Source organism: Brachyhypopomus gauderio, chromosome 3 (genome assembly GCF_052324685.1).
Source record: "Brachyhypopomus gauderio isolate BG-103 chromosome 3, BGAUD_0.2, whole genome shotgun sequence".
NCBI classification, from domain to species: Eukaryota; Metazoa; Chordata; class Actinopteri; order Gymnotiformes; family Hypopomidae; genus Brachyhypopomus; species Brachyhypopomus gauderio.
In genome coordinates, this window is record NC_135213.1 from 9,512,546 (window position 1) to 9,584,634 (window position 72,089).

The 72,089-nt window shown below is 45.3% G+C and overlaps 2 protein-coding genes across 2 annotated transcripts in view; both read right to left on the reverse strand.

Moving 5' to 3' along the window:
• The window catches only part of hs3st3b1b (heparan sulfate (glucosamine) 3-O-sulfotransferase 3B1b), an 18,957-nt gene extending 18,346 nt beyond the window's left edge, over window positions 1-611 (reverse strand). Inside the window, exon 1 of the mRNA XM_076999359.1 lies at window positions 1-611. This exon is cut by the window's left edge and continues 291 nt beyond it. Coding sequence (XP_076855474.1) covers window positions 1-317 — 317 coding nt within the window. The 5' untranslated portion in view covers window positions 318-611.
• A 3,281-nt stretch (window positions 612-3,892) lies between these two features.
• Window positions 3,893-42,499, reverse strand: cox10 (cytochrome c oxidase assembly factor heme A:farnesyltransferase COX10). The gene is made up of 7 exons (XM_076999360.1): window positions 42,350-42,499; window positions 41,443-41,585; window positions 39,975-40,266; window positions 35,453-35,577; window positions 11,093-11,163; window positions 6,400-6,632; window positions 3,893-4,955 (listed from the first exon to the last, which is right to left on the reverse strand). Exons 1-7 carry the CDS (start codon window positions 42,378-42,380, stop codon window positions 4,525-4,527), a joined length of 1,326 nt encoding a protein of 441 aa, XP_076855475.1. The 5' UTR covers window positions 42,381-42,499; the 3' UTR covers window positions 3,893-4,524.
• Window positions 42,500-72,089: the final 29,590 nt, after the last annotated feature.

The following is a 72,089-nucleotide window of genomic DNA, read 5'->3' on the forward strand; positions in this document are numbered from 1 at the left end:
TAATCGGATTCCAGGTCTACCCAGCTCTGCGCTCTGGGAAGCAGCCGGGACATTAGGTCCGCTCGACTACTTTCTGTCCTTTTACTGGGGAGGTCCGTCTCCTTCGCCCGGTAATTGTCCACGAGTAAACTTGGCATCGTAGCACAGTAGCCAACGCAGGAGTAGATCATGTACACCCACAGCACGAGCATGATGCCAAAGAGCGCGAGCTTCTTCCTCACAGGACTGACGGAGAGAGCGGAGAGATGGTGGCACACCAGGCTATATTCCATAAGCCCTGCGGACGCACACCATATTCCAACTGGACATAATGACATGCAAGAAAAAAACTCTCCTCACGCCTCAGGAATTCCCGCAGGATACACAAGCCATCGGTCCTTCAGAAAATAAACAGCATATAAAAACATAAAATAAAAAAGAAACTACTCTAAAGTGGGGGAAAAAACTGGGGATTGCAAATTCAGCTCCAAATGAAACGACGGCTTACCATAATTGCCAAATATATGGGGAAAGACTAGGGTAATATGGGATGCGTGCGAGCGCTGCTCCGAATTCCAGCCTGCACTCTCCCCGGCTGCGCTCCCGTCTCCCACCGCACGAGCTACTGCGTCCTCGACACGCTGCGTGTGCGAACTAGACCTTATAGAGCGGCGGAGACGTGGAGATGCGTGTGACTGACAGCGACTGCGTCCTATCGTAGCGCAGAGGCGCAGCAACTGCTGATTTGTTGACAGAAGCCTGCCTATCAGAGGACGTCGGGGGAAGGCTTACAGGGAAGATGCTAGCAGCGCGAATACGATTAAACGCTCTTATTGGATAGGGGAGCGTTCGAGCGGAATCCTTTTATCCCAATGATTTGAAGAGTAACAAATGTGTAACACAGATCTTTTTTGGACATTAATAAAACAACAATAAAGGCCACAGAAAATGTAATTCTGTGGCAACCACGATACATATCTGCCATGTGTCAAGGCTTCTGTAGTGTGTAAAATAGAAAGTTGTTATTTACTTAATAAAGGGAACAAACTTTCTTTATAATGCCACCTTTCGAAATAATACAACCTCTTTTGAAAGTTGCGCCAAACATCAGTACATTTAAGTTCCTTTCAAACTTTCAGTTTTATTGAATTAACGCAAAAAACTTGCAATAGACTTGAAAAATACTATTTTCTGTTCCGTAATATTGTTTAAGCTTTTTGTAAACTGTAAACTTTCTGAAGTTGTTTCATAGTTAACGTTCATAAAAAAAATAACATTACATGATTTTGTATCTTAATCACCTTAGCGAAACGAGGAGATCATGGGACGGGACGGAATTAGTTAGACTACGTTGCTTTCAAATAAATATAAATGTCGCATATTCTCAGTAAAATAGCTAATAACAAGAAGTATAAAACAAGAATAATAAAAACAACAAAAACTCAACAGTAATATTTTCTGAGAGTATAAAATGAGTTTAGACATTATCTTGTCTAAAGTACGGGATTTGTTGAACTTTATAAGTTATTTATAGTCTGCTATATGTATAGTATAAATATGTAATGTATAGCCTAATTGTGACAAACGAGACGGGGCGATAAAACGGTCATATTTAAATAAGCGATTATTTATTTAATAAGCGATCTTATTTCCTGCTAAACGATACAAGTTGACCCAAACAATTCAAACGGTGGTATATAGCACATCATGGGAAATCACAGAAGAAGCCAGTTAAAGAATTTCCTACCTTAATACGATGTTACATTGGAGATGACCTGCCGAAGATAATACACGCAGTCCTGTTTGAAGTCTTAAGACCAACACAGCAATTTAGACCGAACCAACTACAGAAACGGCATAATTATGATCCAGTATTAGCCTGAACAATAGCCAGTTACATTTTAGATGAGCGCATTATTTTATATTGGAGGTTAAGATAATTAGTAAGTGAAATTTAAAACGAAATAGGAAGATTCACATCAATTTATATAAAGACAAACTATACTACAGGTTTATAGCAAATAATCACACAGCTCTACTTATAACTCCGAGAAAGAGGACAAAGAGGCCCACGGCGGGGCCTGCCCGTTATTAGACGACGTCCTTTGCTTCAAATCGCACATTTCTGCTTTTTATTGCTGATTTTGTCCAAACTTCTACTCATATGTAGCAGTAAGGACTCAGAGCTACATGAAGTCCGTTTTAGAGATTGATGTGTCCGTCCCGTGTGAAGAACAAGCTGATCCCTACAGAGAAATACATCTCCTCAGCTCTGAAAACTAACGGGAATAGTTTGCTCATAAAACATCAGTCCGCTGCACGATTAAATTTTATGCAAGCGCGAAGAGGTTATAAATCATTTGCAAAAAAAAAAAAAGCTCTAAAACATTTAGCTTTCACACCTTTAAATCTTTGGCCAAAATTTATGGTGTTGCCAGAATCCTTCAAAATGTGAAGGGTAATTTTAGACAATAGGTTATTTTACACAATAACTTAAAAACATACATGGTCATATATTCATATTCATATATATATATATATATATATATATATATATATATATATATATATATAAAACAATAAACCAAAAAAAAGCATGTAAACGTATGTGATGTATACATTATGTCAATGCACGTTTTACTATTGTATATTAGTAAAACAAAGTTGGATACATTAACTAAAGGACCCAGAACAGTAAGTAGTTAACCACCCACTGTTGTCAAGTTTGTTAGAGCAAAATATTTATATAAATATTTATAAAAGTCCAGTGTAATTGAGATCACAAGGTTAATTTACAAGCTTACCTGGTTTCACTTTACAAAACCCCAGAGGTGCGCAGCACAGCAAATAGCGAGTCTATTCCACATAGCCGATGTTAACCCTAAACATGGGAGCTATACTGAACACACACAAACATAACTACCAACAAACATCTCCAAACTCCTCCCCTGACCAGAGGTCTGTCACCACGGGCAGGTGAGTGCATTCCAGGTAGTTCAGTGTAGTGGTTATAATGCAGGAGGAATACGACGTCCACTGTGTACATGTCACTAGTGGTCATAAAAGCACGGTGAGTGACTGTAGCTCCAGGCTGGCAGAGACATTTAATCTACAGACGCAGCAGCAACAGCTGTCCGCCTCTCTGGGGCTCATATGAAACACACTGGTGCAGGCTGCATCCGGACCGGGCCATTTACGAGGGGACGTGTTACTCACATTCCTCCGCGCGGGTGCAATCCCGCCAGCGCAGGCGAGCGCAGACGGAAGGGTGGGCTCGCCCAGGGCCCCGGGAGGAAGCGGATCGTGTGTTGCGTTCGGACAGGTGCAGCAGGGCCACCCTCCACTAGCCCCACAGGCCCACCGGACACGGGTACCGCCACAAAGAGGAAGAGAGGGGGTGGTGATGTCACACAGCAGGAGGATCCAAGGTCCCAAGCTGTGCGATTTCAAACACACCGAGTGTTTGAAACACACCCCGCAGTTCTCCAAGTACTGCAGAGGACAAAGGCATTATGGGATTGCAGGACTGAACTGCCATATTGCTCTTTTAAGAATACGGTCATCAAAACACGCACCACTGCAAACAGCAGGTGCCAATATTGAATGAATGTCTTAGCGGTCACAGGCATTTACACAAAACTGGGTTAAAAAGTAATCACTGCACCGTGTGGTGATATTTAGCAAATGTGGAACAATCCACACACTGTAGGTTTTGGACTCCAAGTGTAACTCAATGGAACATTGGCCACTGTTAATGGTGCATTTCTCACACATACTTTGACATTAGGACTAACGGACATATTCCTGCTGTACGCATCGTTAGTGGTACCTGCATCATTACATATTCTTTCAAGGCCTGAAATTGCAAATTGACTCAGATATCCCCCCCAAAAAACACCACCAAAACCAGTCATAAAACAACATTTCTTTATTGCGAAGGTTCATTTGGGTCTCACACAAGTGAATCCTACAGTAAGGTGAGCAGGAGCCGCAGACAGCGTGGACGGAGGTGAGAGGTCGAGCGGTGGGCCCTGTGAACGTGGCACTGGAGCCTCAGACCCAGTTCACAGACCCGGGTCACAGACCCGGGTCACAACAGAGCGCTCCCACAGCTGTTTGGCCTCACAGACAACAGGATAATCACGTTTGGTTTAGCATTCAAACCTTCGGCAGGTCCGAGACAATCTGCTGCTGCACGCTTTGAACGCTCCCCTGAGCTAAATCAGGTAATGATTAGAGCTAGCGGTGATTCATTTTTGTATGTCAGACTATAAATTCCTTCACCTATAGGGCGGGCAGCTATTTAAATAAATATTCATTATATTTACACAGATTGCACTGGACATGAGGACGCCGTAGCCACACCCAGTGTCCTCACCTACGTTGTCCTCAGCCTTTTCCTTTTTCAGAACTTCCCTGGGACAGTTCCCGCCCTGAGTTTTAAAGCAACGTGGACATTTTACATAAAAACCACCATGAAACACCAAAGGACAGTAAACGATAATGACGAATAACGAGCTGCAGCAGAGAGCACCATCCCGGCGATTAACTCTGCAGGGCGAGGGGCGTGGCCACAGGCATGGGCGACGCCTCCTCAGGTGGCAGGTTTCTCTTCTTGCAGGTGAGCATGAGCAACAGGAGCATGGGCAGGTGCCACAGGCTGCAGAAGAAGAGGCGGCGGGCGCTCTGGCGATCGGCGCCGGCCCAGAAGTGGAAGCCCAAGTAGCTCAGGTACAGGTTAATAGGCAGAGCGATCAGAGGGAACGTCCAGGTGGTGACGTCCAGCACGGGGGCCAGAGTGCAGATGCCCTGCAGGCCCAGACTGTGGCGGAGGGCCACCCTCCTGCACAGGCCCGGGTGAGTCACGGACATCATGCGGTAGCCGCCCCGCGAGTAGTCCTCACGCAGGTTCCAGCTGAGAGCGTTGAAGTGTGGGAACTGCCAGGAGTAGAGGATGGCACCCATCAGCAGAGCACCTGCGGGAGAGAAACACGCACCATTAAAGCCCGTTATGGTGACTGGGTGGTGCTGCTGCTGTAGGAATGTGAGTAGAATTCTATGAAGTTACAGATGTAAACATTTCCACCATTTGGGTACAGACATGCCAAGAGGAGAAAGCAGAGGGAGGGAGAGTGGGGGAGAGAGAGAGAGAGAGAGAGAGATGGGGAGAGAGAGAAGGGGGAGGGAGAGAGTGGGTGAGAGAGAGAAAGATGGGAGAGAGATGGGAGGTGAGAGAGAGAGGGAGGGAGGGAGGAGGACACAAGTAGAGGAAGGGAGTGAAGCAGAGAGAACTGAGGAGAGGGAGAGAAAATACTGAGACGTCAACCACATCAAAGGGCAGAAAACAAACAAGCAAGTGTGAAGGGCCGAAGGCCGCCAACGTGACCCCGTTTCCGCGGCAGCAACCCCGCCTGCGGGTGACGGGACAGGAAGAGTGAGGGAACCGCACTCAGGTTTCATCCCTGCGTGGAGGACCAGAGGCACGGCCATATAGACGAAAGACAACACCACCCAGGCAGCGGAGCGTTCAACTGCACCACCTCGCTCTCACTCCACGTGTGTGTGTGTCTCCGCTTGTGTAAACACACTCGTAGCTAAATCCCCCGGGAAAACAAAGGCTCAGCAACACTAAGCTCATCTTTCCCACCACAAAACATGCAGCAATTATCGCTCTGCAGCAGCCCACGCCTGCCTGCCGCCAGGCCCTTCCAAACTGACCTCAGAACAGTTTCCACTAGTGTTTTCTTTTCAGGGGTCCTGTAAAACTCTGACCAGGGTGAGATGTTGAGATCAACACACGGGGAGGAGACATGGCCTCCTGCCAAAGACAGCAGAAACGAGGGAGAGGGGTCTGAGGTGAGGTGGAAGTCAGAGTGAAGAGATTAGCGTCTGCGTGTTCAGCATCTCGGAGGTCACTGGCGGATTATCTTGCCATTAAGAAAAAGCTGCAGCATCAGCTGAGCGTCTTCACTCAGAACGGAGGAGGGTTTCCGCGGCTCAGGAGGGACGGCGTTGCCGTGCCGATGGGAGGACGGAGACGGGAGGGACGGTGATATTAAAGCGTGATTAGCGGTGCAGGAACAGACACGGGCACATAACACTCTCACTGCCCTGCTCAACTTATGCCTCCATAACAACGCACTTGACACCATTAGCAACCATGGGGCCTGTTGCTAGTCTCCACACTAAACCACACACACACACACACACACACACACACACACACACACACACACACACACACACACACACACACACACTCTTTTAGAAAAACCAAATATTCTAAATGGGTTTGAACATGTTTTGTAAGCACAGTTTGGTTCTAGAGCCAACTACTACCTTTCTGAATATGACAAATCATGAATATGAAACACAGAGGCATGAGCTGCGTGTGTGTGTGTGTGTGTGTGCTGGTCAAACCTGGCTCCAGCATGCCGGTGGCAGCGGTCCAGCCCATGATGGGGGGGATGGCTCCCACCACAGAGCCCACCCAGGTGTTGACGATGCTCAGACGCTTGAGGGGTGTGTAGCAGCATGTGTACAGGAAGATGTTCAACGCCCCCAGGAAACCAGTCAGGGGGTTGACGGCCAGGGTCAGCAGGGTCACGCCCGGGATCCCACACGCCAGTGCAAATGACACTGCATGGAGTGGACTGAGAGAGAGAGAGAGAGAGAGAGAGAGAGAGAGAGAGAGAGAGAGATGGGGGTATTAAGAGAAAGGAGATGAAGGGAAATAGGAAAAAAGACAAGTAAAACAAAAAAACAATGTTTAAAATACTTTTAATTTTATTAAATTCAGGTAAAAACTGACTTGGGATTTTAATAATTTTCACAGTATATTTACAGTCTAGTATGACTCAGTCCATCAGGACATGTACTCTGAAATTGCACATTTGAAATAAGCAAAAAATAGATACAAAAAAAAAAAAAAAAAAAAAAAAAAATAGCTAAAAAAGCACATTGTATGGGGCGCCACAGGAACAGAGCCGCTGGGATAAGTGACTGTGTGGAGGGTGTGTGTGTGTAAAGGCCTGGGCACGTGCTGCAGGTCAAACCCTGCCTTACTGCGCTTCCATCGGACAGGCACGTCCGCTGGGCTTTTATTAAAAACAGACAGGCGCGCACGCACATGCACACACACACACACACACACACACACACACACACACACACACACACACACGGTTCAAATTCACAGCTAAATGCTCCAAGAACGAAATGCTGATCCAGACAGACACAAAGGAGAATAGTGGGTGATTTAAAAGAAGTGGGGGGGGGGGGGGGTGTCGTATAGTATGGGGTTGGATTCACACAAGAGATACCACTTTTAAACCTCTGAGGTATGCAGACGCATTGATGTTTCTAGATGTTTTTATTAATATCTCCATGATAAGACATCGCAGCAACATGTTTTGTCAATAGTAGGAGTTATGAACCAATGAATAAAAGTTAAATAAAGCTTTTTTTGCTTTTCACAATTCTATACTACTTTGTTCATATGTTTCACTAATTTTGAAGCATGCGCTTTGGCAAACCTATGTCAAAAAGCAAAATTATTTATTTGAGTAAAAGGATTTGAGATATGAATATAATTCTAAAACTGGACCTCGTATTTTAAGCTTTTGGACCATATTTCTTTTTGCAGTACCGTAGGTCAAATGGAACCTCATTAGGATGAGAGCTGAGATGTGATGAACATTTTGATATGAAATGGGCATATTTAGAAAGAGAGAGAGAGTGTAATCAGAGGGATTACTGCTGTTAAGGTTGTAGTATGTGTGTATGAGTGAGTGAGTGAGTGAGTGAGAGAGAGAGAAAGATTGCGTGCGTCTGAAGAGGCAGAGATCAGTAATGACGGAGAGTCTAATGCTACTCCTGTAACAATGGTTGTCTGTGTCAACAGATGTTAGAAACAAACCGTGTCACACAAAGGGGTCACCCTCCTGTCTCACCCTGTGTAACACTAGACCTCTTAGACTCACTACAAAACAAACAACCCTGTCCAAACGATTCATCAAAACAGAAATATGCTGTAAATATCAACAAATATGCCACATGTCAGGGCACGGCAGTGTCAGGAGCCCTGCAGCCAATCAGGACAGCTGTTTTAGTCTAGTTGGAGAATGTTTTAACTTCTCATGTCACCGAGGTGCTCGAGATGAGTGGAATTTAAACCTTTGCTGCTCCCAACACACGGATACAGTTTCCACACCAGCCACAACAATCATAAAGAGGTTACATGGTAATTCAATCTGCAAAGTGTGCTGCTATTGCTCCATGCACAAACTACCCCGTTGTCATCTCGGCACAGCCACGACTGCTGCAGACAGAGACGTCATTTAGCTGAAGTTTGTGTCACCAAACCACTCTGAAGCCACAAGAAACAAATCTCCAGTAACCCTCCGGCTGAATGAGGGAGAGCTGCGTACGGATGTTTGCACTCCGCAGGCCTGGACAACCACGTCGCCTGGACGACCACGTCGCCTTCACTCCTGCTGCATCAACCCAGCGAGGTACAACAGAACCCTCGGCAGGGAAGTGCAGCACTTTGATCAAACAGCTTTACAAATCATGCTACAAGGTGCTTGTAAATACAAGTGGAAGAGTAACGTAACGTCATCTTCAGATTCTGCACTTAAACTGTCAAGGGTTTAAAGTTAAGGTAGAAATGCAAGTTCAACATGCTCGTGGTGGAGTGCATGTGCCTCCCCAGGGTTGATCTTACGAGAGCCAGGGAGGGGCCTGGTGTGGCGTGACTGGGACAGTGACCCGCGATACGTGAGCAGACATCAAAGGAGGTGTCAGCTCCAGAGGAGCCTGGAGACCCTACAGCAGGGCGGCTGAAGGCTGATGTTTGCGTGGGTAAACAGTCGGTTCTGTGCCTCGGCTAATGGAGCGTAATGATACGTTTGTGTTTGCGCTGTGGCATGCAGCAGTGTTTGCTCATGGGCGTGAGGCGTACACACACCTGAGGCCATCAGGTACACACGCCATCCCACTCCTCTGCATGCATCATGATCATCAGAGCGGGGGGGTGTGTGTGTGTGTGTGTGTGTGTGTGTGTGTGTGTGCTAGAGCCATTTGGACAGAAAACCACTCTTCCGCTTTGCCTTCACACATTTAGAAGAAAAAAGTGCTGGGGGGGGGGGGGGGGGGGGGTTTCTTGAGCAGCACTTGGCAACAGCAACACACGAGAGCTTGAGTGTTTGAGTGGACAAGAACACGCACACAACACACACACAGCTGCTCGGTACCCAAACTACAAGCTCAGCGCCCCCCCCCCCCCCCCCCCCCCCCCCCCTTAGCAGGCAGAGACGGGCCCGCGTGTAGCGAGCACAGGGCAGCCGCGCGCACCACATCTCATCGCTTCATCGCAAACGCTCCGTGTTTACATGGTTGGAAATCACATGCTACATGTTTGAGAAAACAAGCATTTCCACACTGGCCATTGCTGCGTTTACATGTTGGGACATTTATCATGCTGTATGAACGTGTTCTGACAGAGGCCTCTGAATCTACTGTTTATATTGCATGTACTCTGGTCATTAGGGGGTGAGGGAGTGAATACGTTCAGGACTCTGCCCTCTCTCTTCCAGTCTGCCCATCCAGCTGTTTCCCATTTTCAGATCTTCAGAGTTTGGAGCATTAAATGTCTTTCGATAGCAGAGCAGTAGGATATCAGACACAGTGAACATGCACAGAAACTAGTCGCCAATCCCAACCATAGAAGTCACCAAATTAGTTTACACAGCTAGGAATGGCGATTATTCTTCTACACTGATCATTAAAGCAATACACTAATGCTTTGAATCGGAGAAGCATTTCAGATCAAGCGCAAACTAATTACTCTGCTGCAAATCAGATTTAAAATCCCAATTTACATGAAGGTTCTTTATTCCGTTAAAGCTACAATTGTCACAAATTGTTAAAACACAAATGATTAAACAGAGAGTTAAAGTTGGCAGGTAAAGGACTGAAGTGTGCAACTTCTCAAGAAATTCAAGAATCTCATTTCACAACAGTGCTTAAGTCCTCCACCTCTGTGGTCCCAGGGTGTGTAAGGGGCACGCGTGTGTATTCAAGACCCACACACACAACGGCAGGATTAGCTAGGTGTTTGGTTTAGACTGATTGGATTCTGTTTGACTGTTTAAGTCGACCTTTAGCTCCTCATGGCAACTGATCTGCTCTTTGGTGCTGGAGTGCGGCGTGAGCGTAGGGACAAGGGGCCGCTGGCTGTCACGATCCCGTAAGCCATCAAAGACCAACAGAGGCGGCCCACACATGCACGTGTGGGAGTGCTCTGTGCACACAAGCCCCTGGTGCAGCAACAGCAGGTGGGCCGTGGCCGTGTGGGAGGGGCTACACCCTTCACCTAGATCGGGTTCCGAGCACAGGTGCGCGTGCGGCTCACGGCACCCGGGCGGGGGGAACCTTAGCCAGGCGTTCTGCTGCCTGGTGCCGCGTAACAGGAGGAGCTTTACAGCGACTAATGGACCCCATCACTACATTCAACCTCATGGTTTATTCAGCACTCGCGTTATTACGATGAGACTCCCGATAGCAAAACGCGTATGCCTGCAGGGCTATAAGAGGAGCAGGGGGAGGGGCTGGAGGACGAGAGGAGAAACAGGCCACACAGAGTCAGTCTGCCAGGACAAGCTGATGTACATCACAATATTGGGGAAGCAGTTCTCATTTACCTCCACTTCTATTTAATTGAGTGTAATTGTTTACATTAAAATGCTAGACATTGACTTTGCTCCTTTTATGAAGGATTTAAAGAATAAGAACAATACAATAATGCTTTAAACAATAATGGTTTTGTTTTATTTGTGGAATATAAATCTACAGTACCAAAATCAATTCATTGCAGTGGAGATAAATGATGAACAAATATTATATGAGAGAGAGAGAGAAAGAGAGAGAGAGAGAGAGAGAGATGGCTTTACAAACGAGATGTGCGATTGTGAAGTTTGATCTGCGAACCACGCGTCCTGCCTCAGCAGGATTAAGTCACATGAGGTGCACCATGATCAGGGTCAGCACTGGACTACACATGGCGCGTGTGACTGTGTGCTGCATGTGCAGTGTGGCCTGCAGGGCCGTTTACCTGATTTGCCCTCGTACCAGTGGTCTGTTCTTCGTCCGGTTCATGTTGGAGTCAAAGGGTACCTCAAAATACTGCAGAGAGAGAGAGAGAGAGAGAGAACCCTCAGGGCAGGATACATACATACACACACACACACACACACACTAATATGCGCTTATAAGCAATGCATCTTTATACTACACATTGCAGTGGTTTCTCACACCACGTGTGACACTAATCATTCAAAGCTCCATTAGAGGAGACGTAAGAGCCACATGCCTCCACACTGAACCCCGTGTCCCCAGTGTCAGTGTAGAGTCAGATGCATCACAGATCTCACTGTGTCAGGAAGCCAGGCTCTCACAGAAGCTGCGTGAGTGTCGGAGCTCTCCTAAATGAGAAGCCCACATCTGTCCCTCGAGGGTCCCCATCCATCTACACCCACATCTGTTTCCACCAATCATTCACTGCAAAAGATGCCTGTCAAAGCAGCGTAGGCTTTCTGAACGAGCATCTGTAGGGAAAGCGTCTCAGGCATGTTAACGGTGGTTCGACAAAGACTGTAGCGCACACACAGTTCAGGAGACACCAGGCAGATGTGGGGATGGGGGCAAATCACTGTGGAGTCACGCAGCAGAGGTACGGAGGGGTCAGTAGGTGCTCCGTGTCAGGCTGACGTGTGAGCTTGAGTAGAAGACAGAGGGCAGGTAGGGGCCACTATTCAGTGCTGCAGCAGACCATAATGAGAAAAACTACTTATTTTTTGTTTTATGGTGTTCTTCTGGAGAGTGCGTCTAAAAGCCACCCCCGGGATCCAGCTATATGAGGCTAAAACGCAAACACATGGGGTGGCTGAAGACTCTAACCAGTTAATCTCTGCGCATGTGTGCATGCCTGCACCTAATGAAGAAAACAGACAGCTTGCTCTTCCCAACCAGTAAATCCCAGGATCCATTACTCCTGAAATACGGCTCACATAAAATAACTAATAAACAGATAATCCACTTTTCTTAATTTACTGTCCATTTGACGCTGGAAATGGACCCGTGCAAAAAAACAACAGGAAAACAACACCCTTGTGGTCAGTAATGCAGTTTATACTGGGTACATGTGCATGTTGTTAGAGATCTTGAAGAATGGGCTATACCACACAAAATGGAGGAGTCCACATGATCCATGAGGAGTATCTACGCCCGTCTACGTCCCCGTGCTGGGATCAAGTGAGCCAGTCCAAAAAAAACTGCAATGTGCCATGCATGTTGCCGTTTGATCACGTCATACACGCTCAGTTTCTTCCTCATTTTCATTTTGCCGCTGTTGAATCTGATCATCATGATTGACCCCACCCCCAAAGACGTTAAAATACACAGTGACGATGTCTAAATGTGGAGGGGGCAGGGGGTCCACTAGAGATTGATGGTTTTTCATTTTCTTTTAGCAGTATTTGGCTTTGTTGCCGGACACGGGCCAACGTCATTGGAGATGACTGGGTAGTGCGCCGCTGGGCTGGGGTGTGTGTGTGTGGGACGTGCCAGACCCCAACATGTGGAGAAGAAATGCGGAGCGGAGGCTCTGTGAAGTCTCCGGTTAATTCCCTGTGCCGGCGGGGAGGGGGCGTCGGGGCCAGCTCCAGGACAGCTGTGGCCCCCACCAATGGGAGAGCGCAGTCTGAGGCCGAGGTGTTAATTCTATTTCCCGGGTCAGGAAGCGTGTTGAGAGGTCAGCGAAAGAAATGGAGGCTGGAGGGTTCTGGCTTAGGGCTGGTCCTCCAGAAAAACTGGGCCGGCCCCTCTGCTCCCACGAAGAGCTCCAGGCCTGCTCGTGATGTGTTCTTAGTGGTTGGAGAAAAGCCTCTTGGCTCAAACGATATGTAAGCCTGTGTGTTAATGGCACGAGAAAGACGTGAGAAATGCAATCCATTTGGTTTGGCCAAACAGGATGATCACTGTGCAGATCATCTGAGGAATCAGACGTACTTCAAAGGGACACATACACACCACCGTTTAACACATTCGGGTTACAGTGGCGCCGTTGGCTCAGTGGAGTTTAACAGTACGGACCGGCAGAAGAGAGGGGGAACTCGAAATGAAAACTTAAGGTCCCAAAAGGTACTGCAGCATCAGAGCTGGAGGAAGTGAAGAGCGCTCAGGTTCAGCTCCTCTGCTTCAAGTCCACACCCTCCTTCGTCAGACTTCTAATCATGCAGATGTTCTGGTTCAGATCAGGACTCCAGCAAAGTAAGGCTGACCGATCAGGGAGACAGATGCGGGTGCATGCGAATCGTAGCCACACACACACACACACACACACACAACCTAACAGTACACGTTGATTTTTCTGTCATCCTGCTCCTGTGGGTTTGGTTCACCACACACACCTCTGGACACAACATGAACACACCAGACTGCAACAGATCACCACCCATATATCCAGCAAATGAACAACCAGTCATCTATAACACAGACGGCACACGGGTCTGTCTACTCCCACGATCCAATATGACCCACCACTCGTCCTACAGGCATTAGTGAAGCACTTCAGTCTTTGGCACTGTGGTCACGTTTACCCTATTACACTGCACGAGGGAGGTTACCATGACAGCCACATGAAAATAAATCAAAGAGCGAGATCTGTCTGGAACAGGTCAGAAGGTGGATGTGTGGACTGCTAATGCAACGTCTTTTCTTGGTAAACAGCACGGATGAGATGAATGCGGACATACACAAAGTAAACCAAAACCAACTTGCTACATGTGCATGTAAACAAATGTAAGTGAGGTCAAATCATAGATGTGTATACAAGACCACCTGTATAAATGAAGTCAGCAGGAATCTCCTGACACAGGAAAATCTATCTACCACTTGTGAAGACTCCTCCCCAACTGCCCTATCACTATCGTGATAAAGTCCAAGGTTCAAATGAACAGTGATAACTAGAGGTGTCTTCAAATAAGGATTTTCATAGTCGAATTTCCCTTTCATCAGATTTTCCCTTTAGTCGAATCAGGGTTTTTTTTTCTAGAGCACCTTAAACGGGATCCCGTTCTCATTCAGGACTTTTTTCCACTTCAAAGGGAAAACCTAAAACACTCAGATAAATGAATAAACATGGTAGGTTGGCTTTATTCATGGTGGGCCTACTTGCCGAGACGCACCGCAACGAGACGACACGACCGAAACGACAAACGGCTGAATTGTGCTTTTTTTTCACCTTACGCGTTTTAAATGGTATGCCATGTTGGTTGTTGTCATGTGAAATGTTGATGACATAATTTGCACTTCACTTTGTTTTATTCATCTTTATCTTTTTCAAAATACTCCCACACTTTTGAAGTTTTTTTAGTAGCCATTATAATCTCAGCAGATGCTGACGATCCAGTAGCGTGTTCAGCTCCGCTCATTTGGATTATGCAACTGCAGGGTGTGATTTATTAATGTGTAGTAAGGAAGAAGCCTATTGTTAATGCGCCCACATCATTTAAAAATATTTATTAACAGAAATTAGGATGATTTTATTTGACAAAAGGCTATATATAACGAAAATATTTCATGTAACAACTAATGCTTAGCAGCATCCTTGGGCACCCCCATGCAGTCAGAATGGTACATTCGACTATGACGTTCATAGTCGACTAGGGTCCTCCAATCGAATAGTCGAATCAGCGACTATTGCAGGTCACCCCTAGTGATAACCATCTAGGGCTGCTTTCAATCAGGTCCCATGTGCCCAGGAGCAGTTTCTGGAGTTGCAGAAGTTGGGATACCATTTCTGCTAATTCAGGACACTGTCCTGATGCATTTCCGGGGTAGTCGCAGAAAACGATGATCCCCATGAATATAGCAGGACCCTGCTGAGTCCAGAGTCACCAGACTGTGGCTGTTTGTGTGCAGTCTTTGCAAAAGCAGCTTGGTGGCAAAGGACAGAGCAGTGGCAACACTCCAGTTTAGAGTGAGGGTTGGATTAATGCACACCAAATCACACCCAAGTAGGGCTCTACTGTTGTTTCTCTAGTATAACAACAACATCCGCAGACACGAAGAGGGGTGTGTGTGTGTGTGTGTGTGTGTGTGTGTGTGTGTGTGTGTGTGTGTGTGTGTGCACACAGGCAGCCGCAAAGCGGGCGAAGGATGGGGGGCAAATCCTTCCCCATTCACTTTTACAAGTCAACCAACAACGGGAAATGTTGACAACCAATACACTGAATTATCAAACACTATGGGCCTCTGGCCTTTTGTGTGTCTTTATAATTTAGCTGAATAAGTCATTCAAGCAGAACTGATTCAGTCACACATGGTCACACACCCTTAGAGGGAGCAGCAGACTGTGGGCAGCCTGCTCCAGTGTGGGTTCCTGGGACAGAAAGAAAAAAGGCACACACTTCGTCTCGGTTCACCATACTGGACTTCCTGTGGGACAAAAAAAAAAAAAAAAAAAGCTATTCACACATTAACATGAAGGAGTGTAAGAGGGTCCACACAGGTGGTTCAGCACCAGCCTCTGCAGCTGTGACGCAGAACTCCCCACCTGCACCGCTGACTGTTATCTGGGAACAAGGGCTTAACTGACAGACTGCTGAGGAGACAACGTGCCCTGGTGTAATTATGGAACCGGTGAGTCAGAGACAGAGAAAACTAGCTTAGTTAACAAGAGCCAGAGTCTCAGGACACAGCAGACATGCTTCCCGTCTCGGTGTACCAGCCTTTCCCAGTACTATACTTGGGGCTCCACAGTCACAGCACCATTCAGAGGCTCTGTTGGTCTACCCATGCTATTGTAAACTCACGACCGCTTGGCTGAGGAGCGGATGTGTTGAAGTGCGTCAGATCGAGAGCACACACCAGCGTGCAGCGTAGGACTCCTCCAACACGGGTCTGACAAACAGCACTCGCATGTAATGAGCAGGTAAGATGCATTCCAGAGATTCAAGAGACTTTCTTCTCCAAAACTCAGAGCTCAGGGCTGCGGTAATTTGCATGCTCATAAGGAGGAGTCAGTAATCAGTTGCCGGGACCAGAAGACGCAAGGATTGAGCTTCAAACTCCAGAAAGCCCGTTTAAACGATGCAGAGACAGCTTGACTTAAGGGCAAGCACACCAGGAACTGCTGAGTCGCTACAGCCCTTCATTAAAGAGCTCGCACGCATCACACTGTGAAAACACACGGACGTTATCGCTACCCCCCCAGATGTCTTCACACACCAGGAGCCAGAGGTTGTCCGACAGCTCTGTGAACTCTGAGCAGCCCTCCCTTGAGCGGGGGGAGCTCTCTGTGTACAAGCTGGCAAAGGGTCAGCTGGCCGGGTGACAAGTCCGATTAACCGCTAGAGTGATGTGCTAAACAGCAGAGCTGATAATACACTAATTACTGATGTCCCGTTACATGCTATTGCTGATTCATGTCGAATCAATGCACGCTTTGGTCTGAGAAATGATTCTTGGGTTAGTTTCAGAGAAAAGGAGATGTTATCCACTGCTGACTAATATGCCTACCCTACAGCAAACAAAAACAGAGAGGGCCCCTAATAAAAGATGTGGAGACATGCATGAAGTTTGCTTTTCATACTAAAACATACCAAAGGAAAAGAGTAAAGATGATCTCAAAAGCTGCTTCATTAAATGAAGTATTTCAAATATTCTTTGAAGCTGCACATTAGACCTGGTCTACATCCTCCACCAGGGAACACAAAGACAGCACATTCCCCACCACTTCCCCGTTTCCCAGGTTTGCGTCTCGGTCTGGTCCCAGCTCTACCATCTGCAGATGTTTTCACCACACTTGCTCCAGTTAAGACAACATTAGGAGCCATTTCACCATGGCGACACAAGATGGATGACGGTAGTCTGTGCGGGATGGGAGCTGGAGTCAGAGGCGTATCCGTGGTGACGCGGGGCACGGGAGGTTGAAATACTCGCGCGGGAGAGAGGAGCTAGTCCATCATCCCTAACCTGAATGTCAGATCAGATCACTCAGGCTAATGGTTAGGCTAAGCTGTGCCTTCTTCTTCCATGTCACACTGGAGTCATGGCACAGCGCCTCCTGCTGGGAAGGAGAGCTCAGATTTCAGCGCTACCAAGAACATCAAAATGGCTGTGTAGGACAGTCAAGATGAATGTTCAATTGATGTTTTTACTGATAACGTGTGTGTTGGCCCTTCTTGTGATGATGAACACGGGCAAAAGACATCATGTGACTAATTTTAATTCTCCGCCAAGCCTACAGAAAAGACGTTATTCCGAATCTGTGCACGGCTGGAAAAAAGTCTTCGCAGTCTGTCCGGTGGTATTTGGGCAGGGGCAGGACTGTCTGCTCTGGCACTGTGCTCCAACACACTGGATTTGAAATGAAACAATGATTACAGAGCTGAAGTGGAGACTGTCAGCTTTAATCCAGCACCATATGCATGCGTGAACTGGTGAACTGTGGAGGAATTACTGCCTTTTTTACACAGTCGTTCCGTTTTAGAGGAGCAAGAGTAACTGGATATTCCGATGCCCGACTCCTCCTCCTTCCCCCATGTCACTGGACCATTACTTCATGCTCAAGAAAGCCAACAAAATGTCAGAAGCTGAACAGCGATGTGCCAATTTCACCTGCAGTCTGTTTCTGACACCCAGAGACAAGAGTCAACACAAGTAAAGCAGTTCTCCATCAGACTTCAGAAATCCACACAGCCACACTGAGATCAGACCGTGAGCAAAATCACTAGGAGAAAAAGAAAAGGAAGGCTAGGAAAGGCTAAAAGGTACACAAAATCACTAGGAGTTCTGGGACTACAGTTTTAACAGATAATATGAACTCGCACCAAAGTGAGAGAAGAGAGAGGTAAGCTCATTGTGATCAGTCTTCTGGGAAACAGGCATGGCTCTATATAGCTGTCAGTAGACTTGGCTCACTGGTTTTTTATTGATGTGCCTGCCAAGGGCAGCAGCAAAATCGATCCTTAAATCCCACAAGCTTCTCAACAGCTCAGATCCACCCAGATCCACCCTCCGAACTCAGTCAACGGCCCTTCGGCTCGGCAGCTGGCCCAAACCACAACGCTAAGGCAGCCGGCGAGGTTTCTGGGTGAAACGAGGGATGGTTCCTGACTGGTGATGGCAATCATCCCACCAGAGGCTCGTCAAGCATGCATTTACCGAAGGCAAAAACCGCCGACCTACTGCACAACGTTAATGGAATAAAGACGTTCAATCAGAAGACTCCCCGCTGAAGTCTATGGGTTGCTGTAGGCCCAGGCTTTGCTTGCAACCAAGTACTAACCATGTTGATGTTAATTTGGCCTATTACTTCTGGCCCACACAAATGTCCCCCTTAAGGCACTAAAAGGTTGTGATTCCTGAACAGATCACACAACGGAGACATAAATAATTTCACATTAAAACTTGCACTTTAACCTCGGTCATTGTTTTATGACGACGCCAAAGCAGCGAGATAGAGGGCAAAAACAACAAAGACTGGGTCCCTGTCCAAACACGCAGCCTGTACCGCATTGTTTAGCCATTTAAAGAGTGCTAGGACTTCCTGGGTACTCCTCATGCTCCCAGTTTAATGGACTGCTACCACAGCCATGAGAAGTCGATGTGTACACCGAGGTCTCCACTAAGAGGCCCATTAATCATGAGCCCACTGATCAGTGTTCAGTTTAAGTCTCTTGCAAACTAAACACAGACGCCGATTAGGTGATACCATTATTTTCACTCTCGAGGTAAACACATTCATTGTGCTAATAGGACAAGTTCCTTTCTGTGGAGAGAAGGCTAGTCATGTGTGTCTAACTCTGATAAGTTAGCCTGCTTTTAATGAGAACATTCCGGGCCCGTTCCAGATAACCATTAGGACTGTGTACTCTGGACGAGTATCTGCCTGCAGCGCGAGAGGATAAGCGAAATATGCAAACCCCACTTCCCATCAGAAAACTGGGAGGCGACAGAGTGGACATGTTTCGAGAGCAGGGAGTGTTTGTGTGAAGGTGCTGGGACCGGATGGACGGGGACTCCAGCACCCCAGGCGTACGCAAGCGGCAGCCGGGGACAGGATGCGAGAGGTCGTTCAGGCCGCAGTGCGCGAGGTGGTGTTGAGATTACCCACGAGTGTCCCTGCCACGGGACGCAGCACTGGAGTTTGCTTCCGTCAACAATAACCACCCCTAATGGAAACGGAAGTTCATGTTTGCCTAAGTCTATCTAGCCAGAGCTGCATTCACACACTGCGTGCATTCACACACACTGAGTGCAACCCCAAACGGCACCTTCTGATATTCGCCTAGGTGGCTTCTCCAGGAACGTACTCAAAAGACGCCTGGTTTCCTTATCAAGTGTTTCATGTCAGCACCCACTCCATCTACACGGTCGGTGTGTTAGAAATGTCAGTGTTTGAGAAGAAATGTTTATATGCAAGTGTGAGTGTTTGTGTGTGTGAGAGAGAAAGGGTATTCTCAATCTCTGGATGTACCCTTTCCTGTTGAAATCTTTCTTTCACTAGTCACCTTTCAATCAACCTTTCTGAAAAGACTCCCTCACCCCAGACCAGACACCCACACAGACTCTTACAGAAACATCTTTTCAGCGTGTAATCTTGCTTCCTCCTCTCCCCTGTGTGTTATCTGCTGTTTATGGGGAGGACCTGTGCATTCTGGGACACAGGCCTTTACCAATCAGAACGCGGCATGTGTGGAACCCCAGACGGGCAGCGGAGAGACCAGGACCCCGCACCACGCCTGCATTCCGCAATCAGGACTCCGTTTCAGGTCTCTTTCTTTAGACCACCTGTAGCGTCAGACAAGAGGCCACACGCATGCGCACACAAACACACAAACAAAAGGAAGAAACAGAACAGGTTGTTGTAAGAAGGAGAAACCCACAAGGAATTTTGATAGGAAATTATGAAAGAGATTCACAGCTGGGCTTGGGGGGGGGTGCATGTGTGTGTAACAGCCTGAAAGGGCCTCAGCTTGAGTGGTCTTCATCAGTCCTCCAAGTGGGCCCAGAGTAGCACCCCTCACTCGGACTGCCGCCCTGGCCATGGCAGAGACAGCAATTATACAGCAGACTCTAATTGTGGTTCTTCACATCCACCTAACAGTTCGCGGGGTGGAAGGATTCTCGGCGGCCGAGCCTGTGATTAGCCTCCCACTAATGGCCTGGGTTGAGTTAAAGACGTGAGGCAGGCACATGGGTGTTGGGGGGTGGGGGCGTGGATATAGTGTGTTGGAGTCGCGACTGACTGGGCTTTGAGGACCTGTGAAGGCAAAACCGATGGAAGAGGCAGATGAACGATGCAGGACCCACACACGCCATGTGGGTCACTGATGGAACAGGGACTGCAGACAAAAGAAATGAGAGAGAGAGAGAGAGAGAGAGAGAGCGAGCAAGAGAGAAGAGAGAGAATGTGCAAGTTTGTAAGTGAGCAAACAAACATATGTATGAGGATGACCGTGTCTGTTTGGACGGGCAGCATGACAAACCTCTCACGCTGCAGAATGCCCAACACCCAGCCACGCCGCAGGAGTGAGGATCAGGCAATAATAGTCAAATGTTTGTGATTTAGGAGACTTACTGTGACACCTACTTGCCCCGTCACATTTGAATAGCACAAGCAAACAAAAACCCTCAATCAAAAACTAATTTGGAGGATCTCCAGGGAAACTAACTGACGGGGCCCGGGAAAATAAAGCACTTCACTTGTTCAGCTTCACATCTTACAATCGGACTCTCAATTCAGGTGGAGTTCTCTGCAAACCGCAAAGCATTTCAAACTTAAGAAATGTGCGTGTGTGTGGATGTATTTGCACATCTGTGTGTCTGCACTTTTCCAGCACAGTTCCAGCACTGAGGCCTTACTGGCTGTGGGACCCAGCAGACCTGTAAGAACCTGTGAAGTGTCGTCTGATGCCTAAAGATAAAACACCATCATAATCCAACAATCACAGCAGTGTCCAGCACGGCCAGCGACAGTTGTGCCATTATGCCTTTGTCTTATAGCCAGTGACAGTTGTGCGATTATGCCTTTGTGATGTCTCAACAAAGGAAATTTGAAAGAGCTCTGGGTGGCCTGCAGGAGCCAAGCAGTCAGAACCTTCAGCCCTCCACCAGCACAGACGACAGCGGCGAGATTTCAAAGGCAAGCAGGTGAGCACAACACAACAAGACACCAAGCTTCAACTCAAGAGAGACGCAAGACCAAGAGGGAAGAAACACAGCATATGAAAACACACCAGTGAGCTTCATAGAAATGTCTTTGATAAGACCCCCACTGGCACACACCCCCATACCCACACTCACACCCTCCCTCACCCACTCGCACACCCCAGCTGAATCGCCTACTGAAAACTTGGATGCATAACAAAGAGATTTTTTGAAGCTGCTTGTTTTTGATCAGACGAGTGAACAAATCCTCTCACGGTCCTCTACTCCAGCGGAGTCAAAGCGACGACAGAAGCCCTCAGAAAGTCTCCGCCCCCGCACATCAGTGGGGCACACACCCACGAACCCACAACAAAGCGCACACCGCTAACAAAGTGCTTCCTCTTCCTACTCAGGAAGTAGACACCCATTCTTGACACCATCATTTCCTAATCCCAGGGAGTCAATGAGAAGGTCTGCACCTTCTGAAGGGCGGGGGGGGGGGGGGGGGGTGGTGGTGAGTGTGAGAGAGTGGTGGCGTTGAGAGAGCGAGCACTGGTGAGCGCGAGAGGAGTAGAAAGTCTAGAAACCATCTAGTTCAGAAGCATCTAATACAAACATCTAGTAGAGGAACATATACCACATCCAAGTCGATATGGAGCAAAAACCCAGTACTGTTAAGACATCATAATGGGCTACACTATTTAAGACTTATTATTAGCTAGCGCAAGACATCTCGGCTTACGCCCACTACACCAATTTTAGTCGTGCTACGCTGCACAGCGGGTCTCAGCACGTGAACTCCTGACGTCAGCGTGTCTTTTCCGTGTGTGTCTAATGATAGCTCCGCCACCACGCTGCAACCTTGAGATGTCCCGCGTAGAGAGGGGAGAATCAGGAGGAAGCCCTGCAGGACCTGAAGACGCGACTCCCAAGTTTTGCTGGCCTCGTTCCTCCCTGACACGAGTCAGGATCTACTCATCACTGTCTTGCCAAACAGACCCATGGACACAGAGTTCATCACCACCACCAGCACACAGGTCAGTCTCACCAGGGATGAGACCACTGCTACTACTGCTGACGACAGTGATGCAACAAACCCAGATACCAACAGCCAATTATCTTGCAAAACAACACTGCTTGATATAAGACACAAATAGTTTGGCAGTTTCATCATTTACAGAAGACTTTCACTTATTAAACCTGTTTCACTTCTCAAACAAACATATGCATAGAAAGACACATTGCGGAAATATTCACATAAGAAGCAAATGAGAAGACAAAAAGGACTGATGGACCAGAAGAACGCTGAAGCATTTTCCAGGACACCCCGTTGGATTCTGTGCTGCCTGGGTTTAATTTTTCAGCTGCTTCCAAACCCTTGTGCCACTTGTGAGCTGGGTTAGCTGTTGGCAAAGAAGCTGGAGAGGTGTGAGCGTTTGAGATGTACTGGAGGGTTCACTTCACCTCTTCAAGATGCTTTACATTCTACACACAAGATCTACGAACTAGTCATTATAGCTGATCTGTTTGAATCTCACATTTGTTTTTTTGTTTTATCATTTCTAATTTCCTTATGCATGTATTTCCTTATGCATGTATTTCCAGAGTGCGAGTGTTTGTGTTCTGGATCTTCTACACATCAAATTACAATTTCTAAAGAATAATAAGAAATACCCAAACATTAATATTTGCTTTAATTATTAATTTAATGTTATTTTAAAATTTCATTTTAGTTTAAATTCTAAGGTGAATTCATTGATCTTGCTACAGTCCAACCTTTTAATTCTATTTTTGGTAATTGTGGAACCAGCACACACCGGTGGAAATGGTCTAAAAGTAGGAAATGTAGATTCCCCTTTCTGACTGTAGTTCATGAAACAGATAAAGATCACGGTTGCCAACCAACTATGGAGGACAACTTCTCAAACATCTAATGCCTTGGCCTTTAGTAACTTGGCATGTGTGCAAAGACAAAGAGCTCGCAAAATAATACTTTGAAAGACAACCCAGAGAGCGAGTGTGTCCAAGACAACCCAGAGAGCGAGTGTGTCCAAGACAACCCAGAGAGCGAGTGTGTCCAAGACAACCCAGAGAGCGAGTGTGTCCTGCCTCACTACGGCCCAGACGGGGCAGCGTTGAGGGAGACTGTCTCTTCCTCAGACTCCTGGACTGAAAAGCAGGCCACGTTAAACTGATTATGAAAGTAGAAACTACTGAAATTACAGGACAAAAATGTGCTGTAAAGAGTAATTGAAGGCTAAACACGGGACCATTATGCAAAAAATAATGGAAAACACACTTATGTAAGTGCAATAAAACTCTTGGAAAGAAAGACCATTAGACCCACAAAACCCATCGATTGGGAGAAGCCATTCATCAATATGGCCACTACCACAGCCACTCTCTAAAAATCGTCAGCAAATAACTGAAGTCCTGACCATCAGAACAGAGGTTTGATAAAGCACTCCCACTTGAGGGAAGAAAGGAGATTTTGGACTTTCAGTTAAATCAAGATGTACCAAGAGATATGTGGTTAGACGTTCTCATGATTTATGAGAATTAAATCCTTTGTGTTGTGTAACTTCAATTCAAAGCACTTTTTCCTAGTGTAGAGACCTGCCAAGGAGACGCTCCTACAAGAGTCCCACTTTAGCTTCCTAAAACGTACTAATGCTCACCAAGCTCTGTGAACGAGCATCTCATACCATCTGCTGAACCAGAAAATCACTGCCCATTATCTTTTTTGTTCAGTTTAATAGCACTTCTCCCAAAAAAAAAGAAGAAAAAAAAAGCCCCCAGACCTTCCAGGAAGGATGATTCAGCAAAGTTCTCAATCACCGTCAGACCCAAACCCACTCCTCAGGGGCCAGGCCCAGGCCCCGAGGTGCTAAAAGCCTTCGGCAAGTTTGGCTCATGGCTGACCTCCATTTTGTTTTTCAAGGGCCGTGGTGGCGCTACTCACAAACAGCTCTAAAATTAGCATTCAGCACTAGCTGGCAAGCATGCGGATAACAGAGCTGCTTTTGTTAATTAGCCACGGGTCTCGGGAGGAAATGGAGGGGCTCCTCCTGCTGATTTGGCTGTTACCTTCCCTGGGAGCTGGAAGGAGGTCACAATAGGAGACTAGCTAAACTCTGACCTTTAACCCACATGGGATGATTCCATTGAAAAACAGCTGACATTTTAGAATTTACCAAATAATTTTCATAGTATCCAGTGCCAAGATACTATATGTAAGTGTAGTGTTAGTGAGTGAGTGTAGAGTTCTCTTCTCTTAAGGTGGGAGGAGCCAAGAGGTGGTGGGGAGGGGGGAGGTGAACTCACCTTCAATTTCCCCAGAAGCGGAGAACTGCCAGACAAAGCAATACAGTCACGTATGAACAACAGATAAACACAAATAAATATGTATGGTTCAAGCAAATATTAATAATATTCTCCATATTACTAATTGCAGATTCATATAGCCGATTTAGCTATACAATTCAACAGATCATTAGCTCTTCAAACAGACAGGTAACAATAACAATAAATATCATTGACACAGGTATTATTAACCGCTTCTCTGTCCCTGGACCAAGAACAAATTGAAAGAACAAAGATCTTGCATGTAATGCCTCACAAACCAACTGCTACAGGTTTAATTTTCATTCATTTCAGGCTCAGCCTAGTTAATAAACAAGAACATCAAACGCTCCAGCGCAAATCCAACCCTACAGGTGACAGACAGACCACGGATGGTCTGCAGCACACCAAGCCCATGGCTCCTCCTGCTGCTAAGAAAGAACATGTTCGTCTGACAGAAGCCACAGAAGACAACCACAGCTAACTCAGTATCTCACCCTGAGCTTCAGCGGTGCGCAGAAACATGACGTCTTCTCTCGTACCGCCTCCAGATCCTTGCATATACGGGAACGTGGCAAGCTGCAGAGCAAAAGACCCTGGCCTCCAATCCACTGGGAGCTGCAGGGTGAATGTTTACCTGGCCTAGACAGACAGAATATGGCCAGAAGGTATATTTGATGAGAGGAACAAAGAGAAAGCAAACAAATCTGATGAAGTGCGATCATCACGCCATCCTCCAGCTTTCCACAGGGATAATTTGACTTAAAGAATGTCGAACACTCAGCACGACATGGGAGAAAACGAACGCCAGAGAAAGATCAACAAGAGAGGAGGAAAAAAGCAACACAAGGCCTTCACAGAAAGCAGCTTTCTAAAAGGAACCCGCCCTGCCGTGATCTTCAGAGTCGGAGGAGCACAATGCATTAACCTAGGAGGTCACGAAAGACAGGTGGGCTCCTAAATCATTATCTAAAGCAACTTTTAGATGTTGAAAGCGAACTTTGCTGGGGAAGAGAAGATGAGCACTCCCTGTGGGCCCCTTTATTTCAGCAAACAGGATATGATATAGTGAATCCCTAAAAGATGGTAGAGTTTCTGAGTAAAAGCTTCAGAGACAATGGAGAATGACTGGAGGCTCATATGACTGGAGGTTATGTAGGTAGAGAGAAAAGACCAAGCACTGCACAAACAGAAAAAAAGCATCTCAGGATGCACCAGATGACTGACTGACTTGTAAACATTCTAAGCTTTAAATGTTACTGAACGTCTCTATTTTTAATTATTTTAGTGATAATGCTGACCAGTAGTATCATGACCATTTTGGTTCAGTATCAATATTTTGCTCAACTGTCCAGACTGTCCAGCTGTACCTCCAACCCTAGGCCTGGCGTCCTCAATCAGCACAGCTGTCAGTCAGGCGGTGAGGCCCTGGTGCTCCTCGCTGACAGCTGTTCTTTGGAGGGACTGAGGCTAAACAAAGTGCAGTGATGAGAGGTGAAAGAGACACCTCGCGTGCGAGGACACCCTCTGCTGCACGGCCACGCCTTTGATCACGAACTGAAACCCTCCACCCTCACACGGCAGAAGCCACCCGTCACCGGGAGCTATTGGAGAGGCGCGTCTTTTGTCTACACCTGTCTGGCTCACAACCTGCACGCATGCCGGTGACACAGACACATCGAAACTTCAGAGACTTGCTAACAAGGCGGCAATGAGTGATTTCCTAAACCACAAACTCAAACAGGGGGAAAAGATCGAAACACCCCCCAGCACACACACACACACACACACACACACACACACACACACACACACACACACACACACACACACACACGGGAAACACAGAGAAAGTCTCGGGGAAACTCCAGCACAAATATGAGGTAGCCCAAAGGCAGACCAAACTGACTTTAAAATCCCAACGACCTTTTCACCAATACAAAAAAATGCATCAAAACCAAAAATGAATGAGTTCAATTCAGACTCACACGCATGTTCATAATACGACAGTTTGGGTTTGTCCGGTCCGAGCATGAGCACCCATGACAGGGTGGCACCGGGGTCTGGAGGGTCCAGGCGGCACACGTGGGCCTGAATGCTGTGCAGCAGCAGGACACAGCTCTCCATCACCAGCCAGTGACCTCTCCCTGACCCCTGTCATGCAAAGCACAGTGCAACGATTTTAATCAGAGAAACGTTCTGAGGCTCTCATATACGCGACACGTGGCCTTGATACTGCCCAGATGCGCGTTATAATTATGGCTTCTCTGATTCAGCCTCACCGAGGCAACAGTAACACCACTGCGAGAAACCTGCAGTTCTGTTCACATTAGGGATATATACGCGATATTTTATTCATGCAGGTGTACTGGGTAGAAAAATGTTATTCCTGGAGTGTGTGAGGGACTTATCGCATTAATTCCCCGACTGACTGCAGTGTGGCTTTCTTCTGGTTTACATGAAAGGTCACAGAGTGTGTCCCAGACTTCACCTCAGCTCATGCAACTATCACACTCAAGCAAACGTTATGTGGGGAGCATACCGGCTCTTGTCAGGAAGACTGCGACTTTTAAAAAGGGGCACATCCTCCCTTGAAGTTCGACACTCCAAAGACAGGCATAAACAGGTACGGTGTCTAACAGCTGAACAGCCGCCATCAAAATCTCTCTCATCTCTTTGTACAGATACAGGCACACGTCTGGGGTGTCAGATATTCACTCCTACAGCGCCACAAAGCACACTGGTCCACATGGAGGATGTGGTAATGTGCCGTTATGTACAGTCTGACATAGATTGGCACCCTGAGGATTGTGGAGACAAAGTGTTGGAGGGCAATTAACTATTAAACAGCCCCTTCTGCTTAAGTATTCATTCTGATGTGTCACGCTATGAGAAGCACCCATGAAGCGCAGCTCTCCGCCACACTGACGATCTGAGCAAACGCACCGTTTAAAAGGACCCGCCTGGCTGCCCTGAACGGAAAGAACAAAACTGGACCAGGGCCTGAAAGCAGCCCACTGCTGTCCATGCAGGTGAGTCGCAAGAAGAAAAAAAAAATCAATAAACAAATAAAGGATAGGTGGATAAATAAATAAAGGACGCTCAACCTCTGGGTCACCTCTCTCCTCTCATGACCTCTTCTGCCTGGACAGAGAAGCAGGATGTTCTTGGTTGAGAAAAACAAATTTGTTGCAATGCAAGAAAACCGCTTCCAAACAATTATGTAGTCAAAGTAGAACAAACACGATTACGGGTGGAGATAAAAGCTCATAACCATCTGTGAGTGTACAGAACGAAGGCAGAAAGCAAATCCATTTTTTGTTTCCTTTGGGAGCGGGGGGGGGGGGGGGGGGGGGGGGGGTTGTGCTATGCAGCATTTAATCTCTAATCTGTGTGGGTGCAAAGAATATTAAAATGGGTTAAAATGAGGTTCGGTGATGTGGTTGGAGCCCTGATGTCGTGTCAGAAGCCAGGTAGCCAGGGACAGCTTCTCCAAAGAAGCCAGGGGAACACACACACACACACACACACACACACACACACACACACACACACACACACACACACACACACACACACACACACACACACACACACACACACACACACACACACACACACACACACAGATCCAGGAGGGCAAGACCATTCGGGAGCTAAAGACCATAGCAGGTCTTACGGCCTCAGGCGCAAGACGTAGATTCTACCCAAAACTGCGCCATGTTTTTAAACTCACATGGAAGCAGAGAGGAAAAAAATGCTCAACATTGTCAGAATAGTTTTAAAACTGCAGCCCACAATCTCTGCAGTTGATAGGCCAGTTTGTTAGGTAGGGCTTACGCACTCGCATACTAAACACAGTAATGTCCAGGTCCAGGTGCAGTGGGGGTGCAGATCCAGCCCATACGCTCAGACACGGCATCAGAACTCTGCTCATTTCGCGAGGCTTCAGTTCCCCACCCAAAAAGGCACTTTGATTATGGACCAATCCATTCAAAAAGAAGCTAACACTAAACAAGACGTTGAGAATGAAGCTCTCGTTTGTGTTGTAATGTGCAACCTCGCCGCACCCCCCAATCTGATACATGCAAATAAGAATTTTAAAATTGAACAGGACAACATGGAGGCGACAAACAGTCTGCCTGTCTCAGACGGCCAAGATGCCGGGCGAGATGCCTGTCGCCAGAGACACAATCCTCATGGGATGCCAAAAGACTTCTATTCCCTTAATCTACACAAAATCCCAGCAGAAAAAAATGTCTGTATTTCAGAGCAAATATGGAAAGATCACTGGCCAGTTTTCATGCCAAAGATTCTGTTAGTATCAGACTCGTCAACGTGCAGTCCCTGAAATGGGCCTTGTTCTCAAAGGACTGAGCATTAAAATTTCATAGGCGATGACATTATGGAAACTTGACTCGGAGTGCATAATTATAAACACGTGCCACCGTGACAAGGAAGGATCGATATTGAAATCATACATTTTCCATTTAAATGACAGAAATCTTACTTTAAAATTCAATTAATTTTTAATTAATTGTTGAAGCTAACAGAACCAAGCAGGATGTGGGGTATTTTTCTAACTCTGACAAAAATATGGAACTGAATTTATGTCTTTAGCGCATCATAAAAGACTTCAAAGGGTGATTTGATACAGTTCTCCTCTGACACACGCTCCGATGAGAGACATCAGCTCTCTTGCGTTTCTCAACTCTTGCACGCTGAAGGTGAGGTTCCTTGAGGGAGCTAGGATGCTTCATCCTGCTGGGGAATTTCCAGGCCTAATTTAACTCCCAGTTCAGCTGGAAATGCTCCAATTTAAACCATGGCTGTTTGGATAAATATGATTAATGAGAAAAGATAAGGCAGATTTACAGAGAGAAAGAAAATTATATATATATAAAAAACACAAGACACCACACATATTAGAGCACCAAATGTAACATGCAGTTATAAAGTCAAAACCCCTGCTGGTGTTCAGTAAAGCCTGTAAAAACTAACTAAGGTAAAACTTTAGCTCTAGTCCCTGTATGGGTCATTAGCTCATGTCAGCACAGCTCCTGTTTTGAGGGAAGCTCTTCTATATCTCCATCACATACTGTAAAAAAAATAGTCCGTTAACAATTCCAGCAGCTAGAGAAACACTAAAACATTTAGGTATGTACACTCATTTGTTTGTGTCTCCTGGGGACTGTTCAGTTCATTATTAACAACTACTCAGAAGGCAACATCCGTCCCATCTGCAGGAGAAGAGAAAACAGGTAAACACTGAGACAGACAGGCCCTCACTGGCGTGATGCTGACATGGGATCAGGGAAGCTTTGGTAGTCTTGACAACTAGCTAACTCAGGTGTGGTGGGCGTGGCCGACACTCACAGCGCTCCGCCTCTGACATCAACTACATTCCAACCTATGCTGACATGTTCAATCAGTAACACTTTGCTTGGAGCCACAGCTGCTAGAACACTAAGTCTCAGTGTCGACGCAAACAAAGACGCCACTCACTCAGCAGGAGAGAGCGCAGCCCTGCAGACCTGGAGAGGGTGGACAAGAGAGGGCAGGACTGGAGGGGTGGGGGGCATAGAGGTGAGGGTGTGGGTGTAGGTGCTATGACTTGGCACAGTGGAAGACGGACACGCAGATAAAAAGGACAGTTCAACCCTGTCAGGGGACATGACCTGCGACCTTTGAAACAGCAGTGCAGACTCAGAGTGCAGGATGTGTATGTGTTTTTTGGGAACTTTATCCAAGCTGTGGGACAGGAGTCAGAGGAGGGACAGGCAAGACGAGACGGGGTGGGAACGGATGGACTCTCCTCCACTATGAAGGAGACAGGAAGTGTAGGAGCAACGTCCCCTTCATGATGGTTTGATATGTTTATTGCACAGACAGAAATGTGATAAAATTACATTTACAAATGTACAATTTTTTTTGTACAATTACAAAAACAAAATAAAATTAACTTGTTCCAAGCAACAAATTTCCCACCTCCAAAAAACAAACAAAAAACACCATTCATGGAGAACAAGTCTAGAATGAGTCTACTCTATACAACAATGGCCAATCCTCTTAAAATGAGCAGAAAATCCTTCTAAACAAAGAGACTCCATAGCGGTTTCTCTCATGAGACGACGATGGCAGACATGAGTGGCTATTGTTCTGGAGCCCTGGGTACGTTCACCACCCTCAGCAGTTTCCAAAGAGGGCTGCAGTTAAAATAAGCAGCCACATGACGTGTGCATGCCTGTACAGCTCGGCTCAGGCGCCCGAGCAGGGCCAGCGTGCAGGCAGCTCGCCGTCTTCTCACAGCAACGTCTCCAGTCCAGCCCTGCAGGCAGTGACGCAGCAGGCTAAAGCCAACGGTGCGACACAGTCGCTCTGACTGCAGGCGGCTAATTCGACAGCCCACGACGTCACGGCACGGTGGGCGGAAGCAGCGCGGCTTTATCGGGCCGTGCGAGAACACCTGTGACTCATTACGGGGCTGGATGGAAACACCTGGAGTTGGAGAGCTCGCAGAACCTTCCGGCAGCGCTCAAACCAGGATGATGGGGAATGTAGTTTATGACGCATGATTGTCATACAGAGGGCAAAGCTGTTGCCTTTAGCATTTAATCAAGCACAGATGATTACCTGCAGATATTCCAGCAATTCTGGAGACCTACCACTCACGTGAGCGAGCGAGCACACACACACACACACACACACACACACACTTCAGTCGATTAAGGACTGATGCGGTATGCAGAGGAAGAGGTGGTTAGTGTGATCCACCTTCGCTTTGATTTGTTTGTCCTGACGTTTGGAGCGTTCTTCAAATGAGGAGCAGCATCTCTGATCATTGCCAAACCACAACAAAGCCGGGGCGGAGCTTTCAACAGAACACGGGAGGACCACAGTAAAGGGGAAGAGGAGAAACAGGAAACAGGCAGCACATCAGAGGGCGTCTCTCGCCTCCTCCGTCATCGTCCTCCCTGGATTCATGAAACCCAAACAAGGGCTGAAGTGCGGAGACGGTCTAGCCTACGCCCAGGTAAAGGTGTTTCTAGGTCACCTGGATGCGTCGGGATGCACTGCTGAAGATCAAAGGGTTGCCACAACGACCCCTTTGTAGGTGATTGGCTGACGCCCGACAAGCGGCACGTCTGTGTGTGTATAATTACAGTAGAAGAAAAATGCCCTCTTAGACATAACAAAGCGGACTCAAAGCAGCTCTTAGCACCACACGCACTGTTCGGTAAATACATCTGCAGTGTAAACTATTCTACAGTCAGGACAACATCATCCTGCTCATCTCAAGCTCAGCCAGACCAAAATTTAATTACTCCAAGGCATATGAACTCTCCTAACATACAGCAGATCTAGTGATTATACATCAATAAATACCCACAGTCTTAATATTTAATGTGACATTCTTGTGTCTGGATAATGTGTGACAGATATAGGACAGCGAACTCATTGTTCCGCTCAATTACCAGGACTTCAAAGACAACACATCAAACAGTACACCATCGGAGGTCTAGACAATCTGCTTCACCTCCGACATGTCCAACAATTATACTTTGTTTTTGTTTGTTTTCCTTATTTTTTTGCCTTGGAGCAAAATCTAACAATATACGTGTCATCATCGGGTGTTTCGGCTTTTGGACTGACAGCAAGTCTTGTGAACATCACGCTCCGTGTCTGTCAAACGTTTGAGTAAAGAGGGCACGTATCCGTGTGCCGAGGGCCGCTGGTTTCACAAGGGCTTTTATTTAATACTGGGATCTGATCAGTAGTCACACTCAAACCCACACTTGTGTGCTGTGAGTATGCACAAATTGGTGAACAAAGCTAACGGCTCCGAAACAAACCCCTGTAATGTTAAAGAAAAAGGGCAGAGCCTGCTATCACAACATGAATATATATTCAGTTTCAGAAAGCGAAAGCAAATTGGATTACCAATGTGTCAACTGAAATGACCTGTATCATTTTCACGTAGTCCGCTCTCTCTGCCAAATTAATTAGCTAAAGAGACAGCATTTAGTGTTAGTGCATCGTGTTGCAAGCACTGTGTGTCAGGAAGATATGGCACTGCTCTGTCCATTCCCTGAGGCGCTGGCTACAGTTCCAACAGGGACAACCTTTCCAACAGAGCTCTTCATTTTAATTCACCTTAACCTGGAGCCCTGATGGTTGGACAATTCCATTTTGCATGGGCAGTGCTAAAGCTCATCCTGGCTTGTACCACTTCTGGGGGATGGGGGGGGTTAACTGCTGCTGTATGTTCAAATCAGCAAATATTTTTGTTATTTCTGCTGAGCACAAAAAAGCTGAACGCTAGCAATGAGTGAAAACTCAATCTTCTCCTCCAGGGAAAACATGAAGTGGACTGAAATGCTTTATATATGATAACTGACATATTTAAAGCAAACCTGCCTCTAGCATTTATTTTTTTGCATGCAAGTTGTCTCTCACATCGTGACGTTCAACACCGCTCTAAACGGAGATCAGCTCCGGGCTGATTGCGCATTATCGACTAGCCGCCAAGGTGCTTCTAAGTGAGGCTCTGGGGGGTGGGATCAGAGAGCTGAGCCAGCCAGTGCCCCCCGAGGGCAGGGCAGCATAATCACAGCCTTCTGTGAATGACACACCACACTCTGGGCCTTAATGGAAGTCAGGCCGGGCCCGGGGAGAGTGCAGGCCATTACAGTGACGCTAGCGGTGCAGCATTTCTGCGTGTAGCGGTGGGTCGCTGCAGTAAGGAGCAGGCAGATTACCCCGCAACTCCTGCAGTTGCTTTACTCTTTCTGCCTCGCTCTCGCTCTCTCTCTCTCTCAATTTAACTTGGAAAAGCTTTCAGCAGAAAAGACAACCTGAGGTGCACAGTCAGCCGTCCCCTAATGCCACCAGGGCGGCAGAGAGAGAGAGTTGAGAAACAAAGTCACTGAACTGCCCACATCCCCAGTCCTCTTTGGCCCACTCAGAGTGTACCGTAAGACACAACACCGAGTGCTTGCATTCGTGTTTGTGTAATGCGCAATGAAATTCTATTGGGCATTGCAGAATTCACTGAAGTCATGCCAGCTCTGAAATAAGACCTCATCCATCTCACTGCGATCAACCACAACAACAGCGAAATCACAGCGCAGCCAGAGCCTCATTACCACAGCTGCAGTGCCTTGGAGAACTCGCCGTTAAGAGCAGAGGAGCTGTTAAAAACACGGCTGCTCTCAAAAACATGCTGAGAAACAGCCCTGGAATTAACAACGCTGTACACGACTCCTACCAATCACAGCTCACCGTCGGTCAACCTTGGGCCAATGCGGCCAGCCCCGAGGCAAGCAGCCCTCGTCTGGCATCACTGGGACGGTGTCTGCAGGGCCTTACACGATTAGTGCACACGCACACAGTCCAGCACCCTGCTGGTTGCTACAGAGGCGTCACACTGTTCACTCTACCCCCACAGGGGTGTGGCGTTCAAAGGAAGTTATCTGGATTGCATGTGAGATACCTGCGTCTGAATGTGTATGTGTACATACAGTGAGGAAAATAAGTGTGTTACTGCAGAACACCTGCCAACCAACAAACATTCTGGCCCTCAAAGACCTGTTAGTCCACCTCTAAAAAGTCCACCTCAACTCCACTTATTATTCTAAATTACCTGTTTGAGGTTGTTAGCTGCATAAAGACACCTGTCCACCACACACAATCAGGAATAATCCATCTACTAACATGGCTAAGACCAAAGAGCTGTCCAAAGGCACCAGAGACAAAATTGTAGACTTCCACAAGGCTGGAAAGAACTACAGGGCAATTGCCAAGCAGCTTGGTGAAAAAAGCTAAATATGTCTGTCAATCTCCCTCAGACTGGGGCTCCACGCAAGATCTCACCTCATGGCGTAGCAATGAAAGGTGAGGAATCAGCCCAGATCTACACGGGAGGAGTTGGTCAATGACCTGAAGAGAGCTAGCACCACTGTTTCCAAGGTTACTGTGGGTAATACACCAAGACGTCATAGTTTAAAGTCATGCATGGCGCTGCTTAAATCAGCACATGTCCAGGCCCATCTAAGTTTGTTCATGACCATTTGGATGATCCAGTGTTGAGGACCAAGAATGATGAGTACCATCCCAAAAACACCATCCCTACTGTGAAGCATGGGGGTGGAAGCATCCTGTTTTGGGGTGTTTTTCTGCACATGGGACAGGACAACTGCACTGTATCAAGGAAAGGATGGCCAGGGCCATTTATTATGAGATTTTAGGGAACAACCCTCAGTTAGAGCATTGAAGATGAGCTGTGGCTGGGTCTTTCATCATGACAATGACCCAAAGCACACAGCCAGGATAACCAAGGAGTGGCTCCGTAAGAAGCATATCAAGGTTCTGGAGTGGCCTAGCCAGTCTCGAGCCCTAAACCCTATAGAGAATATTTTGAGGGAGCTCAAACTCCGCATTTCTCACTGACAGCCCAGAAACCTGGCAGATCTGGAGAAGGTCTGTGTGGAGGAATGGGCCAAAATCCCTGCTGCAGTGTGCGCAAACCTGGTGAAAACTCTGTAATTGCAAATCTCTGTAATTGCAAACAAAGGCTACTGTACCAAATATTACCATTGATTTTCACAGGTGTTCAAATACTTATTTGCAGCAATAACACGCAAATTATTTAAAAATTCATTGTAATTTCTGATTTATTTATTTATTACTATTGTCTCTCAAAGTGGACATGCATGCACCCAAGATGAAAATTTCAGACCCCTCCATGATTTCTAAGTGGGACAACTAGCAAAGTCGCAAGGTGTTCAAATACTTATTTTCCTCACTGTACCTGCTTACTGCATGTGTGTATAGTAGAGAGAGAGAGAGAGAGAGAGAGAGAGAGAGAGAGAGAGAGAGAGAGAGAGAGAGAGAGAGAGAGAGAGGGGTGACATACCTGGTTAATGGAGTTTGCCATGCATGAAGAGAGCCCTGTTCCAACTGAGGCCAACACAAAAAGGACGGGGTCAAAGGGCACTGGTGCCATGGCAAATCCGGCGGCTGCTGTCGTCACCACAAGTGCTGGGGGTGACCAGAAAATAAGTTTAAATTAAATCAAAATAAACAAGCAGCTGACATCTTTATTGGATCCTAATAGTATCCATGACTGCATGACTTATCAGGTACAACAAAAAGTTTGTTAAATTACTTGTTTGTTTAAAAAATTCTGTTCAATTCCCCAGATACATTAGATAGCTAGATAAAGTAAGCTGTCTCAGTTGTGGATGTCAGCCTGTTCTAGGTTAGCTCGCAAGCTACCAAACTACTCAATCATATTAGCAGAGAGTGTAAAGGGTTTTTGACTAAATGGCCTTTTCTCAATCATTGGTCAGTTTAATAAATCATTCCAGGAAGAACATGGACAATAAAAATGTAATGAGGGTTTGACAACACTGACAAGTTCATCCATATCCAGTTCAGACCGATGCATATCAAGCAGGATTGACTGCCACCATGTAGGGTAAAGGAATACAGGCTTAAGGAATACAGGGTTAATGAAGGAGGGCTCTGTCACCATGTAGGGTAAAGGAATACAGGGTTAATGAAGGTGGGCTCTGTCACCATGTAGGGTAAAGGAATACAGGGTTAATGAAGGTGGGCTCTGTCACCATGTAGGGTAAAGGAATACAGGGTTAATGAAGGTGGGCTCTGTCACCATGTAGGGTAAAGGAATACAGGGTTAATGAAGGTGGGCTCTGTCACCATGTAGGGTAAAGGAATACAGGGTTAATGAAGGTGGGCTCTGCCCCATGTAGGGTAAAGGAATACAGGGTTAATGAAGGTGGGCTCTGCCCCATGTAGGGTAAAGGAATACAGGGTTAATGAAGGTGGGCTCTGCCCCATGTAGGGTAAAGGAATACAGGGTTAATGAAGGTGGGCTCTGTCACCATGTAGGGTAAAGGAATACAGGGTTAATGAAGGTGGGCTCTGTCACCATGTAGGGTAAAGGAATACAGGGTTAATGAAGGAGGGCTCTGTCACCATGTAGGGTAAAGGAATACAGGGTTAATGAAGGAGGGCTCTGTCACCATGTAGGGTAAAGGAATACAGGGTTAATGAAGGTGGGCTCTGCCCCATGTAGGGTAAAGGAATACAGGGTTAATGAAGGTGGGCTCTGTCACCATGTAGGGTAAAGGAATACAGGGTTAATGAAGGTGGGCTCTGTCACCATGTAGGGCCAGTCTGACTGCACTGTGGCCACACAGCTTCATATATGTTACAATTATCAGCCCCCCACCCTTGATATTTAAACTTTTCAAATTTTCTCCAAAATCATTTTATAACAGAGCAATGGTTTTTTTTTCCAACACAGCATTTATAAAAACATAATAGTTTTCTTTTGAATGTTATTATTGTTATTTGCATACTTTGAAAGAACTATTTCAAAAGAAACAAAAAATAAATAAAAATCACCATGGTCAATATTATTAGCCCCCTTAAGAATGTTTTTAATGAGCCATGCACAAACCACTGCAACTTGGTAATGATGAAAGCTTGCTAAATCGATTCACAGCTGAGGGCCATCTCCCAAATAACACACAGTAGAACAGCCAAGCGTTTGAGCAGTCACTTGAGGAGCAACATGCAAAAAACAAAAGAAATCAGTTTCGATTTGAGAAAAAGAATCATTGATGTTTACAAAAGAGGAGAAGGATATACAAGTTATTAGAGCGTTTCCAAGTGTCAAGAACTGGAGTGAGAAGGATCATCAAGAAATTCAAAGAGAGCCACACAATCCAGAACAAGCCTGGCGGAGACAGGAAGCTCAAGATTTTAATTAAAGGAAGGAAAACGAGAGATGTATCTAAAGAACAACCACCATAACACCTGTGAATAACTTAGCCAAGTCAGGAAATGTCATGTCAAAAAAGACAATTATTAGAGCCCTGCACAGGAATGAATTACAAAGATGCAGACCAAGAAAAACTCCACTTCTGCAAGAAAGACACACAGCTCCAGATTGACTAAAAATGGTCGCTATCGTGACAAATATTACTTTGAGTAATATAATTATTTCACTTGCCAGTGGCGATAGGTGATACAACCTTTTTTATGGTTTAGGATTTTTTGTAATTGGAAAAATATCCACCATTTTCTTTTGAGTTTGTATTTTAAAAGTTAAAACGATATGTTACTTTAGCGCTCACTCACATGGACGTCACTGCATCAAAAAAATGCGGGAATTCGCTCAACAGCGTGAGTCGCAAAGCAGCGGAGCCTAGCTGAAACTTTAGCACTAGGGATGCACCGAAAATTCGGCCACCGAAAATTTTTGGCCGAAATGGCTTAAATTTGCATTTTCGGTTTTCGGCCGAAATACTTTCATCACCGAAACAACACGGCCGAAACGATGTGTTGTGATGACGCAAGCAAAAATCGCCACCTGCACGTGCTTATTTGGATTTTTTAAAAGTTTCAAAGGCAAAAAAGTTTCAGTGATGCAGAAAGCAAAAAAGTTTCAGTGATGGCGCCAAGGCAAAGGACATTACACCAAAAATTATGGAACTCGTTGCCTTAGACGATCAGCTGTTCTCTGTCGTAGAGGATGTGGGATTTCGTAGGCTAATAGAGCACATTGAGCCCCGTTATGTTTTGCCGAGCAGACGACATTTCTCAGAAGCGTGTTTACCTGAGCTGTTTAATGTTGTTGCAACTCACGTCACGTTTTTATGAGAGAATTTATATTCATCTTTCAGGCCAGTCAGTTATAATTAAATTTTACTCGTATAAAATACATATATTTATCCTCTCAGATAAAAACGGTCTGCAAGCGAGTTAAATTTAATTAGTGGTCGTCCGTTGTCAGCGTTATCGCCGTTAACGGCCCACCACTAATTTTATTTTATAATATGCATTACTGTAATGTCAGTGCTAAATAAATATTTTCAAATCAAATTTTGTAGTTGATTTATTCTTTGAATAGCAATGCCTTGATTTTAGTGAGGTTAGCCATAAATCCAATGTTACTAATAATTGGCATAATGTATTTCGGTGTTTCGGTTTTCGGCCTTGGTTTCCTCATTTTCGGTTTTCGGTTTCGGCTAAGAATTTTCATTTCGGTGCATCCCTATTTTAGCACTAAGCGTTAGCTTGTTAAAAATGTTGAATATCTGATTTTTTCACACAATTTGAGTGACCCGAGGTGAGTTTTGCAATTATTAAAAGTTTTTTTTTCCGTTTAGGAGCCATTGGCTATTTGAGTATTTTTTTGTCTGGATGCACACTGGACGTCATTTGGCCAGAAGTGACCAAACTAGGGCTCTCTGGCCACAGAAACATTGCCATGATGGCTGAAGGAAAATAAGAGAGGCTTAGAATCCAAAGAACATCGTTGACACAGTGAATCACAGTATTTTGCTGTGTGGATGCTTCAGTTCATCTGGACCTGACAAACTCGTCAAGGTGGAAGGAATCATGAAAGAAGGATACATGAAGATTTTTAAAGAAAACCTTAAGCAGTCAGCAGCAAAACTTGGTCTTGGTCATTTTTTTTTTCTCTTCCAACATAACAATTACCCCAAACATACATCGTTCCTAGAGAACAACAAGACCTGCTGTATGCTCAGAACCACTCGTCCCATCACAGTCTGGCCCTGGTCAAAGTCGCTCACATCCTTATGCTTGTCCATATTTTACGATTCCAGCACATCAGCTTCAAGCACTGATAATCAGTGTTCACTGACCTAATACTGTGGTGGCTGACTGCAGTATGTATGAGCTGCCAAAGTATAATAGTTTTTTTTTGTTGTTTGGTTTTTTTAAAAGCTACTTTTCTGAAGATGAAACGCATTTTAAATCACATCGATATCTGACCAATCACCCATTTCAGAAAACTGCAGAACTTTAAACCAATGAGCTTTTATCATGGTCTATGTTAAACATCAAAATGGATGACACCAGGACAACTGTCAAAAGAGAAAAATATTTTGAATCATACAATCCTCAGAATAATTATTATGAGGATTTAACACTGAGACATGCTATGGATGCTACTGCAGAGGTAGCACACGTGAAAGGTCACAGTGGTAACCACAGCAACATACTGCGTGCAGTGAGACAAGCGTCATGGTTACCACATCGGTTGGCCTAAGGTCAAAACTGCGGCAGAAAATGGACAAAATCTACAATGGTGATGTCACATATCAAAGTGCTCACTCTGTGTTCACAAGTGCTCACTCTTGTGAGCACAGAGTGAGCACTTTATATTTTAATCTTACGCATATTCATTCAAAATACAGGGAGGCAGAAGGGCAAAATAAGCTTTCGTGTTGCCCAAGATTGGGAAAAGCAATCACAAGGAATACATTATTATGGACTCAAAATAATCCTGCCATGGCTCTACTCACTAAGTTTCTCCTGTAACACTGCTCATTTTTCCTCTTTAGCACAGTGCAAGTCTGTATTAAATGCAGACACACCTGTAAGCTTGACTTTGGAGAGCCGAGCGTAGAGTCCTGGCAATTCAGAGTAGGTGACTTTCAGCTCCTTCCACTGACGCGCCTCGAGGCGGGCTTGCCTATCTGCCTCGGGTTCGTCTGCCAAGGCCCCCGACCCGCTGCCGTCTCCTACAGAACTGGGCACGGGGGTCACGGCCGAGACCCGCTGCACCTGCCTGAGGGACGGGTCATCTTGGTCGTCCAGCAGGGAGGCCTCAGGTTCCTGCTGGGGTCTGGCTCGCTGGCTCAGACCACCACTGTTCTTCATCACATACTGAAAGATACAGGGAACATGAGTGGGCTACCTAGGCCTAAACCTGCAGCATTTCATATCTTTAATAGCCTAGGTTATGACCAAAGTATATGTGGTTAGAAGACACTTTTGACAGCTTGGTCATTAAGGGAATGGTGTATACACTATGTTGCCAAAAGTATTCGCTCATCTTCCTTGACTAACATATAAGCTTAAGTGACATCCCATTCCTAATACATAGGGTTCAATATGATGTTGGTCCACTCTTTGCAGTTAGAACATCTTCAACTCTTCTGGGAAGGCTGTCCACAAGGTTTAGAAGTGTGTTTAATTTAGTGTATTTAATTTTGACCATTTTTGATGTTGGACCAGAAGGCCTGGCTGCCTCTAATGCACCTCCACTGCTCTAGAGTCCAGTGATGGCGTGCTTTACACCACTGCATCCGGCGCTTTGCATTGCACTTGGTGATGTATGGCTTGGATGCAGCTGCTCGACCACAGAATCCCACTCCACGAAGCTCTCTGTGCACCGTTCTTGAGCTAATCTGAAGGCCACATGAAGTTTGGATGTCTGTAGTGATTGCAAAAAGTTGCTGAGCTCTTCACACGGTGTGCTTCAGCATGCGCTGACCCCACTCCACCAATTTACATGACCTACCACTTCATGGCTGAGTTGCTGTCGTCCCCAAACACTTCCATTTTCTTATAATACAGCCAACAGTTGACAGTAGAATATTTAGGAGTAAGGAGATTTCACAACTGGATTTGTTGCACAGGTGGCATCCTATAACAGTTCCACGATGGAATTCACTGAGCTCCTGAGAGCGACCCATTCTTTCACAAATGTTCATTAAAACAGTCTGCTAGGTGCTTACATTTATACACCTGTTGCCATGGAAGTGATTGGAACACCTGATTCCAATCATTTGCATGAGTGAGCGAATACTTTTGGCAATACAGTGTATGTCATTTTCAGAAGCCTTTGTAATAAAATAAAATTTTTTAAAGATGTTTTGTTTGGCAAGTTTCATTCTGGCTAGTCCTCATGAGTTGCAGTGGACCAAATTATTAGGTTAAATGAAAATAATTTTGAAGTGATCTTAACTTGGTCATGCTAACTGATGCTCTCTCCGACACACCTGGCTTCAGAGAGCTCCGCCCCCACCTCCACGTGATCATGCCCTATGAAAACATTACCTGCCGCTTAAGGAAACTCAGGTGCTGGAAGGTGATCCATTGGGAGGGGTCACTCCTGCACAGCTGGATGAGACTCCTCACACTCCGGTGATTACAGGGTGGATGTACTAGCAGGTTCTGATTTACACTGGTAACAACCAGACCTACACACACACACTTACTTTAAGTACTTTATCTCCTCTTGCATATCCTAATACAACTTTGCATCAACTATTATGTAGTAATACATTGCTAAATTAACATTGGCATGACAGTGACTCAAGATGACAGGACAGCAAAATGTTACACAACAGTCCACATGTTTAGAAATATAGTAAATACCACGTATAATACAGATTACAGGATAATCGTGGGCAGATAACGCATCTAGGATCATACTGCACTGTTTCTAGATGGTAGAGACCTTATCACATTTAGCTATGCGCATCTAGCTAGCTGGAGCAGCACCTCGTGGATGACCATCCAAACCAAGACACGTTTGCGCAAACGCTGATTTTACAACATCTGTGCGCAAAAAATTTTTCGTTTACACTTGCACTGCGGAAATGCATTAACTAAACATTTGTCCTTTAACATTGGCAAACCAGCCGGTTAACATGCCTTTACAGCAGGATAAAAATTACCCCGCGAGCAAAGGAGAACCTATAATGTCTGAGTAATATTGTGAGTAAGTGTACGTCGCGCTGGCGGAGCGGAGGTCGCCGGCTCGTGTTTAGAGGACAGTAGCGCCCATTACACTAGTTAGCCGAGCTAGCTATGCTGGGGTACGGAGGCTAAGCTAACAGGCTACCATGCCACACAGAACAGCTCAACATTAGTTCAACATTCACGAATGCAAACTCCAGACATTATTTGCGCAGCTACACATTGTTACATCTAAGTAATTGAGTCTAAAGGATTTGACTACCTGCTACTCTGCAGCACGATGTTTTAAACATGCTAACTGGCTACCGGTGCGTCCTCTTCACGCGCTGCACGCCGCCATTATGACCTCGAAGGAAACTATTTCCGGTGACGCGTCGTTTCGCGCAGCACGGGCCAACCGTGCAGACTTAATACTTTCTGTTGGCTGCACGTTTTCACATTGAGGATTTAAAGTGTCGAGCAATTTCCTAACGCTGAATAAAACTACACTTCTTGATGGTTTAAGTGGATCATAAATCTAAAACTGCTGATTGAGGCCTTAATTATCATAATTTTTCACTCCAAGTGCCAGGGATCATTTTCAGTCATTAAACTAGTGAAATAAAATAGATGAAGTAGTTAACAAAAGTTTCAATAAAGTGATGATTTATATTTTATTGATTGTTTAAGAATGAATATTTGAGCGTTGGGTGGTGTTTACCAGCATGACACATATTAATGCTAAGATGCTAAGAGTCTTTGTTCAGTCTCCAGATCTGACATTCAGGTGACAAATATGTATAACTATTTCATTTTCCTTGTCTTTATTTCATCCAATATCTGCTGCTATATTACAATGTCCTATCATGTTGTTATCTAAAATCTGGGCCACCAGACTACCCCTGTCGCATGGCAATAAATCTGGGTAGTGGACGGGATTCGTTTAACTCTAAATTGCCATGTAATTCAAAGCCTGGCCCTTTGCCTCTATGCCCTTGCATGTCCTCTGTGCAGTCCCCCCACATGCAGTTATTTATGTGATCGTACTAGTGGCCCAGGCTGCCAAGGGCCTGCTGTCTGATTACTGGCCCTCATCACTTCTGTCTGATTACTGGTCCTCATCACTGCTGTGACTGTGGTCCTCATGGTCAGCTCTGTCCACGCTGGTATCAGACACTGTGACACATACAGGATCTCATAAACCAATATGAGCAATTGGGGCTTGGAGGTGTATATTTGTGTATATTTGTGGGTTCAGAGAGATACTCCCTGTGCATATCACAGCAAATATAAAAGTAAAATAAGACTATAATTTAGCACCATATGCTGTGATGGTTGTAAGTTGTAAATTTTTATAATACAACCAGATTTAGACATACTGCTTTCTGTGTTGTCCCTGCATTCTCTAATTTGCATCCAGCATATATATGGGACAGTTGGGGTTTTCTCTCTCCAGTAAATATGGGGTTAGTCCTTTAGATTCTTCACTGGCTTCCTCTTGAAAGGCTCTTGAAAGGCTCTGTGCTGGAACTCCACACATCCAATTTCCCTGATTCATCTCATTCATTATGGTGGCTTCCTGCCCAGCCCTCCTCTGCTGGCAGATTCCTGCAATAATCCGCCCTCCCCATCCAGATGCAGGCCTGATAAATGTCAACAATGCCCAGCAGTGGGCAATAACAGCTTCTGTGCACAGAATCCTGCCATTATCTTTGCCAGATGTGAAAATCAGATTTTGTGATTGACCTGAGTGACCTCTCTCCAGGGGAGAGCTCCATGCACATGCCAGGGAGGCGTTGAGCCGCTGACAGGTATTGTGTGACTTATCAAATCTTGCTGCAGGGAACAGTAAGCTATTACTGTGCACCCTTGCAGGATGGTAGTTTGCATGGGAGTGCATGGTAGAAACATGGGAGTGCATGTTTGTATTGGGAGTTGTTGTTTATATTGGTGTTTTTGAATACACTAAACACGTTTGGAGACATTCACATGTATTATTTATTAATATCGATATATTAGTTTGGCACATTAGATATGTGGAGGTCATTTACAGTAAAGTGATGTAATGTGGGAGTCATAGATGGAATGGGAGAACGTAACTAAGAAGAAATAACAGTCGGGGGCAGAATAGGTAAGAACACAAGCACACCCAGGCTAATTCCAAGGTCACGGTCTTTAAAGCAGGCCAGGGTAAAAACAACATACCTGCAAGACACAGAACCAAACCCAGAAAACATGGTAACAAGGCACAGAGCTTAACAAGGAAACACAAAAGCACAGACACACAACGTCAACATGCACAAACAGCACAATGTGCACATATACAGGCTAATTAGAAAGTGAAGTGATACAAAAAACCAACAGAGAACTGCAAGACTAGAGGTGGAAACTGTGAGTTGTACACACCTACCCCTCTCAGAGCTCACTGTCTCCAGAAGGAAGAGATACCAGCTCCAGGGCCTTTGGAACAAGCCCACCTACTGCACAGCCCAGGAGTCTACACATGGTACACGCAGTTGAAAATCGTGAAGAAGTGAGGAAAGCACTAATGATGTGGACTTTGAACAGGGCTGCAGTTATGCCATATTTTCAACCTATAAGTGAACATAAAGAACAGGGAAGCATATTCATCTACAGGATAGCTATGTTTATCACAGCAGCCATTCAGGTTACATTCTATAATAGAATTTTAGTAGAATCACTAAAGTATTAGATCCTAAAATCAAATCAAATAAAACACCTCACCATGGCCTCTTAACAAACCGCTTAGGGACACACAGTAGCCTGTATTGTCTTTAAGAAAGAGTGGGAGACCTGAATGAGATGTTCCAATGGAAGTGAAGGCAGCAGAGCTGATGAAGTGAGCTCTGCTTCTCCAGCCTGCCATGCTGCCCTGACAGACTCCTGTACAGACCCGAGCAGCACATGGGCACACTGGGAAGAACAATAGAGTCCCACACCATACGGAACTGCTAGGCATACACGTACACACACACGCACACACATCCATATGCACCACATACACACACACACATACATGCGCTCGCACACATGCGCACACACAAACACGCGCGCACACATGTGCAAACACACACAGGCACATTGACGCACGCGCACACACACACGCATGCGCACACACATGCGCATGCACACATGTGCAAACACACCCACGCATGCACACATATATGTGTGCACACATCTTATCTATTGTGTTGGTCCAAACTGATATTGTTTCATCATGTCAAGGTGGAGCTCCTTATGAATGATTTTAACTTTTGATTTAAGAAGGTAACTGAGGGTAAGACTGAATGAAATATACATAATATAAAAGTATATATATTGTATATATATAATACATATACATGATGTACTGCACAACATCAGGTATGATGCAAACTTACAAGTGTGTTTGGGTCGTATAAATATACAACATATATACAGCACACAAGCCTGCATTTCACCCAGTTTAACCTTATTTGTTTTCAAAATCTTTTCAAAATCTGCTGCACCTTGATCAAAGATAGAAAGGAAGAAGTTGGATCTTGTCCAGAAGTGCTTGTTAGTAAGACTGATGTCCAAGTGCATACTTAAAGCCTCTGCAGTTGTCTAGGTCACTTCAAAAGTGCCTCCCAGCAGGTTTTGGCCCCAGTTGGGAATTCCATCGTTCACGTTAATGTAAACACCACGTTCTGCCACTCTGTAGTATAAAGGTGGAGAGGTGACACACTGAAACAATTGAGTTTAACTCTGGGCCCCAAGTCACGTAAGCTTAAACTTGAAGAGCCATTAATAGATGTCAGTGGAGGCTGAACCCTTTTCCATGAGAGCTCCCCCACGCGCCCCTCGAAGCGAAGCAATGTCAGATTTGACTACTGTCCAGTAAGGAGGGGGAGTGTGGGGTTGCTGGAGGTTGTATGCCTCCTTCTTAAGATGAGCATCTGTGATGAGCAAAGACCGGTGGGCCCTGTCGGCAGTCCTGCAGATTTACACAGTGTGTCCTGTGGGTTTCAACAGGAGCATTAATCCTCGAAGGGCTGGTCCGCTGAACGGCTGTGGCCACAGCTCTGGGAGAGAGACAGAGAAGGAAAACCCAGACAGACAGACAGACAGACAGACAGTGCCTCTATTTGGCAAGAAGGAACAGATGCTCTTGTCTTTAAATGTTTATAATTGATTTTCAATGGCAGCATTTTGCTGTCAGAGTTCAGCTAACAAGCTACAGGCTGGTGCACTGATACTCATCACATGTGGGGTGTCCCGAGCTCCTCCCTCCCCACCCGGATGGCACCATTCCGGAATACCGGGATCAGTTGACTGGGTGGAATTAGCTAGAAGCATTGCCAAGAGGTAGTGAGATGAAAAATACATTGTGTGCCTTTTACTCCCAAGAATTTAAACTGGTAAAATGTTTAACCTCAAAAGGTGGTGGAGGTGCTTGACACTCCAGACAACTTGGAGAGACAGAGTCAGTAAAAATACTTCCACTTCACTGCCCTGCAGGTATTCCCTGCCTGTGAGGCTGCATATAGAATGTTTACTTCTAAGCCACTTCTTTCTTTGTGAGCCTAGGAGGCTAAGCCAGTAATTGGCTATGGATCATCAATCTCGCTAAGCTAACCCTATCCCTGAAAGTCCCATCCAAGTTGTAGGAAGACAAATGGGAATGGGTCGCCTCCCAGTTGCCAGTAAGCAGACCCTGGGTGGAGAGCAAGCAGATATGTGGTTTGTGAGAAACCGCAATGCAAAGTCCTGTTGGAGTGTCCATCTGGTTCATGTCACACATATGGGCTTTGTGTCAAATGTATATGAGATCCAGTGCGTTCCTATGAGTTAGCGTGGTAGACAGGCAGGCTCACTGTTCGCAGACGTTTGGGTGGAACACAGACATATTTCAATGCCCGTCACAGTCCTCAAACAATTCCTCCCTTCCTGTTATGTAAATTTCTTCAGTATGGTTTCTGCTCTCTGCACGAGATCGAAAGTCTCCTTAAAAAGCAGAGTTCTGAGGAAAAATGACCTGCTGTCTGTCCTCAGCCCATTCCCTATTTACAGCGTTTCCTCAGACATGTATGTGATTTACTGACTGAAAGTGCTGGTCAATGTCGTGTATCATTGTGGCTTGTGTACTTGGTTAATACCCTCAGGTCTTGAGCTGCAGTCAGAAAATGGAAGGAAAAGTATTTTATTTGTTTTAAACCCAAATGACATCCAGCAACTCCAATAGCTGTAAAAAAACACTCCACACCAAAGGTCCAGCACCCCATTTTCAGAGTGAGATTGGTCAGGGCTGGGGTGCTGGGTCTCAGGGTAGGCTGGGATTGGTTGAACTCAAGCTGGAATGGGATTGGCTGAACTCTGGGTCTATGGTTTGCTTGCCACATAATGAGTCAGGAGGCTCACAGATGTCTAAGTCAAGAGTGAAGAAGTCAAGAGTAAAGAAGTCAAGTGAGTCAGAAGTGAAGGAGTCAGGAGTGAAGAAGTTGAGTGAAGGAGTCAGTAGTGAAGGAGTTGAGTTAATGAATCAGGAGTGAATGAATCAGTAGTGAAGGAGTTGAGTGAAGGAGTCAGGAGTGAAGGAGTCAGCAGTGAATGAATCAGTAGTGAAGGTTTGAGTAGTGAAGGAGTCAGGAGTGAATGAATCAGTAGTGAAGGAGTTGAGTGAAGGAGTCAGTAGTGAAGGAGTTGAGTGAAGGAGTCAGTAGTGAAGGAGTTGAGTGAAGGAGTCAGTAGTGAAGGAGTCAGTAGTGAAGGAGTCAGTAGTGAAGGAGTCAGGAGTGAAGGAGTCAGGAGTGAAGGAGTTGAGTGAAGGAGTCAAGAGGTTTCTGCAGGTTGCTCTCCATCTCAGGGGTCACAGCATTGCCTTCGTCTCCCTGCTCCATGGAGATACACAGACTCCTCAGATTAGCACTTCCAGGGTTGCCAACTCTCACGCATTGAGCGTGAGACACACGCATTTGACCGTTTTCACACGCTCTCAGTTCGCTAGCTCTGGCGCCATCCACCGGCGATATAATCTGTTATCTGTCCATTTTACGTTCGCCACCCCCCCCCCCCCCCCCCCCCTCAACAAAATACACTCGCCACCGGCTCCAGGTTAAAATCTCACTCCAAGCGAACGTCAAAAGTTGGCAACCCTGCACTTCTGCATTTAGCCCACCTCTAATATCGAAAACCCTGACGGCATTTGCAAATTCGCCAGGATAGAAAAAAGCCTGGACACTCACGGCTGCTTCTTTACGGCCTAGTCCTCCTGTAAAAGGGGAACAGGCAGCACAGAAGGGCACAAGGCAGTGTACAATTCTTTTCGGTATCCGAATGTAATCAGCTGTGTCATTGAGGTTGTAAATCTGGGGTTCAGCAGTGGCTGGAGTCTTGGGCGGCCATACGCTTCTGCTGTGTGGCGTAGTTGTCTCAGGGCCGTAAATCCCAGAGCATCTTTACGGAATCAGATTGCCAGTGTATATTCTGGGAGTGAGGGCAGGATGGACCCAGATGGACCCTGAGATACTGCAAGGCTTCTGCAGCTTGCACAGTAGTTTTTCACAATATACCAGATCTGTGTTCCCACAATAAGGCCTAGTCCACACAGACAAGTGGATTAATTGGAAAAGACCATTTTTGTGTTTTGGCTATGCTAGCTGATTCTGTTTTCTGGAAGTCCCCTGTTCCTCAATAAAATGATGGAAAAGGTTACAGGTGATCATCCAATACCTACTGTGGGGAAGCAGTGGGCTCCACCATTTTGTTAGTGTTGAGATTACCTCATGGTAATCCACACTACCACATCAGAGCTGTGTGTTTCCTAATCCACACTATCACACTAGAGCTGTGTGTTTCCTAATCCACACAATCATGCCAGAGCTGTGTGTTTCCTAATCCACACTACCACACAAAAGATATGTGTTTCCTAATCCACACTACCACACCAGAGATGTGTGTTTCCTAATCTACATTACTACACTTACCAGAGGTGTGTGTTTCCTAATCTATATGACCACGCCAGAGCTGTGTTTTCAGAATGATAGACTTTGAAGAGTGCATTTGAAAAGATGCATTTTCATTTCTGGAAAACAGTTTTAGTGTGGATAAACAGACAAACCGTACGAAAACAAACATGTTTTCCAATCTATACATGTTACTGTGGACACAGATAAAGTCTCTCTCTCTCTTCAGCAAAGCTTTTCAGTGTTTTTTTAATGTTTGTTGTTATGGAAACATTAGGCAAACTACCATGTGGTAACAGCAAATGCTGCATGCATTTTGCCTGTGTGCTGCATTGTGGGCCTGTAATATAAAGCTCTTATTTCTTATAAAGTCATAAGGTGTTCTGTAGTGTAACAGACATGTCTGGACTTGACTGAAGTGTCCTGCTCCACTTAAAGATTCAGGGTGAGGATGTGCAGTGTGGTTCAGACAGATGTGGAGCTGTGTAGGACCGTGAGACCAAACCCTCCACTGAAAGTTCTTGCACACAGATTTTATCAGCCCTCCCTCCTCAGTGTTAGTCTAGGTTTCAGTATGTAGGGATAACCTCCAACCCCAATCACCATTCAGTTGTCCATTCTAGCTTCGCTAGTCGATCTAACCTCACAATAAACGCACACACACACACACACACACACACACACACACACACACACACACACACACACACACACACACACACACACACACACACACGTGCACATGGGCCCACACTCACACACACACACACACTTTCTAAACTGCAACAGAGACGTTTAGCGGAACAGAAGGGGCCAGTGCACTCGCGCATGACTTTAATGATGAGGCCCCTGCTTATGCGTCACACAGAGACCGTGGATATGCCAGAACTCCATTATTCTTTTCTTTTTCTCATTTTCTTTTTTGCTGAGAACTTCTCTATCACCCTTCCTTTATTTCATAATTCTCCACCAGATTTCTGTGGACCATGCACAATAATTTTGTTTTAACAAAAAAACATTTGCATAACAGGAATTATCCGAGTGTCTTGTGTCACACAGAAAGAATGTACCCAGCTCCCGAATGCAGGTGATGGAAATAAGTCTTTGAGCTGCTCTCTCTCTCTCTCTCTCTCTCTCTCTCTCTCTCTCTCTCTCTCTCTCTCTCTCTCTCTCTCTCTCTAATGGATGGCAATATGGGCTTGTGGTTACACTCCAAAATTCATGACCAAAAGACTGAAGGATGAACATCGTCCCAGATTCCTTTGCACAGCATCTACAAATTCACCCTTGACATGTTCAATGAACTCACATGTACACTGTGGTCATAGTAAAGAAATCGTTTTGCCAAACAATAACCAATAGTGAGGAAATAATATCACCAATATTTCAATGGGGGGTTGGGGGGGGGGGGGGGGGGGTGCTGGGGTGGGGGCTGTTAGGATTCTTATTCCAGGACCCCACTGATGGAGAGGTCCCTCACCAGCACTGCTCCCCAGGTCCTTGGTTAGTACGGATATTTGGGCTAATTCTCTTGATACATTTTTGGAGACGTTTATGAACATGACTTTTTATCAGACTAATTTGAAACCAATGGCTGATAACAAATCATTTAAATGTCATATGTTAGAAGTACTTACACTCCACATGACAGTGATGCACAGGTAGAGGGTCAGAGAGGCCCAATTAACACCAGTGTCAAACCAAGACATATGAGCAATGGCTGCAGCGGTTGTCAATCATCTCTTGGACGGCCCCTCCCCCTTACACGTCCCCTCCATCCCCAGTTGACCTTATTTATAGACCATTAAAGGTTTCATTAGACTGAATTCCAGCACTTGTTATAATAAACGCACAAGACTGCCCTCTGAACAGAGACAGGCATCACACGTGTGACTCGAATGGAATTACTATAACGTGTGTTTGTGTGTGTGTGTGTGTGTGTGTGTGTACATGTTGGAAAGGGCCAAAGGTAGCCATTTGAAAGTGGATATGGTGCTTGTTAGAATCCTCTGAAAAGAATCTTTTTCATGCTTTCTGTCCAGTGTCAGAATTAAAGTTTGCTTTTGCAAGCTGAGTGAAAAGCTTCCTTATGGCAAATGTTTACTTACTACTTCAGAATATTAAACAAGTCTGCAAAGAGGAGTGTGCGTGTGGGGAAACACCAAAGGTGATGGAGAGCTGGTAGGAATCAGCGCCTGTCAAACATCTACGGCTTTCATGAGGCAAAAATTACTAGAGAGATTTTTTAAATGTCTAGGCCATAGTTTTCTCCTGGACCATAAAATGTTATTAGAGATTCTAAAATAAAGTACTTTTATAAAACATTTAAAAACATGTCAAGAAGCAAACATCCTGTTGTTCTGGTTAGCATATATACCTATATAATCTATTAAAACAACAGGTAACTGTGTCCTGTTTGATAGTTCTATAAATCTGTATAATGTCATGTACCTGCTGGGGGAGCTGGGGGGAACACACTGCTCTGAGCCCAAGGCCAGGCTGTTTTAGCTCTGCTGCATTATAGCTGGAATGACCGTTAGCAAAACACCAACAGCTGTGATGGCATTTCATTATCCATGAGCGAAAGCACTTCAGATGCTTTAAGAACAGTGTGAAGCTAGAAGTCAAAATATTTGTTCAAATGTGCAAATGCAGTTTGGCCATAGATGCAGCTCAGTCATTTTTGCTGCTTGCTGGTCAGACGTTGGTAATGATAAGTGAGATCACTGAGCTCTGGTCTGAACACCAGAGAGTGATTATGCAATCTGATCGTAGAGGTACAGAACTTGAACGCTGAGGTACAGAACCTGAATGCATAAGTATGAACACACAGGTAAGGAACCTGAATGTAAAAAAAACCCTGTGTAGATGCTTTAAAGTTTAATCACGGTTTGATGTTCCACTTCCCCTTCTCAGTCAGCACTCTCTCTGTGCAGTCTGCATTGTCTCAGGTGAAGCATGTTGCATGCACACACACACACACACACACACACACACACACACAGAAGGTTATAAATAGCCCAGGGTTAACTTGATTTAAGCTGAAATGGAAACATATTGTGACCTGTAAATTCTGAGTGGCTGTCAGCGGGGCATTGCCACCTTGTTGAACAGAGGCTCTGTTGGTGTCCAGAGGCCTGTGCCTCATTAAGCTCTAACACAACACCACTGCGCCTCGTTCAGCTCTAACACAACACTATACCTCATTCAGCTCTAACACAACACCACTGCGCCTCGTTCAGCTCTAACACAACACTATACCTCATTCAGCTCTAACACAACACCACTGCGCCTCATTCAGCTCTAACACAACACCACTGTACCTCGTTCAGCTCTAACACAACACCACTGTACCTCATTCAGCTCTAACACAACACCACTGCGCCTCATTCAGCTCTAACACAACACCACTGTACCTCGTTCAGCTCTAACACAACACCACTGTACCTCGTTCAGCTCTAACACAACACCACTGTACCTCGTTCAGCTCTAACACAACACCACTGTACCTCATTCAGCTCTAACACAACACCACTGTGCCTCGTTCAGCTCTAACAACACAACACCAGCATACCTTTTTTAGCTCTAACACAACAGCACTGTGCATTGTTCAGCTCTAAAACAACAAAACTGTACCTCGTTCAGCTCTAACACAACACCACCGTGTCTCGTTCAGCTCTTCCAGACTGCCATAGTGTGCTGTATAAATGAAATCCTCTCTGAAGAGCAGTCTCCACTTGAACGCAGTGAACCTTGGAGTAGATGTCATTCTCAATAGAGAAGGTGAGCAGAACAAGGACTGGGACATTTGCTTGTGACATTTTTGCATTTTTATGCAAGATTCGGATTCATATGTCTGAAGACTACAGCCACACAGCAGAAGAACGTTGCAATAAGAAAGGGTGTAGGATGGACCAATGGATTTTCCGTTCTTTTTTTCTTGTGTGACAGAATGGCCTTGAGCTGCTCTCAGAGCACACTCAGAGGCGACGGGGCTGTCAGGGTGCTGGAGAATTTCTGCTGACAGGAACACATGAGAAACTCATCTGTGGGCAATGTGAGCTCCTTCAGACATTAAGAGTTCACATTGCATCCCCTGAGGTCACGGCCCAAAGAACAAAACAAGAGGTGTGAAAGATTCAGCACAGGAATCATCCTGATTCCTCCACCCGAATCCTTACCTCCATCTCCTCTGCTCTTTTGCCTCGCTTTATAGACCCTCTTCTCTGTTTTTTACCTTAAATATTTCCTGATGTTCCCATCCATCCCAGCCTCCCCATCAGTCTGTGTTATACTGCACCCTGGCTACACAGGGCCCATAAACTGCACTCACAATACAGGACTGAGCCAGGTGATAAGCACAAGCATTGGCACCAGGACACAGCCGTTAAAAGCAGTGAGTTAATAGCATCTGTGGAGCAGGAAAACAGGTCAAATGAAACCTAAGTCTTCATTCGTACGCAGGGTTGGTAGGGCCTGTCCTGACTGCTCCTGGACACGGCCTCCTCCATCTGCCTTGTGGGAACTTTCAAATGTAGTTACTGGAAAGATCCGCAGAGATTTAAGCCAAACTAATGTCAAGACACCATTCCATCTCGATGGATCAATACTTCAAGGAAACCTCTGCCTCACAGCTGCTATTGTGGTGATGAATGCAAAAGTCTGTTTAATGTTGGTTAAATGCTGGTTAATACTGGCAATATTTTGGTTAATGCTGGTTAAATGCTGGTTAATACTGGCAAAATTTTGGTTAATGCTGGTTAATACTGGCTAAATGCTGTTTAATACGGGCTAAGTGCTGGTTAAACACACTCAGTCTCTTGATGGGTGTGGCGGTGTGCAGTTGCTGGACACAGGTATCATGTTCAACATCCCTCATATATCTGTACGTTAGCTAAATAAAAAGGGAGCGGTACCACACGAGTTGGCAGAGAGAGGCGGAGGAGGGACAGAACAATCATCGTGCTAAGAGGATCTGCTCTGATGCTCCGTGAGCTCCATATAGGACCAGACGGAGATACGGCATTACTGCAGCCCCTCAAACACTCTACTGAGCAAACCATAAGGTCAATGAAATTATTTATTACAGTTTGACCTTTTACCTCTAGGAAATAGGGCTAAAAACCACTGGAGTAAAGGTTGCACAGGAGATAAACAATATTAAGCGTGTTTGTCACCACTACGACCGAAGATCCGTCCACTCCCCAAGATTACAGAGACTCTCGTATGCTGTTTCAGAGATTAATGACAGTAGAAAGAGAGTGAGAAGAAGGTGTCTCCATCAGTAACGCTTTTTGCTGTTGTCCTTCAATGTCAAAAATGCCGCAGTGTTTGGGAGATTTTGGCACAGCTGCCAATGACATCCCTGTAGACAACAGATAAATGGCTCGATCCTTAATCTTTTTCCCCAGTTATTTTTTCTTCCTGCTAATTTAATGCTATGGTACAGATTCTATACCACCCCCACCCCTACACACTCTCACTCTATCTCTCTCTCTCTCTCTCTGTAATGAATCAATCACTCTTAATTGCTCAATTACTCTGGTACAAGACTTAAAGAATGAGGGCTGGAAACAGGCAAGCCTCATATGTTCCAGGTCAGTCTGCTCTGCTCCGCTTTAATAAACAGATAGAGCTGTGGAGATAAAGAATGCTCCTGGAGGACACTGGGATATGAGCACTGTCTAATTAATACAAACACTGTGAGCCTGTCCTCTTTACAAACACACACACACACACACACACACACACACACACACACACACACACACACACACACACACACACACACACACACACAACCGCTCTCATACACACAGACACTGGATTGTGGAGATGGAAGCAAAGCATGCATATAAACAAGTGGTCGTATAAAAGACATTAGGAAACTAATGTCAATTATGGGCCACTGAAAATGAGCCTCAGATTGTTAGGGCATGATTAATGATCCGAAAGCTAAACGACATACCAACTGGTTGGATGAAAAATGACTGTCAACATCTCTTGTCCTTGAGAGCTGCTTGAATGTTCAGACCCACACCCCAGACCATGCCCAGTCTCTGCAGGTTGATGAAGTGGACTTACAATTATCAGCAATTAACAAAATAATTAGTATCTAATTACAGAATACATTTGCTGCACAGCACAAACATTTATGAAGACTAGACTTACGTTAATGAACCCCAATACATCTGCATGCTCACAGAGCCACATTACAGCAATGTTAGAGTCACCATAGGAATAATCAAAAACTTGGAAAAAGCACAACAATGAATAGCTATGGTCAGTCATTTGTAGAAACAGCTATTGACAAAATTCTACTACAGTAAAAAAAAACCCACTGCTGATGGCCGCTCTGATTAACCCGAGGGAGAGGTGGGGAGTGGGCGGGGCATTGCTGCTTAATGTTAATGATTTATTGTATCTCCGTCCTTCAGCTGACTGTAACTGACACACAGATTTTGACAGGAAATTGCTTTTAGCTGCCAGTCCCAGTGGCGCCTTTCTCAGCACAGGCGTTCATTTTTCATTCTGTCTTCTGTGCAAATGAAAAGAGAGACAAAAGAGCAGCTTAAAGAAAATAAAGAAAGGACACAGCTTAGAAAGACACAAGGATGCCAATGATCACGCCAAGGATGCCAACAAGGATGCTGAAGAAAGAATACAGCTTAGAAATACATGAGGACGCCAATGAGGACACCAACGATCACGCTGAAGACACCAATGAGGACGCCAATGAGGATGCTGAAGAAAGAATACAGCTTAGAAAGACACGAGGACGCCAACGAGGATGCCAACAAGGAACTGAAGAAAAAATACAGCTTAGAAAGATATGAGGACGCCAATGAGGATGCTGAAGAATGAATACAGCTTAGAAAGACTCAAGGACACCAAAATATGCCAACAATGAACTGAAGAAAGAATACAGCTTAGAAATACATAAGGATGCCAATGAGGATGCCAACGAGGACGCCATCGAGGATGCCAACGAGAACACCAACGTTTACGCCGAGGACGCTAATGAGGACGCCAATGAGGATGCTGAAGAAAGAATACAGCTTAGAAAGACACAAGGATGCTAATGAGGATGTCAACAAGGGCACCAATGATCATGCCGAGGATACCAACAAGGATGCTGAAAAAAAAATACAGCTTAGAAAGACACAAGGATGCCAACGAGGATGCCAATGTAGCACTTGTCTGGCCAGTATCAGAAAGCACTAACATCTACTAGGTTCGAAGGAGAGGTAAGTCAAACGAGAGCAAGCTGAACAATTGACCAGCTTATTGCCTCACAACTGATCATGCAAACCACAATGTAAAATACTGTAAAACAAAAATAATTAAACAAAAGTAAATTGCATGAGGTTATCAGATTCCTAAAAAAAAAGAAAAATCAGTCCCTCTAATATGTGCACAGATGAGTAGAATCCAGGGTATAAAGTTTTCAGTCCGCAGACAGTGGTGGGTGCAGATTCTACGGTTCTGTTCCGATCCGTCCTTTACACAATTGTATCCCTAACTATCTGACTACCTATCTGTCGAATGGGTAGGACTTGGATCTGATGACTTCTCGATGGGCGAATCAGGTTCGGTCTGGATCATACGGTCGGCCGCACCGCATCCAGGATCTGGGGTTGGCTCGCCATCTCAGCATTCAGATTCGTCAGCTTTCAAATGTATACAAAAAACCAATCTACACAAAGTGCAGAACAATCAGTGTCTGTTTCAATTGTACACGAGATCTCAATAATGCCTTCTCACAGGTGTAACATTACCCGAATACACTCAATTTATATTGAATGATAGATCATCATAATATTCACTCTGCTTTTGTGTGCCCTTATCACGTTCCTCCATTTCAATCTGGTAATAACCAGACTTAAGATCCATGACTGAAAACCATTTGGATCCGGCAAGGGCTGAAAAGGCTTCCTCTAGATTGGGAAGTGCATAGGCATCTCGTATCGTCAATGAATTAAGTTTCCGGTAATCGACGCATAGACGTACGTCTCCATTCTTCTTGCGAACGACTACGATTGGAGAGGAGTAAGGGGACTACGATTCACGAATCACTCCTGCCTCAAGGAGAGTTTCCAGATGTCTCCTTACTGCTTCATAGTCGTTAGGATGAATAGGTCGTGACTTCTGCTTGAAAGGTGTGTCATCTTTTAAGTTAATATGATGTTTCACTTTGGATGCGTGTCCAAAGTCAAGATCATGCTGGGCGAAGACATCAGCATAAGCCATTAAACTCTGGGACACTCTTTCCTTCCACTCTTTCGAGAGAGGTGAATTTCCAAAATCAAAGGTAAGTTTAGACTCCTTAGGGTGAGTAATGGGCTGAGAAGCAACAGCACAACATTTCACACCACCAAGGGTGGACAGATTGTTATGAATCGCTTCAGGAGTGTGAAGTTCAGCAAGTACGCTGCGGGTAGGCAGCATTATGTCGTGTTCGGCTTCATTCCTAACCCACAGATGTAGCTTGTGAGGATTACGCTTGGACAACGTAACAAGACAGCATTCCACGAGGATTCCCCCTGGTAAAGTAGATGTGGTAGCTGGTTCTACCAAGGCACACTCACCAGGGCTTTTAGCTTTAACATAGCCTTCCACAAGGACTCTTCCTTGAGCAGGGATCACTTGTCGCACTTTGTCTTTCAAGGTTATAGAGCCAATCCTACCGGTTGAACTGACTTCTTGTCTTAATTTGAGTGTATATAGGATTTGTCGATAGCCATGGCCAGAGGATAAGTTTTCTGGTCTTCTGCCATAACAGTGTTCGCTATACAAGGTATCAAGAGCATTTGTTCCAATTAGTACAGGTACATCACTGCTACTACGCACATCTGGAGTTACTAAAGCTAAAGTACATACTTCAGGTTCAGTTTCAAGAAAGCTCTTTGGAAACTTCAGGCTGATAGGCACGTAGCCCAAATATGGAACGTTTTGCCCATTAGCACCTTCAACATCCAGGCCTTCCAGTGACTAAATAGGGGTCTCTGATAAATGATTCTCATGAAATGAAGCAGAGACAGTAGTCACTTGTGACCCAGTATCAAGGAGGCAGTTACAAGTAACTCCTGACACAATGACGTTTGCTGTACATTTCTGTCCAATAAGCTCTTTTGGAATTTGGAGTTGGTCGTCTATTTGGAGTGATTGACTAGATACGTTCACTACGGGTTTGACTCTGGGACGTTCGTATTTATTCACAGTTCCTGACAGTCCCGCCTCAGGAACTGAGATCAGTTTAACTGCGGCACACTCCCTTCCTCCCAGGCCTTCAACCTTTGCTCGAAATTGGTGCGCTTCTCGCCAACTAGTTGAGGGTTTGGTTCATTACTACAGGATGGCGCAATGTGGCCATCCTCACTGCATTTGAAGCAGTACCCTGCACTGTAAAAAATCTTTGTTTGCTTATGTTCTGTGAATATAAAAATTTATGTGGGCAAAGCATGAAACATAAAAATAGTTACTCCAAAAACAAAAAACGAGTTGTGCCATCAGCTGCTGCATTTTTACCATTCAACTTAATATTTTTTGTTCAGTGAAATGAGCATTATGGTTCTCAGTCAACATGTCAAGTCCAAAGTAAAAAACTGTGTTGGGCGAGCAATAGTGGTAGTGGTGAAACTAATGCGCATGCTCTAGAGAAGATTTTCTTTGCGCCTTCTGCACCAAAACTAAAATGAAGACCCAGCGTTTCACCATTCATCTAGAGGACTTCAAACGTTCACTGAGTGAAGTTAATGTGGATCTTTACTAAGCTAACACAACTAACTTGGTGGTGTTTGTTGAGTTTGAATTTTGAACTAGGTCATATTTCAACATATTTTCCAAACGTATAGTTATCAAAACTAGAGCTAAGCCAACAAGTTGTTTTTCAGTGTTTAACTTTGCTATGAGTTTAGTAATGTTAGTGTTAATACTGTCTGGTTGGCAAGGACAAGCTACCGATTAACGGTTAACCGTTACGCGTTAACTGTCCGTTTGGAATTTAACTACCTCACGTCGGCAAACTGTTAGCATGCGGACTAACGTTAGCTACCTAGCTAGCTAGATTTGGGTAGTATTTAAGCATTTGCTGAAGCCCAATCGATTTCTAATTAAGTACTTTTTTAGATACTTTTTCCAACCACATACAGCTCCGCGGTCAGTTCTCCCGTTTCCCTGGATGTGTGTTGTATGCGTGTTAGTGTCCCCCCTCCCTTAGAACCAGTGTGTTTTTGCCGTTAGCGTATTGCTAATAAAATAGCATTGAGCTAACGTTGGTGTCAAGGCTCATTCTTGTCCTCCTGACTCGACGACGTTTCAATTTTTATTACATTTATAAAGCAGCTCTCATATGCCTGTTTGGTAATATTTTATGTTTACTTTTTGACATGCAAATAAAATGCACAATTACTTAATTATATTCTGTATATTTTGAATTTACTTCATAAAGCATAAAATGTATAGTTCAGACAACTTGGATACTAATGAATAATTATCTGAACTAAACAATTGTAGTTGTGTTACGGAACAGCTCCGGACCCTTCCCTGTGGGCGTGCCGTTACGTTGTCTGCGTGCCGTTTGTACTTCCGTGGGTGTGGGTTGTCTGTGAGCGTGTTCGTTAGTTACACCTGTGCCTTGTCTCGAGGTCACGTGGGTCTGTGTACATCACCTATTTAATGTGCGTTTACGCAGTGTCGTGTGCTCGTCTTTGTCTAAAGTTCATGCCTGTGCAAGCCTCCGCATTTGCGTGCTTGCACCGTCCGTGCTGAGCTTTGCGTTGCGTGAGTGACAATAAATGTTCTGTGTGCACCGTAAGACGCTGGTCGTGTCTCCTCCTTCCTCCTGCACCACAGCGTCACAAGTTGGAACAACATAAAACATTTTGTTGGACTCACTAGGTGTATTTGGTTAATATATAAAATTTTGTTGGCACAACTTATTTTCTTTAATTAGACTGAATTCTGTAGTTGTCAGCAGAACTTAAAATTAGCAATTTGCAGAGCTTAAATTAGACCAACTAAAAAAATTAGGTGCAACGGGTCACTAAGATTTTTTTTGTTGGTGAGACTTGAAATTTTTTACAGTGTGGGCGGGGTTTCTTCATGAGATTCGAAGTGGTTGAAGGTTTTTCATCACAGGAAACTTTTGCTTTGTGTTTTTGTGCCTTAGTTTGCTTAGCAGGAGTCCGGCGTGAGCCACTGGCCATATATTCTTTCAGGGAGGCCATCTGGGTTTGCAGCATTGCAATCTGCTTTTCAAGCTTGTGAGTATCTGTGGAAGACCCAGGATTTTTTTGGTCAGTGCTGTCAACAGCATATTCTTCCACAGAGTGGACATTCACCTGAGCTTTGCTTTTTGGTAAGCCTAAGTGTTGCTTCATACGGCTAGCCTTAGCTGCTTGCCGATCCTCTTCAGTACGCAGCAAAAGAAGCAACTCAGGAAAGGGAGGTGGGTATTTCTTCTTCTGCTCAAGCTGAAGACTGGTGATCAAGGCATTATTCCAGCAACCTCTACAGAACTGCTTAAGGAGCTGGCAATCTGACTCAGTAACAGCCATACCCCCTCTCTTCACAACTTTACTCAGGATTGTCTGTAATCGTTGTAAATAAACTGAAGGCTTCTCGCCTGAGTTCTGGTTGGTGTTCAGGAACCTAGCAAAAAGCTCATCCCCATCATCGACAGTGTCATAAGCAGAGTCAAGTAAGCTTAAGTAATCATATGGAGATACTTTTGGACCAAGATGCTTTAAAATATGGGCAGCAGGCGGAAGAAGGCTCTCTACTATCTTTCGTACAGTGTGCCTATCAGATGCAGCATTATCTGTTAGAAAGAACTCAACATTGCTGCGCCATGTGTCATAGTCAGACTCAGATGATGGGCATGGGACTTTTCCAGAGAAAGGCCTGAGCTTGAGACGATCAGAAGAGAAGTCACTGCTCTTAATGACATGCTCAACCACTACTTTCTGGACAGCAGGGGTTGCAAGCTGCTCAGGAGATAAGGGAAGAGCCTGTGCTCCAAGTGCAGCTGGGGCATCAGCAATACTAGTGACTGTAGGCGAAACATGGGAATGAACTAAGCTCAAGTCTAGTGGTGCATGATCCCCAGTGTCTGGAGATAATAGTTCATCTTGGGCGATATCATGAGACGGTTGTGGTAGGCTAGTCACTTCATCAGAGTCAGCTGTGTGGGTATGTTTAACAGACTTCTGTATCTTAGCTAGCTCATCTAGCAAGAGTCTCTCATAGTCAGTCCCACTTAGCTTAGCTATGCCCTGTAATTCAGCGAGGTAAGAGTGGGTTATGGTAGAACTTTTGTCAGCTACATATAACTCTGATAGGAGTTGGATGTTGTGGATAACACCTGGATTCTTGCTAGGTCTTTCGCAGGGCAAAGTATTCCGAAGAAACTTAATAGGCTCCCCTGATGTATATTCTACAATAGCAGTGTCTTTAAACTGAGGTTCATCACTAGTTAGTGCAATTATCCTCTCAATGGAACCATATGTGGCTAAGTATTCCATAACATCATTATCTGTCTCATCACCTGTTAGCCCTCCTACTAAGAGTGAATTTGGCACTTTCACATTCTCTTTCTGAATTATCTCCATGTTGTAAGCTATTTTACCACCACTAAGTGTTATAAATGGAAGATGAAAAGGTGCACAGGTATGTTGGAAGCAACAGACAGTCAAAAGTTCAGCCTCTCAGAAAAAGAAGAATAAGAAAACCTCTCCTGGCTGGCTCGCCAAGTTTTGTGTAGCACTTGTCTGGCCAGTATCAGAAAGCACTAACATCTACTAGGTTCGAAGGAGAGGTAAGTCAAACGAGAGCAAGCTGAACAATTGACCAGTTTATTGCCTCACAACTGATCATGCAAACCACAATGTAAAATACTGTAAAACAAAAATAATTAAACAAAAGTAAATTGCATGAGGTTATCAGATTCCTAAAAAAAAAGAAAAATCAGTCCCTCTAATATGTGCACATATGAGTAGAATCCAGGGTATAAAGTTTTCAGTCCGCAGACAGTGGTGGGTGCAGATTCCACGGTTCTGTTCCGATCCGTCCTTTACACAATTGTATCCCTAACTATCTGACTACCTATCTGTCGAATGGGTAGGACTTGGATCTGATGACTTCTCGATGGGCGAATCAGGTTCGGTCTGGATCATACGGTCGGCCGCACCGCATCCAGGATCTGGGGTTGGCTCGCCATCTCAGCATTCAGATTCGTCAGCTTTCAAATGTATACAAAAAACCAATCTACACAAAGTGCAGAACAATCAGTGTCTGTTTCAATCGTACACGAGATCTCAATAATGCCTTCTCATAGGTGTAACATTACCCGAATACACTCAATTTATACTGAATGATAGATCATCATAATATTCACTCAAACTTCCATGGAAGCTTGTATTATCGATGTGCTTCAGGAAATAATACACCATCAAAATGAAATACTTCAAATTACAAAGTAATTATCTGTATCCTTTTAGTAACATGTCGTGACTTATTGTCGTGCTACATTGTGTAAATGTACTGAACAAACATGAAAATAACACACATAGCAGCCCTTAATCTAAGATGTAGATTAGCCATTTAGTCTACATATCTACCGACATAAGCTAAATTAACTAACTGTAACACTTCCTTTACGGTTCACTGTTACCTCAACGATAGGGTAAGCATCAAAATGGCAGGTATATATTTAATCTTTTAGTCTATAATAGTGAACAGTTTAATGATTGTAATAATAGATTACTAAAGTTTTTTCATCATGACTATAATTATATTATTACTCCGATTGGTTTTAAAGAGGATTCATTCAAACAACATCTAATAATTTCCTAAATTCGCTAGCGTGGTTCTAGTAACGACTAGCCAACGTGAATGTGTTCACTCACCGGAGTTTCTAGTGCCTGATAACGTGATGGAATCGCTTCGAAATAACTCAAGTTGAATGTCTAATTGGAGAATATAGTTTGTTTATATATAATTAGGACGTTATCCTGAGAGCTTTATATTATTTCCCACCGAAGTCTGGGAGTTTCGATCTCTGACACGTCAGGAAAATCGCTCAGGGGGAAAAAAAAGATGTTCTTCTTCGTTAGAAATTCCCTTAAAAAGAACGTACAGAGCGTCCCCTTAAGGCAATGACCTCAACGATTCCTGAGATTAGTAACCCTAATTTCAGGAGGGTTACACCAACAAGGAACTATAGAATGAATATAGCTTAGAAATACATGAGGACGCCAATGATCACGCAGACTATGCTAACGAGGACGCCAATGATCACGCAGATGATGCTAACATCACGCAGACGATGCTAACGAGGACGCCAATGATCACGCAGATGATGCTAACGAGGATGCCAATGAGGATGCTGAAGAAAGAATACAGCTTAGAAAGACACAAGGACGCCAATGAGGACGCCATCGAGGATGCCAACGAGGATGCTGAAGAAAGAATACAGCTTAGAAAGACACAAGGACGCCAATGAGGACGCCATCGAGGACGCCAACGAGGATGCTGAAGAAAGAATACAGCTTAGAAAGACATGAGGATGCCAACGAGGACACCCACAGGGATGCCAAAGAAAGAATACAGCTAAGAAAGACATAAGGATGCCAATGAGGACACCAACCAGTACACTGAAGAAAGAATGCAGCTTAGAAAGACATGAGGGCGCCAAAGAGGACACCAACGAAGACGCCAACGATCATGCCGAAGAAAGAATATAGCTTAGAAAAACACATGATCGCCAACAATCACACTAAACTGGACTCAGTCATTATGGGAAAGCACGTAATGCTGTTTAAAGGATGCAGATGCAACTTCTGTGACTAGGAAACCTGTTGAAGACTGTAAAAAACCGGATCTCTGTGTTCTGATTTCCACATTCTAGCAGCGAGTCTTCCAAGTGCTACACAAGAGCTGATTTTCTTTTAAAAACTCTTCCCACAGTTGCACGGCTGGCTAGTTCTCTTTCATAGTTTAAGAAATGCTCATTTGATGAGTTTGTGGGAAACTCAACATTCCAGCTCTTCTGTGTGTGATCTTCAGCTCAGTTGACTTCAGCAACACTGAAGCTTTGAGACCAGAACCACGGTGCCCTTCTCTGTCCTTACCTTTCATCCATGCATCTGAGTGCCAAACTCACCATGCCAGCTACATGCACAAAAAAACACAGACATTGGCACAGAACTGAAGGGCTCCAAGAATTCAGAAAGTGGATGAGGTGGCACTCTGGAGGTTCTAGAGATGGTTCTGGACCCTCTGTCTCGCTCCATCATAATGACAGATCTGCTTCTTTGCTCGTGCCCCCTGATGGTTCCAGACTCGAGATGACAAGCCCAACTGCAGATTCCTCCTCACTTTACTGGCTGTTGTGAGTCTCTAAAGTAGCTCCAGCATCCACAGCACGAACACAGTTTTTCATAAAGTTGATGGAAATTTGAGAGCACTTGTACGGATTCCTCTGCCGCTGAGCGTGCTGATGTTGGCAGCCCTCACTGATATGCATCTCCTCTGCCCATCTCTCATTCTCTCACTCTTTCCTTCTACATTCTTTCTACATTCTCCATGTGGAGCCCTTGTGTACTCCTAAACTTTGAATATAGTAGGTGTGTCCTTCAAATCACCCCTCTTCCCTTCTGTTCTTTGTCCCGAGACCAGCGTGCGTTCCCGTCTGGACGTCTCGATGCCGTCCTACAGGGAGTCATAGCCACGGAATGTGAGTAGATGAAAAATGAGCACACAGTGAGTGTCACGTCTGCGGCTGGAGGGACAGGGGAAGACGTGGTGAATTAGGCCTGATAGTCATACATCACCAACATTTGAGACTAAGTGTGAAATGTTGTATGAGGTTCCAAACGCACCTGTTCCATTCAGGGTAAAGGGGACAGTAAACACAGTCTTCACACAGTAACTTAGAGGAATGGAGAATTATTTTTATGTGCATGAGAGGCATATAGCATTACTTTGGGATTTATTATATGTGTAGCTAATGAGATGACTCCAGACTTTGCATGTAGACACATCTGATTGGATGACTATCAAAGTCCCTTTAACCTTTTTTGCAAGGCAAATGGCATCAATGTAATTTAAGACACAGGTAGATTGAATCAAGCATCTTAAATTTTGCTCTTAATGAGAAAGACTATTATCAAGTCTAGACACACTTATGAAGTACGGAACAGCTTCAACTAAGAGGAGTCTAGGGTTAGGGTTGGATAAGGTAGGAAACAGCTATGACTAAGAGGAGTCTACCATGAACCGTCTGCAGAACCGTGTGCAGAACGTGGGAAGCTTGCTCACCAAAGGCCTCTTTGTAGTGCTTGTTTGAAATGACACCTGATCAGGCCAATCAGTGGTACAGTACAAGCCCTGCTGGACCGCCCACTGTCATGCAAAGGCTTTTAGTGCAGTCAGTGCTTCACTACAGATACGAACATTTCTTAATCTGGTATTTTGATGTTTGCTAAGGCTCTCTTCTGGTTGCTCAGGTTAATTGGTCATAATAAGTCATAACTGGTCATAATTGGTCCCAACTTTGCTGAAGCTGTGAATGATAAGATTCCCAGTAGCTAACCAAGGATTATACACCCCTAGACTGTGGGAAGCATCTGACTACACAGCAGACCATACAGGCATTACTTTGTAGAAGAATATAATGTCTGTTCTATACTTCTAAAAAACGATTTGGCCATGACTAATGACCAGTGTAAGACTGACTGACCTGCATCACACACATTTGTACCTGAGCAGAATTTAATGAAATGAGATTGATGAAAGAACATATAAGATTTAGAGTTGTTTTCTTCTTTGGCAAACATAAAGCAAGGGAGGTTTAGACTAGAAACGCACAACCATCAGCTATATTCTTGCTGACTTGTATTTCTTAAAATATAAATATTAATATTGCTTCAGTGTTCAGTTCTGACAGAAATTGATGAGCCCTGTCTAAATTATGTGTAGTGTAAGCCCATGATCCAGATGAGCACACACCTGTAGCCCTGCACGAAATGAGCTTGTTAATTACTAATTAAGCAGACCACAAAGAGGACATGGTGTTCACTTCCATAGACAGAGATTTTAGCTTTGTCTACTGTCATCAATATTGATACACAGTGTGTACCAGTGATGTGTGTGGAAGAGAAACTTTGAGAACCACATCAAGCTGATGTTTTTTATTCTCCAAGTCCTTTTGCACTGGGTGGCATGAGCCCATGTGTACAGTGCTGCCACTGCTTGAACAGTGTGGGTATGGAATGGGTAGAGTGTGGGTACAGTGTGGGTATGGTGTGGGTACAGAGTGGGTACGGTGTGGGTACAGTGTGGGTATGGTGTGGGTACAGAGTGGGTACAGTGTGGGTATGGTGTGGGTACAGTGTGGGTATGGTGTGGGTACAGTGTGGGTATGGAGTAGGTACAGTGTGGGTACAGTGTGGGTATGGTGTGGGTACAGTGTGGGTATGGTGTGGGTACAGAGTGGGAAGAGTGTGGGTACAGTGTGGGTATGGTGTGGGTACAGAGTGGGTACGGTGTGGGTATGGTGTGGGTACAGTGTGGGTATGGAGTAGGTACAGTGTGGGTATGGTGTGGGTACAGAGTGGGTATGGTGTGGGTACAGAGTGGGTACAGTGTGGGTATGGTGGGTACAGTGTGGGTATGGAGTAGGTACAGTGTGGGTATGGAGTGGGTACAGTGTGGGTATGGAGTGGGTACAGTGTGGGTATGGTGTGGGTACAGAGTGGGTATGGTGTGGGTACAGAGTGGGTACAGTGTGGATATGGTGCAGGTACAGTGTGGGTATGGAGTGGGTGCAGTGTGGGTATGGTGTGGGTACAGAGTGGGTACGGAGTGGGTACAGTGTGGGTATGGTGCAGGTACAGTGTGGGTATGATGTGGGTACAGAGTGGGTACGGAGTGGGTACAGTGTGGGTATGGTGCAGGTACAGTGTGGGTATGATGTGGGTACAGAGTGGGTACAGAGTGGGAACAGAGTGGGTATGGTGTGGGAACAGAGTGGGTATGGTGTGGGTACAGAGTGGGTACAGAGTGGGTACAGTGTGGGTATGGTGTGGGTACAAAGTGGGTATGGTGTGGGTACAGAGTGGATATGGTGCAGGTACAGTGTGGGTATGGAGTGGGTACAGTGTGGGTATGGTGTGGGTACAGAGTGGGTACGGAGTGGGTACAGTGTGGGTATGGTGCAGGTACAGTGTGGATATGATGTGGGTACAGAGTGGGTACAGTGTGGGTATGGTGCAGGTATAGTGTGGGTATGGAGTAGGTACAGTGTGGGTATGGAGTAGGTACAGTGTGGGTATGGTGTGGGTACAGAGTGGGTATGGTGTGGGTACAGAGTGGGTACAGAGTGGGAACAGAGTGGGTACAGAGTGGGTACGGAGTGGGAACAGAGTGGGCACAGCCATCCTGCCAGTACCACATGGCACACAGCCTAATAGAGACATCTCAGAAACTATTAGCACAGATGTCAAATATATGCAAATAAGGCACTCCGAGAATCAGCCACCACCTGTCACCACCTGTCCCGACACACAGCGACCACCCAACACCCACACACACCCACACTTTTCTGCCTTTCCTCAAAATGTGTGCCCAGGAACACAATTTCAGTACCAGGTTTTTAATCATGCAGCATATATTAATTAAAGGAAGCTCATTAATCGTCATTTGCTGTATGTGAGCAGGCAGAAGGGACAGACAAGTGTGGTACAGACTCCAAACACCACTTGATGGTTTTGTTCTTTCCAAGGGCTCTGAGTGTTTCTAAACGTGTGCCATGGTCTGGGGGCTGTCTCCCTGCTGCTGACAGAGCTGCTCACATTCCCATTCAGCCATTAGTAGGAGTGGGGGATGGGCTCCATTACACCATATGTATGAGAGCAATGGGCCGTTGTCTTAAATAAAGAGTTAATGTTTCTCCTTCCTATTAACTCACTCTCACTCACTCTCTACCCTTCCTTTCTTCCCCCTCCCTCATTCTCCATCAGACACACACACACACACACACACACACACACACACACACACACACACACACACACACACACACACACACACACACACACACACACACGTGTCTAGTGTGTGGCACTCTGACTTAGTTAATCCCAATAGGGGCCATTATTGTCATAACACCATTTAATTAAAAAATTTTTTAACTGTCAGTAAGGTATTGCAAACAGATGCTTAAGCATAATATTCAGAAGAAGTGGCATTTTCATCATAGCCAAGTGCATTTGTGTTTGCGTTGTAACACTTTTTGTTTTGGAAAAACACGCTGTCAGTGGCCCCTCTGGCTCCCACACAGAGCTGCAGTTTCTGCTGAAAATGACCTGCCTCTCAGGATACAGCCTGGCATGTGTGGTCACAGCCCAGAAGAAAGAATTTGAACTTGGGCAGAGGGCAATTATACTGAGCAAAAATAAGGTTTTAAGAGGCATCTTAACTTAATTTTCTTCCATTTCTGTCACATAAAGGATGTGGCAAAAGCTTGCTTGGATCATCTGTATGAATCAAAACAACCAAATAAGAGCATTACAGGGTATTTGTGCATTAAACAACACCACTCCCACTCTCTCTCTTTCTCTTAGGGGATAAGTACCACTTACCCATCAGATTACAAAGCCATTAGAATGTAAACCAAATTTGCATTGTTGACACAATGATGAACACTGTTGCCATCCTATGCTGAGACGTTAGACTCTCTGGTTGTAAATGTTCTCAGAACAGATGTTCCCCATTATTGTGTCTGATAATGGCCTACCCTTCTCACTCATACCCTCTAGGCCCGTTATGTGGACTTATGCTGGAGTCTGATGGCACCTACTTCAAACCTGAAGAGAGGCACACGAAGGTGCAGCCATATTTCTGAGAGGCTGCTCAAAGAGGCCTTTAAACCGAGGAGGGCCATCCATTCACACAGCGGAGGGAGCATGTGGAGTACAGAGAAAGGTTTGTAGCAGCTTTACCCACTGTCCATGTTCTCACTGTTCCAGCTGTGGTGTACTGACATGTGGAAAAGCCTTTACATCACAGGCTGGCTCCCCACATCAAAACAGCCATGGTCTACTGGATTCTGCGTCAGACCGGTGGCAGAAACATAAAGAGGGAATGAGGGAATGAAGGAAGAGCCATGAGAGAATGTGAAAATGCCAGTAGCTTATGGTGTGCACAACCTAGCCTTCTTTCTTGCTCCCCATTACCACCTACATGTGATCACCTGTCATGACCCCCACTGACAAGAACGCTGGCCAGCAGTGCAGGTATGGAGTTGGTGTCAGAGGATCGCGACACGTGGATCGCGTCACGTGGATCGCATCACGTGGATCGTGTCACATGGATCGCGTCACATGGATCGCGTCGTATTTTAAGATGACCTGCATGAAGGACCTCTGGGTTAGTGGCCCGGGTTGCGTTGCCCTGCGGGGCCCAGCTCCGCCCCCTCTCCCTCCGCCCCCTCTCCCTCTCCTGGTGGCTGTGGTTTTTGGGGAGCGATGCGGCTGTGCCACACAGATGACTTTACCAGGTCTGATGTATAGTGCTGGTGGCAGGCCTGGAAGATTGCAGCCTTAAAATATGCTCTTTGATGACTCCTGATGAGCTTGCGGATGAGGTGAAATGTGAAGGGATAATGTGACAGTTTAGATGATGCCTTTAGATTACATTAATTCAAACGAGAGCCACTCCTTGTTCTATACCAAAATGAGGACAAAATTAACCACAGACGTTTCTGGAACGTGTGTGTGTCTGAGCATGCATCTATGGCATTTTAAAACCATGAGAGCAATTTTGCAGGTCTACAGCTTGTAGTCACAATATTTTAGCTTTAAACTTTCTTTGTCAGCTCTTTAATTTCTTATTTTTGTGTTATTGCCATAGGGATCAAGACTAAGTGTCATGGAACAACACAGATCATATTTCAGAGTGTTAAGACATGGCCTGACTGGGCCTTCAAACCACTTCTCTATACTTTGGTTAGTGTTTTTCAACTTAAATACAAACACTGGGTTCCATCTTCCAGGAGCATATGCCCACATGCATGAACATACATGAACATACATCAACATACATCGACGAACATTAACAAACATCAAAAATAACATACATGAACATATTTCAAAATATGTAAATTTTCACCAAAGTACATCATATGTACACATATGTCATTTGGTCATGACACCTCAGGTTTGACCCTGCCTTCCTTAATGCAGACTGCAGCCACTCATGTGTCTGAAAGCCTTCACCACCTCTGCGGAAGTGCTAACCCTGAAGGAGTTCAATCTAATAGGTTCAAGTTTTAAAAATGCAAATAAAAAGGGACCAGGTTCCAGAGATCACACTGAAAATGGTACACATTTTCAAAAAGCCACAGAGGTGTGATACTATTTCCAGGCCAGTAGGTCTGGCTGCCTGGTTGGTTATCACTCTTACTCCAAAAAAAACCACACATCACAACATCTCTGAAAGCATCTCATCATTTGCGCCAGGCAGAAATCATTTGCTGAACACAAGAAGCACCAGTTCTGAAGGACTCAATTGCTATGTCCATAACAAGAACTTTCTGGACTGGAGGAAAAGGCAGGCTGGTGAAAGGCTCAAGGCTAAGTACAACTCTGGAGGTCTGATTAAGGAATATAACCCCTCAAGTCATGAAAGCCAGACAGTGATTTATGGGAGAGGTAATTACCTCAAGGCGACACCCATGTCAATACAACAGCAGGTCCAAGTCAGATTCTAGCAGTGGCTAGCTGTGTTAATGGGCTGAGGCAGGATACAGAAGGCTTTCAGTGACATTTGGTTTGGTGGAAACAGCTATATTTGTAGAGGACTAGAGGAAAGGACATGAAAACCACACAAGAACAGTACGAAGTAGGGCATCTTTGGCCCAACGTTGTAGCATTTGTTAGACGTAGTGAACTGTGTTGACATGTTAATGTTTCATGCCTGCTTCTGTTAGATCTCTAGCAGCAAGAGAAGAAGAAGAGCAGGAAGCCACAGAGGAGGAAACTATGTGACATCACTGTTCGGGGCATGCTCAGCTCTTCTGTGACATCACTGCTCTGAGCATGCTCAGCTCTTCTCAGACATCACTGCTCTGAGCATGCTCAGCTCTCCTATGACATCACTGCTCTGAGCATGCTCAGCTCTTCTGTGACATCACTGCTCTGAGCATGCTCAGCTCTTCTATGACATCACTGCTCTGAGCATGCTCAGCTCTTCTGTGACATCACTGCTCTCAGCATGCTCAGCTCTTCTCAGACATCACTGCTTTAAGCATCCTCAGCTCTCCTATGACATCACTGCTCTGAGCATGCTCAGCTCTTCTATGACATCACTGCTCTGAGCATGCTCAGCTCTTCTGTGACATCACTGCTCTGAGCATGCTCAGCTCTTCTCAGACATCACTGCTTTAAGCATCCTCAGCTCTTCTGTGACATCACTGCTCTGAGCATGCTCAGCTCTTCTCAGACATCACTGCTTTAAGCATCCTCAGCTCTTCTGTGACATCACTGCTCTGAGCATGCTCAGCTCTTCTCAGACATCACTGCTTTAAGCATCCTCAGCTCTTCTGTGACATCACTGCTCTGAGCATGCTCAGCTCTTCTCAGACATCACTGCTTTGAGCATCCTCAGCTCTTCTGTGACATCACTGCTCTGAGCATGCTCAGATCTTCTGTGACATCACTGGTCATACACTTTTTCAGATTTTTGGCACATTTGTTTGCTTGAACAAGCGTGTCTTTTAAAGTCTGTGTATTTGTCAATGTGTGTGTGTCAGAATGTTTGGTGAGAGGTAAAGATTAATGACCACCACTAAATAACAGAGTCACAGAGGAATGTGCTGTCTCATTGTCTTCTTTTAAATGTTTTAATTTGGTTCTCTCTGCGGTTTGAGAGACAAGCACACCCAAACAGCACTTAAGCAATTTAAATTCCATCCACCGTTACTGTGACTTTCATATAAACTCTGCAATTAAGTGCATGCCAGGGCCCAAGCTTCTCCTCACGTCCTTCCAGCTTCCCGTCGGTGCTGGAGTCACACCC

Bases quoted from the DNA above. Each gene is read 5' to 3' on its own strand.
- cox10 (XM_076999360.1), bottom strand. From the start codon at position 42,380: ATGTTTAAAACATCGTGCTGCAGAGTAGCAG. The intron at 41,586-42,349 runs GTAGTCAAATCC...GTGTGTGTGTAG, and splicing joins ATCGTGCTGCAGAGTAGCAG to GTCTGGTTGTTACCAGTGTA. The intron at 6,633-11,092 runs GTAAACGGCCCT...TCTCTCTCTCAG, and splicing joins CTGGTACGAGGGCAAATCAG to TCCACTCCATGCAGTGTCAT.